This window comes from Lygodium microphyllum, chromosome 11 (assembly GCF_053477565.2).
Source record: "Lygodium microphyllum isolate KBCC chromosome 11, Lygodium_microphyllum_v1.1.10, whole genome shotgun sequence".
NCBI classification, from domain to species: domain Eukaryota; kingdom Viridiplantae; phylum Streptophyta; class Polypodiopsida; order Schizaeales; family Lygodiaceae; genus Lygodium; species Lygodium microphyllum.
The window spans coordinates 129,784,590-129,856,678 of record NC_141145.1 but is presented as its reverse complement, the minus strand read 5'-3'; the positions used below and the strand labels follow the sequence as shown (position 1 = coordinate 129,856,678).

The 72,089-nt window shown below is 40.9% G+C and overlaps 3 protein-coding genes across 3 annotated transcripts in view; 1 reads left to right on the top strand and 2 right to left on the bottom strand.

Moving 5' to 3' along the window:
- Positions 1 to 1,732, bottom strand: part of LOC148029377 (cytochrome P450 71AU50-like) — a 4,922-nt gene extending 3,190 nt beyond the window's left edge. Inside the window, exons 1-3 of the mRNA XM_087688554.1 lie at positions 1,713 to 1,732; positions 671 to 1,613; positions 218 to 305 (exon numbers count right to left, since the gene is read on the bottom strand). Coding sequence (XP_087544680.1) covers positions 218 to 305; positions 671 to 1,613; positions 1,713 to 1,732 — 1,051 coding nt within the window. The remainder of the gene's footprint in view (positions 1 to 217; positions 306 to 670; positions 1,614 to 1,712) is intronic.
- Positions 1,733 to 30,947: 29,215 nt separating this feature from the next.
- On the top strand, positions 30,948 to 35,331 carry LOC148029376 (uncharacterized). The gene is made up of 4 exons (XM_087688553.1): positions 30,948 to 31,133; positions 31,224 to 31,582; positions 31,675 to 31,885; positions 35,293 to 35,331. The coding sequence occupies exons 1-4, from the start codon at positions 30,948 to 30,950 to the stop codon at positions 35,329 to 35,331; spliced, it is 795 nt and encodes a 264-aa protein (XP_087544679.1).
- Positions 35,332 to 53,684: 18,353 nt separating this feature from the next.
- On the bottom strand, positions 53,685 to 56,104 carry LOC148029375 (cytochrome P450 71AU50-like). Its single transcript, XM_087688179.1, has 2 exons — positions 55,073 to 56,104; positions 53,685 to 54,546 (listed from the first exon to the last, which is right to left on the bottom strand). Exons 1-2 carry the CDS (start codon positions 56,006 to 56,008, stop codon positions 53,917 to 53,919), a joined length of 1,566 nt encoding a protein of 521 aa, XP_087544305.1. The 5' UTR covers positions 56,009 to 56,104; the 3' UTR covers positions 53,685 to 53,916.
- Positions 56,105 to 72,089: the final 15,985 nt, after the last annotated feature.

Here is a 72,089-nt window from a genome sequence, read left to right as displayed (position 1 = left end):
TCTAATGCTTTTCAGGTTTTTTGCCACAGTGAGGGAATCCAACAGCAGTTCACAATTCCTTATACCCCACAGCAAAACGGTGTCTCCGAAAGGAAGAACCGTACCCTCGTCCAATCTGCTCGTGCTATGCTCCTCACTGCAGGCCTCTCCAAATCAATTCTTGCCCTCATACATTGTCTTACATTGTCTGCGTGTGCCTGTTTCTTCAACAGAAGCTTCTTCAGAACCGTGGGGTTATTGAGGAGCTCTGCCATGGCCCAGTCCATTGTTCCAGACGTAGTGTCGATTCCAGCTCCAACCAGATCCTACATTCAAGCAAGGAAGGGTGAAAGAGGGTGATTATGTTGAACATCACGAAAACCGTAGTGAAATACTAAATGGAGAAGGGGAGTAACGCCTTTGAAGTGCATAGACGTGTCTACGAAACACACTCACTGACCGACTCACTCACACAACACTCTCAATCTGGTCACTCACCCACTCACTCACACGCAGACACGTGCACGTACTCAGGCATACACATACAAACACGAGTACGCACGCACGCACTCACACACACACACACATCTCTCTCTCTCTCTCTCTCTCTCTCCCCCGACACACACACACACACACTTTCTGTCCCCCCGGCACCCCCCCTCTCTCTCTCTCTCTGTTTTCGTGATCCTACCATCATACACCCCTTGACAGCCGGACGGCTCATGAAGGGGTCCGAGAGAAACGCGTCGAGGATGTCCGCCGGAGGATTCTCATCACTTAGGCCTCGCAGCTGCTTGCGCTGCTCCTCGAGCTCCGAAATCACGGACTCCCACAAAGCATCGACATCACGGTGCAGCTGATCAAATGACTTCTTTACACGTCCGTCCAGGAACCCCAGCCAAGGGATGAAGTCGCCCAGCACGGGCGCCACGAACAGCGCGCTGGAGCGCTGGGCGAGCTCCTTCAAGGTGGCTCCGCCGCCCACCACCTCGGACATGGGGCGGCGGAGGAGCATGCGGCACACAAGGTCCTCCACCATCCGGGACATGGCACGTGTCAGGTCCACGCTGGCTCCCGCACGTACGAGGGGCACCAGGCCCTGGAGGAGGCGGCCCAGCTCCTGTCTCCGGAGCGGCTGAGTCTCCTGCACCCTCGCGGCGCTCAGGAGCAGCGACGTGGCCACCTTTCTGACGTGGCGCCAGTGGGGCCCGTGCGGCGCCAGTACGAGGACGTTGGCCTGCCCGAACTGGGCGCGCTCTACGAACTCCAGGGGCGGCCGGCTGGCGAAGGCGATGTCGTGGGTCTGCAGGAACTCTCGGGCCACGTCCGCGCTCGAGGCCACCACCATAGGCTTCGACCCCAGGCGCAGACACATCAGAGGGCCGCACTTCTCCGCCAAGCTCGCCAAGCGCACGTGCGGCAGATTGCCCATGAAATGCGGCAGGTTCCCCACCACCGGCAACGGCCAGGGCCCGGGAGGAAGCCGACGCCGCCGCTGCGTCCATCCCTTGAACGCCCATGCAAATAACAGCACTCCACACACGGCTATAAGCCAGCTCGTGCTGCTGGTCGGCGGCCAATAGCTGTGGACAACGTCCGTCGGACACGGAGAACACTTGCTGCGCAAAACAGAACTGGAAACAAATGCTCTTGAAACGTTGAAAGTCTAATTCGTGATGTCTTACGATTCTTAAAACAAGTGATCCGTACAAAAATCAAGCAAGCACTCAAACATAGCCCCATCCTCCGACATGTATTTCAACATGATTCATTGTTTTCAAAGATCCCATCTCTTTTTACATGTTTTACAACATATAAAGTCCTCGTCCTCACATGGTGCTGACATACGCAGTGTGATCATAAGAGAAACAATAAGGCCCTTGATGGTTTGAAGTTCTTAGTTATACGTCACAAGCACCACACTAAGTATACCTAAACTAGGTATACTTTCATGGATCTTTTCACACTCGAGTTGTTGCTAAACCACTATCTCTTGAATGCCCATGTAGATAACATTATCCCACACATGTTAATAAGCCATGTGCTTTTGATCAATGACAGTACTTTAGATTCAACAAATTCCATTAAAGAAGATGTAGGCAAAGAATATTAGGGCATGCAAAGTATAATATTTCTTTTATTCATGCTGGGCTTTTTGAATTTATGACTTTAGGGAATATTAGGGCATGCAAAGTATAATATTATTTCTTTTATTCAAGCTAGACTTTTTGAATCTATGTCTTTACGGAAACAAAAGTGCATATGGTATCTTCTTGTTGTTATTCAATGACGCATGCCTAATGACAATTTAAGCCCCCAAACTCAAATCTCCCCAAGCTTAACTTGATGCTCAACAAGTTGTGCAAAATACAATTGGCCTCATGTGAGACATATTCAATTTTCATTACTTTCAAAAGTAGATGCTCCTTTTACATGAAATTTTAGCGAAGGCCTACTCTACAAATATATACCAAAATGAGAGAAAACCCATGCGCTATAGATCTATTTGCTAATAGTGATCATAAGGGTTGGTCCCAAATTCTAAAGTATACATCTTAAGCACCATTCTAAGTTACCCATAACTCTCTCTCTCTCTCTATATATATGTATATATATATGTATATATATATATGTATATGTATATGTATATGTATATGTATATGTATATATGTATATGTATATGTATATATATATATATATATATATGAATGAGAAGCATGCAACGTGACATCTAACACTACAAACACCATATTGAGGAATATGGGAATTTCCCATAAGTTTGGGACACGTGGTCAAATCTTTGGATTTGTCATAACTTGAACACTATAACCCCAAATCGAGCGCTCTATAGCTCAATAGATTCCATTTTTCAAGTGCTTTCCAATGATAGGTCACATCATATGGTTTTGAGAAACTTATGGGCATGCTATCCGGGTGCCACCTTTTTAGTATTCAAAAAATGGGAATTGGGAGATTCCCACACTCACTAATATTGTGTTTACAACAAAAAGGCCTCATAGACGCACATTTAGACGCGATTTTTGAATATAGAGAAATTCTTACGGGCGCGTCTATCCGCCAGTCTTTTTGCGCGTCTACCATTTCGCGTCTATAATCGCATGTATCAACGAATTTACACGCACAAATAGACGCGCAATAGACGCACATATACACATGCATATAGACACGCTGGTAGACACGCTTTTACAAGCACTGATAGACGCGAACGAAAAATATAAAATGTCCTTTTTTAAAAAAGATATTTAATTTCTTTTTTAAATTTGAATTATGAAGCGCGTGTATAAGCGCGTGTAGTCTGCATTATAGACGCGCATATAAACGCGAATACATCAAATTGTGTATTTGGGAAAAAGACAATGTATCTTACGGGCACAAGAATTGAAAATAAAAGTCCATGTATTCATTATATATCAAAAGCATTTACAAGGGAAGTTTAAGTGCTTGCGACCTAAAGCGTGGCCGTAAGCAGTAGACTCAAAGAGATATCATACATATACAAGAAAAGAAGGCCTCATGAGGAGGTATGGTACTCCTCTACGAATCTGAAGAGGAAACATCTTCACTAGTACCACCATGGCTACTAGCATCGCTATCCCCCTGCTCACTATACTCCACATCCGGGTTCGCCTACACACAAAAAAGATCAGGGTTGCTTACATAGATAAGGTGGAGAAAAAGTTATAATTAGTTATACTTTTAATAGGAAAGTAAGAAAAACATACCTCCTCTGGCTGTCAAATCCTCATGGCCCGGTTGTATTGGTCCTCAGTGATGAGACCCTCCTCATAAAAGTGAAGCCATATCGCTGCGCGATTATGGCCTCGATGGTAACCTACCTCTCTAGAGGTAGGTGTCCTACCAACGATGGTAGTTTGCAAAACATTTAGAGATATACAAAGAATTAGACGTCACAATATATTAGACTAAAATATATAAAGATTTTAAAAAAATTTAAATTTAAAAAAACTAGAAATCAAAATATACTTACAAACTCTGCCTCTCACGACTCTCTGCCGCCCGATCCGTAATGCGACGATCCCATGGTTTCCATTTGGATCCGTCGCGCCTCTGCGTGCTGGCGACTCTTTACTTTCTCGGCTACTTTCTTCTTGGCTTTCTTCCACTCTACGCGGTGGCACATAGGTGGTTGGATGTAGGGTCCACGCCCCTCCTCTAGCCTCCGCAGTGAGTCCCTGGCCCGTGTCATGAGGTGGGATCTTTTGTTGTGAAGCATATTCCTCACTTTTGTATGTCCCCAATAATTTGAGAATCACTGACCCTCAGGATTTGGATACCTCCTATGGACTGCCCTCAACACCTCCTGCCACAAGCCGCTTTTCTGATTTTTGAAGGCAATGAAACAATCTTTATATGTCGCATGCACGACGCTCCTCATGTACGCCATTATATCCCTTTCCTCATCATCATGAAAGATGCCACCAGCATCTGTAACTCTATAGTACTGGCGTACAACCTCCTCTATGTGATCTACTGGTGAGGGTGATCGCTCGCCACCTCCTAGGCAACCCCCACACAAGCCACTTCCTCCCCCTCGACTCTCCCTCCTCCCTCTCTGTCGACTACCCTCTGCCTCACTGGACGCACGAGCTTCTGTAGATGCACGTGCTTCTGCAGATGCTTGTGCTTCAGCCGATGCACGTGGAGCACGTGGAGTACCTGCATGTGGAGTCTAGGAAGTAGTGCCAGGCAAAGACGCCAGAGGCGTCCTAGACATGACACTGAACACCTCGTCCGCTATGGGAGAGCGGCCAAGGTGTCTGGTCATCTCTCCCATGAAGTCTTCCCTACTAGGAAAACCTCCAAAAAATGCATTAACCCCCTACCAAAGGAGACCAATGTATCATTCATGCAATCCACATCCGGGTCATTGCTAGGTGAACCAGGATACGACATCTGCAAAAAAAACACAGGAAAAAGATAAATTTATTTGCATACAAAAAATCATATATTATCTACATTTTCAAAGAGCTTTCTTTAGACATTGAGCATAACACTTAAGTGCTAATGCTTCTCTTAAACAAGAAAACTGATAAACACAAACATCGGATTGGTCACATTCATCATTGCAAAAATATATTGTTTACTGTCAAAATCGGGAGACCTGGCGCGTGTATCCCCGAGTCTAAATTGCAGGTTAGACGCGCCCTCAGACGCGCCATAGAGTCAACCTTCTGTCCAGCGCGTCTATCTGCGCATCTAAGATGCAGCATAGACGCGCTGTGAGACGCGCATTCCAGGTCAATGTGCGTGTATAACACTACAACAAAAAGGCCTCATACACGTACATTTAGATGCGATTTTTGAATACAGAGAAAAACTTACGGGCGCGTCTATCCGCCCATCTATTTGTGCGTCTATCATTCCGCGTCTATAATCGCATGTATCGACGAATTTACATGTACAAATAGACGCGCAATAGAGGCACATATACACACACATATAGACACGCTGGTAGACGCGCTGTTACAAGCACTGATAGACGCGAACGGAAAACAAAAAATGTCATTTTTTTAAAAAAGATATTTAATTTTCTTTTTTAATTTAAATTATACAGCGCGTGTATAAGCGCGTATAGTCTGCATTATAGACGCACGAATAAACGCGAATTACCTGCAATTTAGACGCGCTCATAGATGCGCAGAACAGAACTGGAAAAAAAAAACCAGAGAGCATGTGGTTGCAAAGACGTGCTCTCTGGTTTTTTTTTTCCCCCTCCCATACATCAGATTGTGTATTTGGGAAAAAGACAATGTATCTTACGGGCACGAGAATTGAAAGTAAAAGTCCATGTATTCATTATATATCAAAGCATTTACAAGGGAAGTTTTGAGTGCTTGCAACCTAAAGTGTGGCCGCAAGTAGTAGGCTCAAAGAGATATCATATATATACAAGAAAAGAAGGCCTCATGAGGAGGTATGGTGATCCTCTACGAATCTGAAGAGGAAACATCCTCGCTAGTACCACCATGGCTACTAGCGTCGCTATACCCCTCCTCGCTGTGCTCCACATCCGGGTTCGCCTACACACACAAAAGATAAGGGTTGCTTAAGGTGGAGAAAAAGTTATAATTAGTTATACTTTTAATAGGAAAGTAAGAAAAACATACCTCCTCTGGCTGTCGAATCCTCATGGCCCGGTTGTATTGGTCCTCAGTGATGAGACCCTCCTCATAAAAGTGAATCCATGTCGCTACATGGTTATGGTCTCGATGGTAACCTACCTCTCTAGGGGTAGGTGTCCTACCAACGATGGTAGTCTGCAAAACATTTAGAGATATACAAAGAATTAGACATCACAATATATTAGACTAAAATATATAAACAATTTAAAGAAAATTAAATTTAAAAAAACTAGAAATCAAAATATACTTACAAACTCTGCCTCTCACGACTCTCTGCCGCCCGATCCGTAATGCGACGATCCCATGGTTTCCATTTGGATCCGTCGCGCCTCTGCGTGCTGGCGACTCTTCACTTTCTCAGTTGCTTTCTTCTTGGCTTTCTTGCACTCTACGCGGTGGCACATAGGTGGTTGGCTGTAGGCTCCACGCCCCTCCTCTAGCCTCCGCAGTGAGTCCCTGGCCCGTGTCATGAGGTGGGATCTTTTGTTGTGAAGCATATCCCTCACTTTTGTACGTCCCCAATCATCCCAGAATTGCTGACCCTCAGGATTTGGGTACCTCCTATGGACTGCTCTCAACACCTCCTGCCACAAGCCGCTTTCCTGATTTTTGAAGGCAATGAAACAATCTTTATATGTCGCATGCACAACGCTCCTTATGTATGCCATTACATCCCTTCCCTCATCATCATGAAAGATGCCACCGGCATCTGTAACTCTATAGTAATGGCGTACAACCTCCTCTACATGATCTACTGGTGAGGATGATCGCTCGCCACCTCCTAGGCAACCCCCACACAACCCTCGTCCTCCCCCTCGACTCTCCCTCCTCCCTCTCTGTCGACTGCTCTCTGCCTCACTGGATGCACGAGCTTCTGCAGATGCACGTGCTTCTGCAGATGCTTGTGCTTCAGCCGATGCACGTGGAGCACGTGGAGTACCTGCAAATGGAGTACCTGCATATGGAGTACCTGTATGTGGAGTACCTGCATGTGGAGTTTGGGAAGTAGTGCTAGGCAAAGACGCCAGAGGCATCCCAGACATGACACTGAACACCTCATCCGCTGTGGGAGAGCAGCCAAGGTGTCTGATCATCTCTCCCATGAAGTCTTTCCTACTAGGAAAACCATGTTTTTTCTTGAGCGCTTCATGAAAACCTTGAAAGATTTTGTGAGGCAAAAAGCACGGCCTGAGGGAAGTATGGCTGAGGGTTGGTTAGTGCAATCATCCCTTGTTTATATCTCTGAATATCTTGTTGAAGTGGATCCCTCCCAACCACAACTATGGAAAGATGATGAAGACTTGAGGATGACCTCTATAGTACCTCAAGGAAAAGGAATGAGTAAAGTGCTAACAAAAGAAGAACTTCGTAAGTTAAATAGTTTTTGTGTGCTCAATAGTGATGTAATGAGCAAATGGGTGACACTATATAATGAAGCAAGGGCAAGAAGAAAAAGCGAAAGACAAGAATTTTGCACTAGATATGGACATAATGTCTCATTTCCAGATCATCTAAATGCGCTCCCACGTCATATTGATATAGATTGGTTACATGAGGAAATGGAGAGAATGGAAAAAGAGGAGGAAATTAATATATCTCAAAAAGAGTGTGAATACGCACGAGGTTGCTTATCAAAGGTGAGACATACTATCAATTAATTTGTTTCTATAAGTTTTATTTTATATAAATAATTGACATGTTTGATCTTTTATCTTTTACTACTAGTGCACATTATTCAATGCACTTTGGTGTGAGGGTAAACATCTTCGAACTCAACGTATAGATGAAAAGAGAAATACCCAAGATTGTGGTGTCCTTGCTCACTTCGAGGATGCAAATGGTACCATGGAAGGTTATTGTGGCTTGATCCAAGATATTCTGAAGCTTGACTTCAGACGATTCTTTATATATGTACTGGATGTGAAGCGGTTTAAAGAAGTGGTAACAAATGGTGAGCATTGCACAATCAGACGTCATCCAAGTGGTTTTGTAATCATTGACTCTACAAAATTTCACCAAAATAAGAATGACACATTAGTACTACCTCAACAATGCGAGCAGGTATATATGCAAAGGCTAATTTTTTTATATGTATACATGTGCTACATATACACAATATAATAAGTACTTAAGTTTTTTGCTTTTGTTTTTCAAATACAGGTTGTGTATCATCCAATGGTAAACAATAACTGATGGTGGTATGTCATCCCTATATCTAATCGTTCAAAACCAATATATGGTAATATTACCAACATGGAGATAGCAGATGACAATCCAACAATTAATGATGATGTGCATGATGACATCATAATGGATGATATGCGTGATATAGCACAAGATGAACCTCGCGAGGATGTTCAAGGAAACGCAAAAGAAGACAATAATGTGATTGTCGATGATATTGATGAAGTTATTGAGCAATACAGCAACACATTTGATAGTGAGATAGACTTATTTGTTTCGTTACCTCTTGAATGATGACTTTTAAATTATTTTCTCCAATTGTTCAATGTTTATCTACACTATAGTCAAATAACCAAATAAAATACATTTCGATTGAAATGCCTTTTGAACAAAAGTGTTTCACTCGAAAAGCGATAGGTATAAAAATTAGATTTCAAAATATTTACACTCAATTGAAAAGCTTTGGATTAAGTTTTCTTCTTCTTGTACCTTCCAACATAGCATCGTATGCCTTTAGTCAGTACTTTCTTTTGCAATGCCCTTTTAATAGGTGGCTTTTATTATTGATTTTATTGTTTGAATCTTATTCATTATTTTTAAATACCTTTATAATGTTACAAGTTTATCCAACACTTCAAAACTATTTTTAAATCTTATTTGTAAGTTTATAATACTTTTGTTGTGTTATAGGTTTATCGCACCTTCAAAAATACTTTTTAAAATTTTAATATAGATATTTATCTGACACTTCAAAAGTATTTTTAAATTTATGTCTATTTTTGTATGTGTTAAAGGCTTGCCTCGCACTTCAAAATTGGGATATTGTGTTAACTATTTGTGTTATAATGTTATATTAAAGACTTGTACTCATACTCATAACAAAAGTAAAAGACTTACTTGAATTTACTATTGCTAGTGTTCAAGGCTTGCACCCATATTTCAATACTAAGTCTAAGCAATAAAACATTCATTTTTGCATGTGTTAAAGGCTTATCACACACTCCAAAAATGAATTTAAATTGTGTGGTGCTTATATTTGTATTATGTTAGAGGCTTGAACTCACACTCACAATATAAACAAAAGATTTGATTTCATTTGCTATTGCTAGTATTATCTGAATAACTTCTCTTAGTTTTCACTATATTGAATTTTTGTGGCTACTTCTATTCTAAATCCCAAGGCAACATCCAACATGAGCCTACCTTGCTATCCTCAAACAAGTGATCGTCGTGCACTAAGCCCTTCCTCATGGTAATTGACTTATGCGTATCCTGATGCAAATGTTTTCTAAGAGCAATTTGGTAAACTTTGTTTAGAGGTAACTTTTAGACCTAGGGTTTCTATTCTTATTTGTTGTTGTATAGGGCTTAGGGCATATTCATTTTTCACTTGTCTATTTTGTGTATGAGATAACTTTAAATCTTTGGATTTTCTTGTATAGGGTTTAGGGTATATTTGGTTTTCACTTGTCTATTTGTTGCATGATATAACTTTAAATCTTTGGATCCTCCTACCTTCTTTAACCTTGTTTTAGTGATTACACCATGTAGTGTATAAAGTTCAAATATTTATCGGACTCTCTTTCATTTGATCTCCATTCCATTATCTTTGATCACTTGGGATATATGTGGACTATTGATTTTGGCAAATGTAGTGTATGTGGACTCCTATGATTTGACTATGTTAACATATTGGAAAGATGCTACCTTTAAGTGCTTCTAGATAGTGATGGTAGATCAATCATGCTTTACTATATTGAGGCCTACCATTGGGTGGGTTAAGCCAATGGCAGGTCTCACCTTCGATAATAAACTACATTATTAAATCCTTATCCCATTTATTGGATATCAAGATATTAGAACATGTTGTTGACTAGCCAATTCCTATGAAAGGCTCAATCTAAGGATGTGTATAAAGATTTTGCTACTACATAAGATAACATTGTTCTCGAAGAGCTGTAACATTGACCATAGTCTGTATAGCACTTGAAGATATAGAAAAGCACTCTTAGTTCTAGTGTAACTTGATTGTTAATTGTAGTGTTGAAATATTTGGGCTTGTGTACTTCTAGTGTTAAGTAAGCTTAAGTATTTCTAGTTATAAGCATTGTGATCTTTTTTATATAGGTAGAGATATTAAAGAGGGAGCCCTAAAAGCAAGAATAAGAGAATAAAATGGTATTGGCAAGGGTAGTACATGACACACAATAACTTAGGTTATAGAACATGTACCGTTTAATTCAAGCTAATATTTGGTAGCTTTGAGTTATGATATATCATATGTAAGCCAAACTTTGGCTTCCAAAGCTTTATCTAAAACTCATGTACATATTTCAATCCAAAGAATATTGCTATTTAGTCATTCTCAACTTTTTCCATAATCTTCTTAGTCATTTTCTTGTATTAAGCTATGTTGTTGTGTGCAATATTTTATAGCATGTGTGTTCTATTCCCATAAACAATAACATACAAGAAGAGGCAAAAAGTAAAAAAAACCAAGAAGCTATTGTTAGCATAACTATGGCTAGAGCCAATGTTCTACAACCAACATCTCCGTAGTTTTTTTTTGTTTATATAGAGCATCTCTATTTTTCTATTTAACAGAGCATGAAAATTGTAGGCATATTATATTTAAACAACCATTTAAATTACCATGAAAATGTGTTAAAAGTTGTGCTTTTTTTGTGAAATACACATGACTATATAAATTGGTCTATAAATGCAATGTTAAACGCGATCTTAGATGCATATGTAAGGTTTTTTAAGGAGTTCAAAAAATGTGTTAATGTGGCCGGCCATCTATGGCCCTAATCTCTTGTAGTATAATACACTAGAAAAACCTAATCTAAGGATATATATACATCTTTAAAAAAAATTAATACAGTAGTCCACATTTGTCTTCATACTATAGAGTCAATGTTACACAATTTAATTTAAAAGGTGGCTAAAGGATGCTTAATGAGATATTTAGTTCTAGTCATGAAACAAGACATATTATATTATTAGAATTGTCAAAGTCCAATATCATGTAATTTACAATTGATCAAGCATAAACAAAACTTTATGGTTATTAACCAACTTTGGACAAGGTACTTAGAATGTATAAATAAGGAGTGAATCCATAAGAGTGAAAGTAGGTTAACACTTACCACATAGCAATGGTTGATGGACAATGGTGAGATGCACAAATCTAGCATGTGTTAACTAGACCTAAAGACTATCTAGAATTCACTATTTCTTATCATAATACATATAAATGGAAAGCTCTTCAAACAAAGAATCTAGATTTGTATTTCACAAAGTATGATTTGATTAGCAAAATTTTTAATTTATGTCCAGTTTGTTAAAATATTATTGCTAATAAAGCAAAAAAGTGATACAAGTTAACCTGCTTTCAATTATGGAAAATACATTAACCATTGGAGAAGATGCTAAAAGAGCTTGTCATGATTAGTTAAGCTTGTAAGATTAGTAGTTATAAGATAGTGAACACTAATTCAAAGTAATGACTTAAACATGTTTGCAATTAGTAGCTTGTACTCTAGGGAAGCTTAAAAGATATTGACATCTCAAATTTGTAGAAATCACTAACAAACATAGTGTATAAAGATCTTCATATCAATACTCAAAACAATATATTTCATAATATTAACCATATTGGATTGATGATAGACCCTAATCTTAATATCTCAAGATACTAATAGTGCTTGCAAAGATGAAGAGTTATGTATACATAAGAGAGATTGAAAAAAAAAAACCAATTGTGTACATTGACATTAACAATAATGGCATGAAACATATGTGAGCACAATTGATAATGTCGTAGTCTAGCAATGATCATATGTCATCCAAAGGGTTAAGTAACATGAATTATTTTTTATTGGGGCCAAATCTTAGAAGGTAATATGATTTTCTAAAAGCAAACATGTCAAATATTGACCATATGCTTGCAACTTGAATTATTCATCCAATAGAATACCTATAGAAAATACTAAATATGATAATCATTATATATGGGTCTATGCTATCAAAACCCCATATGGCCATCCATAGATTGATCAATTTATCAACATTCTATCTTCAATGAAACAATAATAAACCACATTTGATAAGAGCAATTGCTCTATTGTTTGATCAATCTTGATTTAATCAATGATGGCCCATGATAAGCCATTATTAATCTACCATCCCACATTGGTTAGCAAGGTTTTTGATGGCCAAATTACTCCCATCGATTTCTATGTATGATTCTAATTAAGTGAAAGATATGAAAAATTCTAATGCCAATTTCAAAATGTACACATACACATAAGATTTATTTAGAAAGCAATTCATGTGCAAACAATGGTTAAATTTTACATTAGATACCAAAATTCAGACACAAGATTCAATGACACATCAATATTTTGAGAAATGGCAAAATAGTTCTTACATTTCAATCAAATGCTTCCCGATCAAAAATATTTTTGAACAAATGCATTTGGATCCAAAAACTTTAGAGCGAAAAGCTTTCTTTATATACTAAAGAAACCTCATATTGTTATAAGCTTTGCAACCATTAGTGCTTTGCCATCTAGCTTGAACAAGCATGAAGCTTCAAAGCACATTGAACTTGAAAAATTCAAAATAGATTTGTAATACTATTTAGTTAATGTGCTAGATGTTATCTAACACTTTAAGGTAATAGTGAAAGTTAATAAAATAGTTAACTATTTAAATTAGTGAGGATAATTAAATTAATTCAAGAATTAAATAGATTAAGTAAATAGTTAGGTATAATATTAATAAATAAAAATTATTATGTTAACTATGCATTAAAATATAAATTAGTCAACTCTCCATATATAAATTCATATATGAAAGAAGCATATTAATTTTTTATTAGTTTAATCATTCTATTGTGTTAGAGAAATTACCACACTTTAGAATGATAGTAATAGTTAAAAGTTTATTCTATTATGTTAGAAACTTTCTCAGACTCTAAAATGAGGTCATAGAAAATTTAGAGTTTTCAAATATTCTATTATCTTGGAGCATATCTCACACTTTAGAACAAAATAGAGTAGAGAGAGAAAAGTGAGGTTAGTTAGAGAAAAAAGTAGACAAAGGAGAGAGAAAGTATAGTACAATGAGAGAGGAGAGAGAGAGAGAGAAAAGGGAGGATAGAGGACATAATAGAGAGAGGAGAAAGAAACTAGAGTCCAATGAGAGAGAGAGAGAGAGAGAGAGAGAGAGAAGGGAGGAGAGAGGACATAATAGAGAGAGGAGAGGAACTAGAGTACAATGAGAGAGAGAGAGAGAGAGAGAGAGAGAGAGAGAGAGAGAGAGAGAGAGAGGTTATAGAGGGTACATGGAGTAAAGAGAAGACAAAGGAAGTAGAAAGAGATGCAAGAGAGATGAGAGAGAAAAGAGAGAAAGAGGAGAGACTAGATTAGAGTACAAAGAGAGAGAGAGAGAGAGAGAGAGAGAGAGAGAGAGAGAGAGAAGTTAAAGAGGTACATGGAGTAAAGAGAAGAAAAAGGAAGTAGAATGAGACGCAAGAGAAATGAGAGATAAGAGAGAGAAGAGAGAGAAAGAGGAGAGAGTAGAGAGAGAGAGAGAGAGAGAGAGAGAGAGGGGTTATAGAGGGTACATGGAGTAAAGAGAAGACAAAGGAAGTAGAAAGAGATGCGAGAGAGGTGAGAGAGAAAAGAGAGAAAGAGGAGAGACTAGATTAGAGTACAAAGAGAGAGAGAGAGAGAGAGAAGTTAAAGAGGGTACATGGAGTAAAGAGAAGAAAAATGAAGTAGAAAGAGACGCAAGAGAGATGAGAGAGAAAAGAGAGAAGAGAGAGAAAGAGGAGAGACTAGAGAGTACAAAGAGAGAGAGAGAGAGAGAGAGAGAGAGAGAGAGAGAGAGAAGTTAAAGAGGGTACATGGAGTAAAGAGAAAAAGGAAGTAGAAAGAGATGCAAGAGAGATGAGAGAGAAGAGAGAGAAAGAGGAGAGACTAGAGAGTACGTCAAAGACAGGGAGAGAGAGAGAGAGAGAGAGAGAGAGAGAGAGAATAGAAGGAGACATGCTAAGTATTGAAGAAAGGTGTTGGTCTCTGAATATGGTGATCTTGAAGAAAGACTTGAATGGCACTTATATTTCACTAAGATGCTTAGCCATAAACAACAATCGGGGACTTAATTAGGAGGCATTTAGAAAGATACTTGCACTTTTATTAACCTTTGTAAGGAGTACCAACTTATTCTACTAGATACTTCACACGAACTATCAATTAAGATCATTACACAAGTTATAATTCATATGTAGTGCATTGTATATGATGAAGATAGTAAAAAAGTTATAATCATCTTGAAATACAACTCTACAATTATCAAGGTTTCTTATTCATTAATAAAATCACTACAACAAAAAGGCCTCTTAGGCGCAATTTTAGTCGTGATTTTTGAACTGAGAGAAAATCTTACAAGCGCGTCTACAAGCCCGTTTATTTGTGTGTCTACCATTTCACGTCTATAGTCGCATGTATGAGGAAATCCACACGCACCAATAGACGCGCTTTAGACGCGCATATAGACGCATGAATACAAGCGCATATGAAAACCAAAATTTTTATTTATTTAATTTCTTTTGTGCATCTACAAGCACATCTACATGGAAAATTAGATGGGCACATAGACACATTCATAGACGCGCTTTTACATGCACCAGTAGACGCGAACGCAAAACCAAAAATCTCATTTTTTTTAAAAAGATAGTTAATTTCTTTTTATTAATTTGAATTATATAGCGCCTGTATGGGGGTGTGAATTTTGCATTTTAGACGCGAGTATAGACGTGCGTATTCTGCAATTTAGACGCACAAATAGATGTGAAGCACAGAATTGAAAAAAAAAACCAGAGAGCTTGCAACCACATGGTCTTTGGTTTTTTTTCCCCCTCCCATACATCAAATTGTACATTTGAAAAAAACACAATGGATCTAAAGGCATGAGAATTGAAAACAACAATCCATGTATTCATTATATATAAAATGCATTTACATGGGGAGTTTAAGTGCTTGTGACCTAAAGCGTGGCCGCAAGTAGTAGGCTCAAAGATGGATAATAGATATACAAGGAAACAAGGCCATAGAGGAGGTATGGAGCTCCTCTACGAATCTGACGAAGAAACATCTTTGCTAGCACCACCATGGCTACTAGCGTCGCTATCCCCCTCCTCGCTATGCTCCACATCGGGGTTCGCCTACACACACAAAAGATCAAGGTTGCTTACGTACAATTGCAAAGAAAAAGTTATAATTAGCTATACTTTTAATAGGAAAGTAAGAAAAACATACCTCCTCTGGCTGTCGAATCCTCATAGCCCGATTGTATTGCTCCTCAATGATGAGACCCTTCTCATAGAAGTGAAGCCATGTGGCTGCGCGGTTATGGCCTCGATGGTAACCTACCTCTCTAGGAGTAGGTATCCTACCAACGATAGTAGTCTGTAAAACAATTATGATATATACAAACAATTATGATACAGAATGTATTAGAATAAATTAGATAAAGAATTGAAAGAAATATAAATTTTTAAAAACTAGAAATCAAAATATACTTACAAACACTGCCTCCCACGACTCTCTGCTGCCCGATCCGTAATGCGACGATCCCATGGTTTCCATTTGGATGCGTCGCGCCTCTGCGTGCTGATGACTCTTCACTTTCTCAGCTGCTTTCTTCTTGGCTTTCTTCCACTCTATGCGGTGGCACATAGGTGGTTGGCTATAGGCTCCACGCCCCTCCTCCTGTCTCTGCAGTGACTCTCTGGCACGTATCATGAGGTGGGATCTTTTGTTGTGAAGCAAATCCCTCACTTTTATGCATCCCCAATCATCCAAGAATCGTTGACCCTCAGGATTTGGGTACCTCCTCTGGACTGCCCTCAACACCTCCTGCCACAAGCCGCTTTTCTGATTCTTGAAGTAAACAAAACAATCTTTATACGTCGCATGCATGACGCTCCTCATGTACACCATTACATCCCTTTCTTTATCATCATGGAAGATGCCACTAGTATCTGTAACTCTATAGTACTAGCGTACTGGCTCCTCTACGTGATCTTCTAGTGAGGGTGATCGCTCTCCACCTCCTAGGCAACCCCCACACAAGCCTCGTCCTCCCCCTCGACTCTCCCTCCTCCCTCTCTGTCGACTACCCTCTGCCTCGCTGGATGCACATGCTTCTGCAAATGCACGTGCGTCGGCTGACGCTTGTGCTTCAGCCGATGCATGTATAGGCGCTGCACGTGGAGTACTTGCAATTGGAGTTTGGACATTTGGTGTTTGGGAAGCAGTGCCATGCAAAGACGTCAGAGGTGTCCAGACATGATGCTGAACACCTCGTCTGCTATGGGAGAGCGGCCAAGGTGTCTAGTCATCTCTCCCATGAAGTCTTCCTTACTAGGAAAACCTCCAAAAAAAGCATTGACCCCTCTGCTGAACAAGCCCAATGTATCATTCATGCGATCCAAATCTGGGTCATTGCTAGATGAACCAAGATGCGACATCTGCAAACAAAACATAGGAATAAGACAAATTTGCTAAACTGCAATATTGTGTAAACTGTACTATTGTGTAACATATTTGTACAATTTTAGAAATAAAAAATTGTTTTTTTATCAGAGCTGGCGCGTGTATCATCGCATCTGAGATGCAGAATAGAGGCACTCTCAGACGCTTCCCTGAAGTCAAACCTTTTAGTCAGAGCGCATGTATATTCGCGTCTGAGATGCAGAATATACGCGCTCTCAGACGCGTCCCAGAAGTTAAAGCTTCTAGGCGAGTGCATGTATATTCACGTCTGAGATGCAGAATAGACGCGCTCTCAGACGCATCTCTGGAGTCAAAGCTTCTGGGCAGAGCGCGTGCATTCTCGCGTCTGAGATATAGAATACACGCGCTTGGAGACGCGACTGCAGACGCAATGACAGCAAACATAGTTGCGTGTCTATGTTTGCGTCTGTACTGAAATCTACACGCGCTGTCAAACGCACTAAATCTGTAATATTTCCTGCTGAAAAATATTACGTACTCGTGAGTCACAGGCAAGGACGATGCCAACATCGAATATACGGATAGTGTGACCTTTCACTCGACGTATCCTTGGCAGAAACGAGACCAAGGGTTTAAAGAAACCCGCACATCCTCGTATGAACCTCCTCTTGGGAGGAGGTCATGAGGATAATATTTGGAATAATGGTAAATTTTTTTAATTATCCCTCTCTCCCCCCAGCAGACGGTCCTATTGGAGGAGAGGGAGGGGAGGCGGGATGACTGAGCATCCTTGCTGGAGCTCATGCAAGGGCTATAGCCATGCGTATGGCCACATGGAGGGAGGGAGGTACCTCTCCCTCTGGCTATAAAAACTAAGGCTATGGGATGGGAGAGGGAGGAGCTGGGAAAGAGCTGAGCATAACACTGCAAGAAGGAGAGTGGGTGGAGATTTGACACCGCTAGTCGAAGGCTGAAGGAGTCGTGGAGAAGCCATGCTGCTCTGCCACGCCGTGAGGGAGGAATGCCGCTGAAGCCGTCAGCTGTCGTTGCCGCCAACACACCGCCATTGAAGTCATCCCCTTCTCTCCACATGGAGTAGCCATGCAAACAAAAGGTTCTCAGAAGCTTCTTGAGAAGCTTCTAAGGGGAGGAGCTAAGCCCCCCTTCCTGTGGCTTTCTTAAGCCTTCCTCTTGAAGGTTTTTAACCCCTTTTCCACCCCCCCTCGGGGGATTTAACCCCTCACAGGCGGTCCTTTACACCCTCTTTTTCCCCTTTGATATATAGGTCCTTGCCACCTTTAAACCCCTTTCCTATTGCCTCTTAGGTATGTTTTTATAACCCCAAACCCCCTTGGGATTAAAGCCTTTCCAAGCTTGTTCTTTTCCTTTTTTTTTCCCGCCCCACAAAATTCCTTAAAGGTCATTAAAGCCCCCTTCCTATGAGGCTTTCATAAGGCCATTTCCTTGTATTTTTCTTTATATATAACCCCTCGATAATTAAGCCCCTTTTCCCCCTTTTTCATGCCATTAGCCGGGTTTTAAACCCCCTTTCCTTGGACCCTTTTTCCTTTACCCCTACAAGCGGGTTTTATAAACCAGGGCCTCAAGCATCCTTTCACCTTGCATTCTCGGAAATTGAGAGGAAACCTATAAAGTCTTCTAAAGCCGATTCCAAAAGACGGTGCAAATGGTCACAAAGGGAGTTTCACGTTCGAAGAAGATGGGCCAAGATCATAAGTCCGCAACCAAGGTGAGAAGGTCGAAGTCTCGATGGCTCCTGAGAAGGCACAAGGCGCAACCGCAAGAGGATCATCTCCTAACATCCATGTGGACATTTCACCACAAGTCTAGGTTTTTCTTCCTAAATTTGATTAACGTCGTAATATTTTGATTGTGCATGGATCATTTATGAAATTAGGATGCACTTTTTTTATTGAAATACTTTGGATAAATTAAAAGGAAATAGCTTACGATCAAGGAATTGGTCATTTCTATTTTTCCAATGGGACGAATGAAAGGACATAAGACGTCTATGCATTCTTAGCAATTTGTTATATGCATTACAAGTAATGAATTTAGATCAATTAAAGATCATCTTTTCGAAATTATTATTGTACACTTCGATTAGGCATGGAAAGAATAAATCGCATGTCACATTATTAGGCATCTTTCCTTCGAAATGATTCATTAAAAGAAGTTGCTAATAATCCATAGGAATTTGCAAGGCAGGGAAATGGCTGTTGTGCTGCTTAAAGTAGATTAAACACTAGTCAATTGGCTTAAATCTCAAACAACTACGTAAAAAGTTATGAGAGGTTGTGTAATGCTCATTCAGCGTCGTACGAATATCTCATCTAGAAAAGAAGTTAGGAAAAAAAGGCTGCATGGTTAAACATAAAATCCAAAAGCTTAGTAGCATGAATCTTGTTGATGTTCATGGAGTTTACTTGGAATGGGCAAGAAGTAAAACTTAATGGCATGAAGAGAAAGCAAGTGGAAATAATCAGCAAGAAGAAGATGAAGAAGGAAATTAATGCTATGTCTTGCATTTTCACACTTCCTCTACTTCACCTAAGGAGCAAGATCCATGTCTATGTAAACTTCTGGAAGAGTTTAAGGACATATTTCAACCACCTACATCATTGCCTCCTTAGTGAGAAGTGGATCATCCTATTGATTTAATGCCTGACACTAAACCCATTATGCTATAACTTAACATATGCTTTGATCTTAACCAGAAAAGTTAGGGTTCATAAATCAAATCATACGTAGGTAATGAGTTATGTGGTTACCAAAATGGTAGCGTAATTATCTTCAAGAATAGACAAGTAAAATTGGTTTAACCTAAACACCTAAACCGCGAGGGACTCGTTTAGGAATGGTTAAATCAATGCAACATATCTCAAGTGCTAACTAGGATTTGGCACGTTGAGGATGTGACCCAATCACTATTATTGCCAAAGCTGAAACTCTTTTACCTAAGGACTTGCCCACATTCATGAAATGTAGGGACAATAGGACGTACTTGCGAGAAACGATCTAGGATTTTTACCCTAAGGATCGCTCGCTAAAAGGATGAAACTCGATTTGAATTTGGAACCCTAGGACCGACAATGTCGGCCTAATGCAATCAGGAACGGATTGTTATGAAGACACCCTAACCCTGTTCCTATCTAATCATGATTCCGTGATTAGAAGACGCCATTCGATGGGTAAAATAGTCCCATGAATTTTGATGCGACGCTTGTGCAACAAGTTGCAGAGTCACATGATCTTGTGATTTGATCACAAGGGAATAGCCAAATCCTCGGAATAGGATTGGCAAATTCTTGCACAAGTTTTTCTTACAAGAGGATGAGTAGCCATCCTGACATAGCACCTTTCTTGGGAAAAGTGACCAAGATAAGGGGATTAGATAATTGCTTGGAAGCAAAAGACCAATCAGTAAATTGGAATAACATATTTACTGCTAATTGAACTTAAGGTATTGATTAAGTCGGGTTAATAAAGTACGGCCCTAACCCAAAGGATATAAGGGTTAACAAATAAACCCTTGGGGATCTTGCCAAGTCGAAATGGATCCCGGATCGAGTGCTAGATGCATTTGGAAAAAAGCATTCACTCCTTAGCAGTTGGCCAAATAACGACCAATGGAAATGATTGTGCTTGTAATAGTTTTAAGAGCACTGTTTTGCTTTGTTTGCTCAAAGAATTAAAGGATGAAAAGATATCTAATGCTTCAGGTTGAAGGCCTGAAGGGAGAGGCAGCTTCAGTTACCCCCGACTGCCTGCCTGACCCTAACCAAAGGGGTTGTTAATCGCGCCGGGAAGGTGGACCGAACCCATCGTGAGAGGCCTCTCCGTTGAGCACTACTTGGAGCAGGAGGACGCTTGGATGCCAGGGGGGCTCTGGCCATAAATCCCTCGCCTTCCAGGCCCTGCACAAGAGGCCCACGTGACTCCGGATTGGATCTTGAGGCCCGCATACTAGTCTACGAGCGAAATCTTGGATTAGTAATCCCTGTGGATTGCTGGATAGCCTTCAGGTGGATTATAGATAAGCCTACGGGCTGGACTTTATCATACCACCATCGAGGTATAACATACCACCATCGAGGTTATCGGGGGTTTGGATAGAAGATTACCTGTTCACAAACACGTATAAGAGAGTTTAAACTATTGTGACATGTACCATGTCTTAATACAATTAATAAACAAATGAGTTCATGCACCTGTTCACAATGGGCTAGCAACACAAAGGTATCGCACAAATCCATCCATTTTTTTCGGAATCTATTTCGAGAAATCCAGATGTACCTCGTCGAACTGTTGCTCCATCTCCTTCAAGTACCACTTTGAACCACTGCACATTGAATAGTATCATGGAGAAGCTATGGTAATCCATCGTAACAATACTTTGCAAGTTTCCAAAATACTCCATCTCATCTATAACCGTGTTTGGATCCGTTGCTCATCGCCAGCTCTCCTACTCGAATCTTGCATGATACCACAGTCCATTGTGGAGCGCATTTTGTTAATACGCTCCACGCGAAAATGCCATCCGCGCAACCACGCTGCACTATATATTTTGTACTATATATTGAAACACTCAAAATTAGTTGTTGCATATAAAATATAGATACGACAAATCCTAAACACCTCATCACCTTTGAACTACATCCCCTCGAGAATTCCCACTCCTCCATTGAGACCTCTACCCCTTCGCGAGATGCTGCGGTCAAAGCTCCATGCAACCATTGCATTGACATGAACCGCGGCATCTCCTCCATGCCCTCGGGATATCAAATCGGTCAATGACGTGTACTACGTCGAAATTCATATCGTGCTTTCTCTCGATCTTGCCTAGCGATCTGGTACTTAGCGAGCCACATCTCCATAGAGGGATGGTGCAACATACAAAAGCGATTCACCTTCTCCTCCATTGCAACATCCATTTTTTTTTTTCTACCCCATTTCCAACCACCACATCTCTGGTCAGTCTATCATCGTCCTTCAGCGACCATAGCATTTTGTTGTTTGGATCCACCGTTGGTAGCCATTGTGAAATATGCACTAGCGCCTCAGATACCAACCAACCTTCACCCATGCTACCTTCTAGCTGAGCTCGTTGTCACACAAAGACTTTCAGGGTTTTCATGAAGCACTCAAAGAATAACATCCATCGCATATGGACAGGTCTAGCAATCTCCACTTCATCTACAAGATACATAAGAAGGTGGATTTGTATTGTGAGCATGCTGGTAGGTAGGTGTAACAAATCTAAATTCTATCACGTGTGAATAGTGCTTTGGGATAATTAATTTTTTAGATCAAGGCAAATTTTTTTATTACTCCCTCCTTCCCCCAGGCGACTGTTGAGCTGGGAGAGAGGGAGGGAAGCATGGGACACCAAGCTCCTTGCTGGAGCTTGAAGCAAGGGGGATTCATGCACATTGACACGAAGGAGAGGGAGGATCCCCCTCCCCTCCCCTATTTAAACCTTGCGCTGCTGCCGCTAGGGAGAAGAAAGGAAGAACAGCCGCCATGCCACATGCTGAGTGTGAGAGGGGGAGAGCCGAATCTCTGTCATAAGCTAAAAACGCCGTGTGAATGTGTGAGTTGGGAGAGGCTAATGCCATAGTGCAAGCGGAAGAGGGATAGAGCACTGCCATGAAGCCGAATTCGGCCGCCTGCTGTAAAAGCCTGGGGAAGGAGTAGGTGGTGGAGCCGACGCTGTGAGAGGGAGAGGTTGAGGCACTCATTGCCGCCGAGGCCAGGATGGCATCACCTCTGCCGTCAGTCCACGCCCCATCAGTCAAATCGCCGCTCGAGTCGCCATTGGTCTCCTCCTTCCACGTAGCATGGAAGCTTCCTGGGAGGGGAAGCTTCGAAGGGGCCCTTAAGCCCCTTCCCCCGTTAAGCCCCCTTTCCATGGATGGAATCCCCCCCCCCCGGTTTTAACCCCCTATAAGTCCCCTTTTCTTTGGGCTTTATAAGCCCTTCCCCCCCCCCCCCCCCCCCCAAAAAAAGAAGTAAGGCTTAAAAAGTCTTATTACCTTTCCCCCGTGCTTAAATTCATAAGCCCCCCCTTCTTGTGCCTTTTGAAACCCCTTTTCACCCCCCTTGTATTCCCTTTTTACACTCCCCCCCTCCCCGGGGTTTTTAAATCTCCTTAAGCCCTTTTCATCCCCCTTGTGTTCCCTTCGCCCCCTTGTGTTGCCCTTCGTCTTTCCCCCCCCCCCCTTGGGTTTTAAAACCCCTAAGGCCTTTTCACCCCATGTCCACACACCCCTCCCCCGTGTCCAAAAATCCCTTCAAGATCCCCCTTCCTATACGTTTCACTCCCGTGTCCAAAGATCTCCCAAGGCCCCCTTCATATGCTTTTGGAACCACACACACACACACCTTTTTTCCCGTGTATATACCCCTATAGGGCCTTTTTTTTAAGGCTTTGCAGACCTTTCCCTCCCAAAGAAACTAAGACCTTAACGGTCTTATTACCCCTCCTTGTGGATAAACCCTTAGCTGTTCCTTGCCTTTCCAAAATACCCTTGGGACTTGATTTTTTCCCTACTCGAAAAAGAGAAGAAGAGCATTGACGTGCAAGGGAGCGACGGTGGAATTCCGAAAAGGAGTGTAAAGCTGCTTCCACATTCGAAGGACTACAACTGCGATGCCTCCTGAGAAAGTCCAAGGAGTAGCTGCGGGAGGGTTATCTCCCGGTATCCATGTGGATATCTCACCCCAAACCCAGGTTTTTCCTTCTTAATTTTATATCGGTTTTAATTCAATCGTGCAAGATGAATTGTTAGGGATAAGATATATTTTGTCCTAGTTATTTACGACGAAGGAATTTAGTTTAATTAAACATGCAAAATAAATAAAGTATAATCATAGTTTTCCTTCAAAAAGCATTATGCATTGAAACGAATTATGAGTAAGATTATTTACCCACTAAAGTAGTATACTTTGGTTAAGTCTAGAAGGTATAGAACTGCATCTTGCACTATGAACCCCTATTCTTTTTACAACGAATCATCATGGAAGGTGCGAATCATGAAAGGTTTCTTACGATGCTTAAACTCTAGGAAGTTATCATTGCTAACTGCATAACTTAGCAAGGGAAAGATTGCTTATTTGGCATGAGTTTTGTTTGCAAGGAAAAAGGAAGATTCATTGAATTTACCTAACCTCAAATCAATAAAGTTTAGGATTGAAAAATCAATTGACACATAGATAAGAAATCGTGCGGAGGTGATCTCGATATTACCTTATAAAAGTTAACCAAATTAATATAAACTTAGAAATATCTATGCTGTGAAATATTCATTGGGAATGAATTAAAATTCAAGAAACGTTTATACCTTAAATACTTGCCCACATTCCCTGATTGTAGGGTCAGTAAATTGTAAACGTAAAAGAACTAGGGTTTGTCCCTGAGTTTCTTAAAAGAAAATAATAAAGCTAGGAAACCCTAGGTCTGACAAACGTCAGCTTAAAGAAACTGAAACAGATTATTTCGTAACGCCATTATCGCATAGTACGATGCAAGACTTGCATGGCAAGTACGAAGTCATATGGTCTTGTGATTGATTTACAAGAAGAAAGGCTAAACTCCCAGAACAAGGATGGCGGATCCTTACACAAGTTATCTTGCAAGAGGATGTATACTTTGATATCCTTCTAAGTAAGGAAGGTTAAAAACCAGAAACTAAAGTATCCAATGAACTTTAGGGTTTGACCAAGTTGGGTTAATAGGGTACGCCCTAACCTAGAATATAAGGGATCTTGCTAAGTTGCAAGACACCCCGGATCGAGTGCTGGATGCATTCGAAAGGAAAGATTCCTTCCTTAGCAGTTTGCCAACAACAAAAATCGATCAATGGAAATGTTTGTGCTTGCTAGAGAATTTAGAGCACTGTTTGACTTGTTTGACCAATGAATTACAAAGTAAATAAGTATGTATACTTCAGGTTGAAGGCCTGAAGGGAGTGGGAGCTTCAATTACCCCCGACTGCCTGCCTGACCCTAACCAAGGGGGTTGTTGACCGTGCCGGGAACGTGGACGAAACCCATCTCGAGAGGTCTCTCCCTTGAGCGCTACTTGGAGCAGGAGGACGCTTGGGTGCCAGGGAGGGCTCTAGCCGTAAATCCCTCGCCTTTCAAGTCTTGCACAAGAGGCTAACGTGACTCGGGATTGGATCTCGAGGCCCGCATACTAGTCTATGGGCGAAAACTTGGAATAGTGATCCCTGAGGATTGCTGGATAGCCTTCGAGCGGATTGTGGACAAGCCTACGGGCAGAACTCCTTGTATTTCAAAGATAAATATGATGATATGTTAAAAAGAACTTGTCTGATATTATTTTTCTATGTCACATGATAAGATTATGTGAAGGAACCAGTGCTTAACGGATTAATTAAAGAAGCTGGTTGTTACATGTCCCAATTAATGTGTTAGATAACTACATAACTAAAAAAAACCGAGGAAAGTGCGGAGGATGGGCCATGGATCCGTCCTACGGTTGGGTGGTCCCGGTTGGCCGGGAACTTTTCTCAAATCTCGAAGAACAGCGGGATGATCGTCAAAGGACACGAACAACGAAAGCGTTGATCTAGATTTATGTCTTACCCGATTTACGCTGTTTTAGGGGAACGGAATGGGACTATGCCTTATGGCAGAGAGGTTGAGCTTTGCATCCCTCTCGTTTCCCATTCTCCTTGAACCAAGTGCAACGTGAATCCACTTCGGACCTGGTGTTTCTGCGTAAAGTAGTTCGCTTGGGTCCGACGCTAGTTGCTGTTAGGAAATGACCAATCAGGAAAACCCTAATTCTGATCGATCCTAAGTGGGAACGGCCAGAATACTTCCGCTACGTGGCAAACACGGAAAGCCCTAGATCGCAAATCCCGTAATATTCCATGGGAGTGCCGGGCGGAAATTTTTAGACATCCTTTCCAATGGACTGCTAAGACGTGTCCTGGATGATACTAGTGGACACGTTATAGTTGGTATCAGAGCCGACCAACAACAGAATTGTTTTTATGAAATCTCAATGAAATGAAGTAAAGCAATTATTGCTATCCAAACATTTCATTACCTTCAATGCTGTCTTGGAGAATTACGAAGCATGGAACAAGTTTTTGGTATTTCGAGTCATGTTTATGACTACAATGCATTCTCCGCTTTATAGACAAAGAATTGGGATGATGAACATCCTAGAGCAGATCTATAATCCATCACCTTTGTACATGGAACGAAGATGGACGAGTGCTTCACGAATCTACTATATAGCCGCCCACCAGTTTGCTTATCTACAGACCAACCTAAAGAGGATCAAGTGGTTGGAAGATCTGAAAGTCGTGAAGCTGTTCGTTTTTGTGGAAGCTCACGTAAATTCGACTTTACATATTCGAGGTTGAAGGGTTGAGATGAACTCATATGTATATGAGGAAGTAACCCGTGTAATCCCCGTCGATAGGATTAAAGTGTTGGGCCGTCATGAGAAGTATGGATTCCAACGGAAAGGATATCCTGAACTTCCAATGACTTATCGATTCCTAAAGATCCGTGACCCAAAACCTTACTATTACACAGTTCCTGTAGATAAATGCAATACAACGTTGTTCTCCCCAAACTAAATGTAACAATTGGCTTATCATCGCATGAAATGTTGTATTCGAAAGGGCTATGCCCATATAAATACAAATAAAGACTTCTTTTTATCAATATCTGGCTGTGCATAAGAGTTGATAAAAAGTTAAGTAGCTACATTATTTACGAGATAGCTGAATTAAAGATCTAATATAAGCTAACATCGAATATCATATAATAACGTTAAGAAAACCTTTTTTCAGGCACAATCCTAGGTATAGGTTCCTAATTCGCCTCCTACATCAAGTACCGCTGTAATCCAAGAGAAGAAGTTCCTTCTTAAGCAGATTAAGCCACTCGAGTTTGACGGGAGAGGCATATTCGTCCAAGCTGATGCTGAAATTTGGATTGAATCCATGGATTACTTCGAAGCAGCCGGTACTGTACCCGCCAATCAGGCTATACTCGCCAAGTTAAAACTCACCGGCGAAGCCAGACTTTGGTGCAAGCAATGGTGCAGGGATCAAGGGATCGCAGAGGGATCCGTTACCTAGGAGAAGCCGAAGAAAGCCGTGTAGGGAAGATACTTACCACCTGCATATCGCACGCAGAAAATGAATGAGTTCTACGAGCTAAAACAACTAGGACTCACTCTTGACGCATACTACTCTAAATTCGTCTCACTTTTAAAGTATGCGCCACAGATGGACATGACGCAGCAGGTGTCCAAATTTTGTGCGGGCTTAAATCCACCAGTAAATACCTGTCTCGAATCTATGCGTCCATGAGATCTTTAGGATGCACTCATTCAAGCGACGCCTATAATTCAGGAGGTGCAGTCTAGACAAAGGGGTAACAAAGCTTGGTCTTACAATGACCCGAACAGAGGAGCATTCAGACCTCAAATTAAGAGATTTTAAGGTCATAATCACGGACAAAGAAAGAAAGCAAGGACGAATAATGTCAACAACTTTGTTCCTACTCAAAGTAATGGCCGAAACCTCCGTTGTTTCCACTGCAACGAACCCAGTCACTTCAAGAGGCAATGTCCCAAGCTTGGTGGAGGACATCGCCAAGCGCCTTTTCAAGGAACAGGCTGTGGTCAAGAAGCCACTACTCGAGGAAGAGGAAGAACCGCCTGCATTGCCAATAGGCAAATGTGCAAAGAAGGAGAAGAAGAAGACCAACCATGGAAGCGGAATTCGAAAGAGCGATAGTCCATGCCGCTTTACACAAGAAAGGGCCAAATCGCCAGTTCTCGGTGATTCAGACACCGTCGGACTATCAAGGTAAAGGTTTCAAGACCTTGATTGATTGTGGCAGTACACATTCCTTTATTTCACCAGCATGTGCAAAAAGATTAGAAATAACCACAGTAGAAGCACCTACCCTGCTTGTGGAATTGACAAATGGTCGTGAGGTTACTAGTACCAGGCAAACTGCTAAGGTGGAATTCTTTCTGGGAGGAAAGAAGACTTCGGTCAAATTTAGAGTCATGAATTTAGATATCCATGAGTGTCTACTCGGAATGGATTGGCTTAAGCCTAACGATGCCCACATTCACTGTGGAAAAGGTCAAGTTTCCTTTCGAAACTCTGAAAGGGAATTAGTCACAACTCAAGGCGAGGCTGGAGTGCCGAGAATCCAATTGGCCAAAGTATCACTACAAGGGATTGGGCTCATACCCGCGCTCCTAGCCGCACAAAATGACTTGGGAAAAAAAGTGTCGGGCCCGTGTAATAGCGCGTGTATCATCGCGGCCAGAGACATGCGTGTAAAAGCGCGTGTACAGTGACAGCCAGTCGCGCAAATACACGACCCCATACACGCGTTCTGGACAGTTTTGCTGCGAATTTACACGCGAATCTAATAGACTATCCGCGTAAATATACGCGATTTTGACAGATGACATGCGCTTATACACGCGATCACAGAGGGAAAAAAAAAATCCAGAGAGTGCTTTTGGGTGGCTGGATGCTGTTCCAGCATCCAGGCACCCAAAGGCACTCTCTGGATTTTTTTTTGGTGCATTGCACCACAAAAAAGAGCGATTTAGATTTCAAGACACGAGACTCACTCTCTATGAATACACGATTCAATATTACTATCTAAAACTTAATACACGACTCAAGACTCACGATTCAATACATTGTCAATACATGATACATTTGTGTACAAGGGAGTCCATATGTCAAAATAGCCCATGGCTTTAATTAGGAACAAATATATACAAAGTCAAATAGGGAGCTAGGTGCAAAAAATCCCATGGCTTCAGTTACAAAATTTTTTTGTACAACCACATCCTACAGTATTCTGAAAGCTAATCAGAGGATGATGAGGACCCTGTGCTCTCTCCATGATCAGAGGAGCTCGCATCGGTATATTCCGATGAGTGGTGCTCGCCTCCACCAGGAGCAGTGGCACGAACATCAGTAGTGGCGGCTGGATCATCAGGGGCAGGAGCATCAGCAGCTTGTGCCTGTTCAAGAAATATACCGTATGTAAGTATACATATATATGCAATTAAATAAACCGAAATCATTCATTTAGAGTTTTCAAGTACCTGTCGACCGTATGGTCTCATGGCCGCGTCAAACTGCGCATCCGTAATACGTCCCTCGTTTCTGAAGATGGCCCACGTGTCACGTCTGCTATTGCGGCGAGCATACCCAGTCTCGTGGGCTGTGGGCCTCCTCCCCATAACCCGTCGCTGTAACATAATCAAGATAGTTTGTAAGATCAAAACAATCATAGAATCAATGAATTTGGCAAACAATCAAATAAAGAGGCAAGTTACTTACGAACTCTGCCTCCCACGACTCGACGCCGCCAGATCCGAAATGCGACGATCCAATGGTCTCCATCTGGATCCGTCGTGCCTCCACATGCTACCTGCTCTTCACGCCTCCCTCTGCGCGCTTCTTTGCCTCCTTCCACTCGCGTTTGTGGGCAGTGGCAGGTTTCTCACAAGGATAGCCACCCGCAGCTACATTCACCCCATCATCGTACGTGAGTTTCTTAAGGTGAGATCTTTTATTACTTAAGATCTCCCTTATTCGCGTCCTTCCCCATACATCCGAGAATGTCGCTCGTGGGGGATTGGGGTACCGACTATGTACACTATCTAGGACCTCCCTAACTAACCGGCTCTCCTGATCTTTAAATTTTACAAAACAGTTTCTATACATGTTTGAAACTACCCCCCGCATATACTCCATCACCTCTTTCCCTCTCGCATCCATGACTACCCCGCCCCTATCCGTAACATCATAGAAAATCTCTCCCTCCACCTCTCTCGCCTCCTCCGACTCCTCACTGTCTCCTCGTACATGCCTCCCTCCATGCCCTCTCTCACCGTGTGCCCTACTACCCCCCCCACCAAAGCACCCGCCGCATAATCCTCCACTCCCGCTCTCCCTACTGCGGCGTCGGCTCTCATCTGTACTGCGGGAGTAGCCATGACTAGGGGTGGCTGCACGTGACTGTGACTGTGAGGGAGCACGTGATGGTGGCCGTGAGCCCTCACGTGACGGTACAGAGGAGGGTGTGCGTGAGTGTGTCCGTGCAGGGGTGTGTCTCCTCGGTGAGCGTGTATGCGCAAGGGTACGTCTCGCCGGACTCGCAGGCGTAGACGGCAGTGGAGAGGCTTGTGTACTTGGGGGCGCGGTGTGACCTGGGAGTCTAGGAGGAGGATGGGCATACATATACTCTGTCAGCTCCACTGGATTAGGATGGCGCCCAAAATGGTTTATCATCTCCATCATCCAAGTGGCGTATGCCAACGGATCGGAGGAAGAGCCTGGATCCATGAAGAATCTGCGAAGCGTCGAAATTCCGCCTCAATGAACCAAGCAAAACATGCATATAAAAAATAAACATATCTCCTACAATATATCTCCTCAATATATCTCCTACAATATATAACCTACAACATATATCTACCATTCTAGAAAATAAACATATCTCTTACAATATCTCTTACAATTCTATCCTCTGTCGCTTTCAAGTACACATAGCACGGGTGGAAAGAAAGAAAGCGACAGATTTGCCAAAACAAACAAACGACAACCAACCTCTTTGAAAAGTCTTTGAAAAGTGAGTTCGTTGATTCTTGCTTCTCTCTCCCTTTCTATGTTGTCTGCACCCTTTGCTTCTTTTGGGTAGTCCAAGAGGGAGAAGGCTGGTTGGAAGAGGCAGGTTCGGTTTTAAAAGAAGGGCTTTTGAAAGAAAGAAAGCGGGCGCAGAAAGAAGAAGTGTTTTGAAAGAGGGCGCGCTTTTAAAAGAAAGAAAGCGACGCGCGCGGCAGGTAAACGCGAAAAGCACGCGTGTAAAAGCGCAGCAGAACACATTGTAGACGCGCCTGTACACGCGACATAGAGACTGTTTATACTTTTTTTTAAAACTGATTATTCTTGTATATCCATTGTTTTGTGCATAGGATGTGTATGATTTCACTAAAAACTGATCCTACTTCTGTATTGGTTATTTTGGACATAGCATGTCATCATCCTCTTCAAGCAGTTCTGGTGAGGATGAGACAATGCGTCATCGTGATCGCGACGTGTGGCTGGCACAAAGGATCAAGTGTACGTGTAATCGATGTCAAGGGTGCATTGTACGAGCGCGTCGAATTACATTGAATCACATCTCGATGTATGGAGAATGGATTCAAACAGGTTTAGATGTGAGAAGATGTGAATTGAAAGTATTAAAATAACTCATGGTGTGCAAATTAATGGAGCGCGTTGTAATATATATACTGTGATTGAAGCAGGATGCAGTACCACACCCTAACATGGTGCCATACGCACGGCGAGAGCATGCAAAGCGTCGACGAGATGATGCTGGAGCTTCAGGATCTCTTGTCGGAGATGAGTGGGAAAGGGATGACAATAGCCATGCACCCCACGAAGTTGTGGAAGAGGAAGTGTTTGATGACATGGTACGGAATCTTTTTAGGGATGATCGCAAAGGTGTGGACGACAATGATATGGAACAAGAGCATCTCTACAACGCTTCATCGACACCGGTTTTTGAAGGGTGCACATTCTCTATTTTACGTGCTTCACTTGAACTGCTCAATATACAAACAGTTTATGGATGGAGCAATGCAAGTCTTGACGCATTATTGAAGTAAGCATTGTAACTTGCAAATTTGAGTTAGTGGTTTTTGGTTTACAGTATAGGGTTTAGGGTTATGGGCTAATTGATGATATTGGATGCAGGCTATTATCAAACATGCTTCCAAAGGGGAATAGACTACCCACCTCAAGAGACAAAGCGAGGCGCTATGTGACATCTCTTGGAGGATTGGATTATGATCGCATACATGCATGCATCAATGATTGCATTCTCTTTCGTGGGACGCATAAGGAGGCTCGACAGTGTCCCACTTGTGGTGAAGCAAGGTATAGAACAGATGTGAAGAGTTTTGATGTACCTCGTAAAGTCTTGCGACACTTTCCTATAATTCCTCGCATCAAACACATGTTCAAGTGCAAATCCATAGCAGAGCTCATGTCATGGCATTCCTCGCATCGATCGGATGATGGCATGTGGAGAATTCCTGCAGACACTCCTGCTTGGAAGCATATTGAAGATGAGTGGCCCAGCTTTAAAACAGAGCCCAGAAACTTGAGACTTGGCCTAGGTATGGATGGAGTGAATCCGTTTGGTTTCAAGAGCACCGCATACAGCGTGTGGCCGGTTGTGTTGGTGAATTACAACCTTCCACCATCAATGGCAATCAAGAAGGGACATCTTATGTTATCCCTTCTGATTCCAGGGAAACATAAAGTCAAGCATATGGATGTTTATCTTGAACCGTTGATTGATGAGTTGGAGGAACTATGGAGAGGTGTTGCGGTAGTGGACATTAGTAGGCCTCCCTCCTCTCGACACTTCGACTTAAAAGCAGTGTTGATGTGGACAATGCATGACTTTCCAGGATACAGCGATTGTTCTGGTAAGAATTCTAACTACCTCCCGACTCTAATACTACTAGCTATATCAATTATAACTATTGACTTTATTATTCTAACTTTTTTTTTATTTTAACAGGTTTGAGGACATCGGGTAAACATGCATGTCCTATATGTGGCCCTTCATTGGTACATGAGTATGCTGATGGTTTGTGTAAGACCATATTCGATAATCATCATCGATTTCTCCCATCAGATCACCCTAAATATGCTCCTAGTAAGAGGAACATTCATCCACAGACACTTCGTGCAAAAGATTGGAAGCGTATTTGGGAGTCTTCAAATGTTCTTCCTCCAGATGGCATGAACAGGTACATCTCCATTGTTTCCAATCTTGTTTTGTGTAGTCTCTAAAGTTGGAATAAAGATGACAGTCTGCAATCCCTTGTGTAGGTACTCCATTTTTTTCCGGCTACCATATTGGACCCATCTCAAGATCAACCATCTTCTTGATCCCATGCACATCTTCAAGAATGTGGGATCTAGTATTTGGGAACATGTTATTGGTAAAAGAGACAATGTTAGCGTACGGGAGGACTTGCAGGTCGCAGGACGTATGCGTCAAGCTTGGCCACGAGAGGAGGGTGGGCACGTTCGTCTTCCGCCTGCTCCCTGGATTATATCAAAGAAGGAGGAGAAGCAGGTAAAGCAAGCCATCACCACTTTGCGTACTCCCACTGGATGCATGAGATCGTTGAAGGGAGCGTTTACAACCACTAAGAAAAGAGGGGTTGAGCAACTACCTGGGTTGAAGTCCCACGATTGGCACAAGATGCTCCAAGTAAGTGTTTTCCAATTATTGTAGGTTGAAATTAAATTTTGTAATGCCCTAATTCAAATATACATGTGCTCTTATGTGCGCAGTTCATACTACCTACTAGCATCGACCATTGTGCAGACAGGAGTTTGAAAAGATGTATTTATAAGATGGGTGAGCTTGTGAGGTATGTAAATCCCATGTAAGATCACCCTTCATTATACCTTGCAAAATGAATGTGCATGAGGTATAACGTACTGTGCATTTATTTTTCAGATATGTTAGTTCCAAAGCAATTGATCCAGCCACATTGGATGATGCGCGTGTTATGGCAGTGGAGGTGGTTTGTATGGTAGAGGAGACTTTTCCGCGAACCATTCTCACAAGTCAACTACATCTCATTGTGCATTTAGTGGATGAAATTGCTTTATGTGGCACTGTGCATGCCCGTTGGATGTTCTTCCTAGAGCGCTTCATGAAGACCTTAAAAGACTTTGTGAGGCAAAGTGCAAGGCCCGAAGGAAGCATGGCTGAGGGTTGGTTGATACAAGAGTCTCTTGTATATATATCAGAATTTCTTGATCAGATGGATAGCTCTTTGCCGCGACTATGGAGCAATGAAGAGGACTTGAGGATGACGTCTATTGTGCCTCAAGGAAAAGGACAGAGCAAAGTAATTGAGAGAACATTGATTGATGATCTTAATTTCACTTGCATCCTTAATAGTGATGTGATGAGCAGATGGGTTACAAGATACGAGGATGCAAAGACAAAAAGGCAAGTAGACAGAGCTCTCTTTCGGAGGCAACATGGCTCTCGTAAGGCGTACCCTAAGCATCTAGCAACACTTCCGAATGATATTCATGTTGATTGGTTGCATGAGGAAATGGAGAGAGCAGAGAGAGATGAGGGGCTGCATATCACGGCGGAAGAATGGGAGTATGCACGAGGATGCATGTTAAAGGTACATAGAACAAATGTAAATTTGCATTCTTTGTAAGTGATTGGCTTTTCATATTTATTCACATTAATTGCTTACATAGATATTGCTTATATTTTGGTCCAGTGCACTATGTTCAATGCTATATGGTGTGAAGGCAAGCATTTTCGAACACAAAGAATAGATGAAAAGAGGAATACACAAGATTGCGGTGTCATTAGTAGCTTTGAGGGAGCCAATGGAAAAATTGATGATTATTGTGGCACAATCCAAGACATATACAGACTTGACTTTCGCCGCTTCTTTGTGTATGTTTTGGATGTCAAATGGCAAATGAACGTGGTGGAAAAAGGGCCTAACGCAACGATAAAACGCCATGCAAGTGGCTATGTAACTATTGACTCTACAAAGTTTTGGCAAACAAAGAAAGATAGGCTCGTATTGCCACAACAATGTGAGCAGGTATGCATTTTTTTACAAATGTGTTTCATGTACATATATATCTAAGCTCGCGCACCCCTTGACTTTTGATATGCTAATTAATTAATGAATTATGTGTATTTGAGCAGGTTATCTATCTGCCAATGGTGCATGACAGTAAATGGTGGTATGTCATCCCTATTGCACCACGTTCCAAAGTAATGTATAATACATTCACTGATATGGAGCATATGGAGGATGTGGCAAGCCGCAAAGAAGATGATGTCAAACATGCCAATGTAGATGATCATGATAATGAGGATGAGCGTGCCATTTCTCACGATCATGAGGATGACCCTTCCATTGAGGATGATGGTGATGATGATGAGAATGATCAAGGCATCGGTACCATTATCAATGGGCAAAATAGCGATAGTAGAATAAATTTAATCGTAGCCTTACAAATTGATCAAATGGATATTGATGTTGATCGTTTGGCAAGGATGGATCTTATTGAAGATGAGATCGAACCCTAACCAATCCATCACTGTATTGTTCCAAATTCATGACATTTCTATTGTATACTTTGTCTTTCAATAACCATATGAAGATATATTTTTCAATATATTACGTTGTTGTAAGTGCACGTAGTGGGATTTTGTAATGGTTTGTAAACACTGCAATGCACAATGACATTTTTAAAACTTAATGGTTTTCTGTTTTGAAAAGAAATGGATTTCTGTAGTTAGGCTCTGTGTCGCGTGTAACAGAGCGTGTATTATGACAGTTTTTACGCGCAAATACACGCGCCCTCACATGCAATTATACACGCGCTGTTACATGCATGTATACACGCGCCCGATATTGCTGTAAGTATAAACGACCATACACGCGCCCGTAACTTTTCGCGTGTAATGGACGCGTGTATGGCGGCATTGTGTTGTAGTGTATCTCGAATCATAAAAGGAGTCAGAAAAGGGTTATCTGTTTACTTGATCAAACTCAACAAATTAGATCAGAAGCAAGAGTCTCATGAAGGACCTTCTTGGCTAAAGGAATACGCGGACGTATTCCCTGAAGAGTTGACTGAACTTCTGCCTCAAAGAGAAGTGTATCATGAGATTAGGTTAGTACTTGGAGCTGCGCCAATTGCAAAGAGACCTTATAGAATGTCCATACCAGAAGTAATTGAGCTGAAGGAACAACTCAAGCAACTGTTAGATCAGGGCTACATCTGGCCTAGCAATTCACCGTGGGGAGCTCCAGTACTATTCCAGAAAAAGAAAGATGGGATACTTCGACTATGTATTGATTACCGTGGATTGAATCAATCAACAGTCAAGAACAAGTATCCTATTCCTAGAATAGATGAGCTTCTTGATCGTCTTCAGGGTGCGAAGATCTTCTCCAAGATTGATCTCCGGTCAGATTACTATCAGATAAGGATCAAGGAAGAAGATATCCCAAAAACGGCCTTCAATACAAGATATGGGCACTTTGAGTTCCTAGTTATGTCATTCGGCCTTACGAATGCACTTACCACCTTCAATAGGTTAATGCAGGATATCTTTAGCCCATATCTTGATGATTTCTTGCTTGTCTTCTTCGATGACACTTTAGTCTATTCTAAATAGGAAGAAGATCATGGACCTCAACTTTGGATTGTCCTTGAGACAATGAGGTCGCATAAGCTGTATGCTAAAATGAAGAAGTGTGCATTCTTCAAGCGTTAAATTGAATATCTGGGATTCATAGTATCAGCAGAAGGAATATCAGTAGACCCAGCCAAGGTCAGAGATGTGCTTGAGTGGCCAATACCAGTATCCATCAAAGAGATACGTAGCTTTCTTGGATTGACAAGATGGTATAGGGTTTTCATAAAAAACTATGCTTTGATTGCAGCACCTCTGACGGACTTACTGAAGAAGCAAACTTCCATTGCATGGTCAACTCCCGAACAAAATAGCTTCGACAAATTGAAGCAAAGTTTGGTATCAGAACCTATCCTAAAACTTCCAGACCTCAATAAGGAGTTCGAGGTAGTAACTGATGCTAGCATTCTTGCCTTGGGATGTGTACTTATGCAGGAAGGTCATCCAGTAGTATACTCTTCAAGGAAATTGAAGAGTCATGAAAGGAATTATGCCACACATGATCTGGAATTGCTAGCTATCATCCATGCTCTAAAGCTCTGGAGACACTACCTTTTGGGTAACAAGTTTACTCTAGTAGCCGACCATAAGAGTCTCAAATGGATCTTTACCCAGAACGAGCTGAACATGAGGCAACGTCGGTGGATTGAAGTGTTGGAGGAATATGACTTTGAAATCAAGTACCGACCAGGGAAAGAGAATGTAGTTGCCGATGCACTTAGTCACAAGGCATTCCTAAATTCCCTAATCTTGCAGAATCCATCAACGGCTAGATCTCTAGCTACAAAAGTATCTATGCCAAACAACCCTATACTTGAATTAGCTAGAGAGGAAGTATGCCATGATTTGGCCTACCAATCAATGCTAAAGGAGATCTCTATCAAGGATCAGAATCAAAAGTTGCAGGCTAAGTATCAGGAATTTTCCATTAATAGTGGACTTGTCTACTATAGAACAAGGCTGTGTATACCAGCAAGCCAGTCAATTAAGCAGAAGATATTGTGGGAAGCTCATGATTCTCCTTTTGCATGACATCCTAGCTATGCTAAGACTCTTAATGTAGTTAGGAGGAGCTACCATTGTGAGAGGCTCAAAGGTGACGTTCTCAAATATGTCACCGAGTGTTTGTCTTGCCAACATATCAAAGCTAAAAACTCTGTGTGAATGCGTGAGTTGGGAGAGGCTAATGCCATAGTGCAAGCGGAAGAGGGATAGAGCACTGCCATGAAGTCGAATTTGGCCGCCTGTTGTAAAAGCCTGGGGAAGGAGTACGTGGTGGAGCCGACGCTGTGAGAGGGAGAGGTTGAGGCACTCATTGCCACCGAGGCCAGGACGGCATCACCTCTGCCGTCAGTCCGTGCCCCATCTGTCAAAACCACGTAGCATGGAAGCTTCCTAGGAGGGGAAGCTTCTAAGGGGCCCTTAAGCCCCTTTCCCCCTTAAGCCCCCTTGCCATGGATGGAACCCCCCCCCCCCCCCCCCCGCCCCCCCGGTTTTAACCCCCTATAAGTCCCCTTTTCTTTGGGCTTTATAAGCCCTTCCCCCCCCAAAAAAAAGAACTAAGGCTTAAAAAGTCTGATTACCTTTCCCCCGTTCTTAAATTCATAAGCCCCCCCTTCTTGTGCCTTTTGAAACCTCTTTTCACCCCCCTCGTATTCCCTTTTTACACTCCCACCCTCCCCAGGGTTTTTAAATCCCCTTAAGCCCTTTTCATCCCCCTTGTGTTTCCTTCGCCCCCTTGTGTTGCCCTTCGTCTTTCCCCCCTGGGTTTTAAAACCCCTAAGGCCTTTTCACCCCGTGTCCACACACCCCTCCCCCGTGTCCAAAAATCCCTTCAAGTTCCCCCTTCCTATACGTTTCACTCCCGTGTCCAAAGATCTCCCAAGGCCCCCTTCATATGCTTTTGGAACCACACACACACACACCTTTTTTCCCGTGTATATACCCCTATAGGGCCTTTTTTTTAAGGCTTTGCAGACCTTTCCCTCCCAAAGAAACTAAGACCTTAAAGGTCTTATTACCCCTACTTGTGGATAAACCCTTAGTTGTTCCTTGCCTTTCCAAAATACCCTTGGGACTTGATTTTTTCCACGTTCGAAGGACTACAACAGCGATGACTCCTAAGAAAGTCCAAGGAGTAGCTGCGGGAGGGTCATCTCCCGGTATCCATGTGGATATCTCATCCCAAACCCAGGTTTTTCCTTCTTAATTTTATATTGGTTTTAATTCAATCGTGCAAGATGAATTGTTAGGGATAAGATATATTTTGTCCTAGTTATTTACGACGAAGGAATTTAGTTTAATTAAACATGCAAAATAAATAAAGTATAAACATAGTTTTCCTTCAAAAAGCATTATGCATTGAAACAAATTATGAGTAAGATTATTTACCCACTAAAGTAGTATACTTCGGTTAAGTCTAGAAGGTATAAAAACTGCATCTTGCACTATTAACCCCTATTCTTTTTACAACGAATCATCCTGGAAGGTGTGAATCATGAAAGGTTTCTTACGATGCTTAAACTCTAGGAAGTTATCATTGCTAACTGCATAACTTAGCAAGGGAAAGATTGCTTATTTGGCATGAGTTTTGTTTGCAAGGAAAAAGGAAGATTCATTGAATTTACCTAACCTCAAATCAATAAAGTTTAGGATTGAAAAATCAATTGACACATAGATAACAAATTGTGTGGAGGTGATCTCGATATTACCTTCTAAAAGTTAACCAAATTAATATACTTAGAAATACCTATGCTGTGAAATATTCATTGGGAATGAATTAAAATCCAAGAAACGTCTATAATTCCCTGATTGTAGGGTCAGTAAATTGTAAACGTAAAAGAACTAGGGTTTGTCCCTAAGTTTCTTAAAAGAAAATAATAAAGCTAGGAAACCCTATGTCTGACAAACGTCAACTTAAAGAGACTGAAACGGATTGTTTCGTAACTCCATTATCGCATAGTACGATGCAGGACTTGCGCGGCAAGTACGAAGTCATATGGTCTTGTGATTTATTCACAAGAAGAAAGGCTAAATTCCGACAACAAGGATGGCGGATCCTTACGCAAGTTATCTTGCAAGAGGATGTATACTTTGATATCCTTCTAAGTAAGGAAGGTTAAAAACCGGAAACTAAAGTATCCAATGAACTTTAGGGTTTGACCAAGTTGGGTTAATAGGGTACGTCCTAACCCAGAATATAAGGGATCTTGCCAAGTTGCAAGACACCCCGGATCGAGTGCTGGATGCATTCGAAAGGAAAGATTCCTTCCTTAGCAGTTTTCCAACAACAAAAATCGATCAATGAAAATGCTTGTGCTTGCTAGAGATTTTAGAGCACTGTTTGACTTGTTTGACCAATGAATTACAAAGTAAATAAGTATCTATACTTCAAGTTGAAGGCCTGAAGGAAGTGGCAGCTTCAGTTACCCCCGACTGCCTGCCTGACCCTAACCAAGGGGGTTATTGACCGCGCCGAGAACGTGGACCAAACCCGTCGCAAGAGGTCTCTTCCTTGAGCACCACTTGGAGCAGGAGGACGCTTGGGTGCCAGGGGGGCTCTGGCCGTAAATCCCTCACCTTCCGGGTCCGGCACAAGAGGCTAACATGACTCGGGATTGGATCTCGAGGCCCGCATACTAGTCTACGGGCGGAAACTTGGAATAGTGATCCCTGAGGATTGCTGGACAGCCTTCGGGCGAATTGTGGACAAGCCTACAGGCGGAACTCCTTGTATTTCAAAGATAAATATGATGATATGTTAATAAAGAACTTTTCTAATATTGTTTTTCTATGTTACGTGATAAGATTATGTGAAGGAACCAGTGCTTAACAGATTAATTAAAGAAGCTGGATGTTACATGTCCAATTAATGTGTTAGATAACTACATAACTAAAACAAATCGAGGAAAGTGCGGAGGATGGGCCATGGATCCGTCCTACGGTTGGGTGGTCCTGATTGGCCGGGAACTTTTCTCAAATCTCGAAGAATAGCAGGATGAACGTCAAAGGACACGAACAACGAAAGTGTTGACCTAGAGTTATGTCTTACTCGATTTACGCTGTTTTAGGGGAACGGAATGGGATTATGCCTTATGGCAGAGAGGTTGAGCTTTGCATCCCTCTCGTTTCCCATTCTCCTTGAACCAAGTGCAGTGTGAATCTGCTTCGAACCTGGCGTTTTTGCATAAAGTAGTTCGCTTGGGTCCGACGCTAGTTTCTGTTAGGAAATGACCAATCAGGAAAACCCTAATTCCGGTCGATCCTAAGTGGGAACGGCCAGAATACTTCCACTACGTGGCAGACACGGAAAGCCCTAGATCACAAATCCCGTAACATTCCATGGGAGTGTCGGGCGGAACTTTCTAGACATCCTTTCCGATGGACTGCTAAGACGTGTCCTGGATGATACTAGTGGACACGTTACAGTAGGTATTTCTCAAAGAGACAGACCGTATCCACTGCTCCCTGCCTCACGGATTCAATAGAGGACATCTTAATCTCCTTATGTGAGATCCATTGCACCAAAGTCGATAACCTGTAAATGGCCCCGTGTATTTCTGGAGTAAGGTATCTTGTGATCGCGATCGGTAGTACAAACTGCTACAAATGAGAAAGCATTATGAACAATGGCTACACTCCAAATAACAAAATGCGCACGCCAATTACAATCTATTCGTAGTACAAACCTAGCATATCTTATGTCAGTCATGGGATTTTAGCCCTGATAATTGGTCGTCTTTAGAAAATGCAGACCTAAGAGAACGCATCATACCCATCGGAGTGCGGATAGACTTTACTTGCTTCACAATGCGCTATTCTTTAGTAGACAAAACCCAAGGAGCGCGAGGTAGCTGCACACGACCATCAGCACTCGACTGTGGCTAAAGCACCTCCATCTTGCTTACCTCCTTCAAATCCATTCGTGCCCCTATAGTGTCTCTCTTTCCTGTGATGTGGTCCTATAGCAAGCTACCCACATTCTTGAAAATATGCATGGGATCCAACAAGTGGTTGACCTGTAAGTGGGTCCAATATGGCAACTCGTAGAAAACTGAGAACCACCGCATTTCATTTGGATGTGACTCCACGTGGACCATTTTCAGCTCGTACCATCTTGCAGCATTCATATGTGTTGGAGGTCGTCCAAGAAAACCTTCCTTGAGTTCATGACCCTCTGGCAAGAAAGCGGCATGTCCTTGATATACCATCTTCTTCATGGTTTGTGACCTTCCGGAGTCTAACTGTGGCCTTCACAATGGACATGCATGATAACTTGAGGTAACCAGACCTGTTCCAACACCATGACCTAGTGAATACAAGCTTGAACGAGATAAAATATAGATATTACCAATGAGAACGGAAGCCTATTTACTTGAGCACTCTCCGAAACTCGAAAAGTCATGCATTGTCCACATGAGAATGGCTTGAATATTGGCAGACCGTCGACCATCGCGCTTGCTCATATCTTGCACGGCGACCCCCTCCTCCCACAAAATCTTAAGCTCATCGACTAATGGATGAAGATACACGTCCATATTTTTTACTTTGTAGCGGCCGGGGATGAGTAAGCTAAGAATGAGATGTCCTTTCTTCGTAGAAAGCCATGGAGGGATATTGTAGTTGACAAGGACTATAGGCCACACACTGTAAGAAGTGAGCGCAGACCGAATGGGTTTATGCCATCCATTGCAAGACTGAGCCGAAGATTCCTTGGCTCTCGGGCAAAGCCTAGGAATGTATAGTCAATGTGGCCCCATGCGCGTGAATCCGCTAATATTTGTTGAACTCCATCCATGGACCTATTCTGCGCATGTCACATTGTCAAACTTGCCATGCCGGACATATGAAACATGCAGTTTATGCAGGGGATAAGCGAAAAGTGTCTGAAAACTTTTTGAGGGATGGTTTGCCCTTGCAAGTCCTGTCGATACCTGTGAGCACCACACGTTGGACATGTCTCCATAGTCTTGTATTCTCCTCGAAACAGTATGCAATCGTTGATATATGCATGGATGTTGTTGTATTCCATGCCAAGCTTTCGTAAAATATGTCGTGCATCATCACGAGACTCAGGGATGGTATTTGCAGGTGGCAATATATGATATTTTAATAACCTGAAAAAAATCATAAAACACCTTGAAAAATCACAAATGTTTTTAATAATAGTGTTGAAAAGAAATCAACAAAGCGTATGTACAAGGTACCTGAACAACTCGGTCACACTTGCATCGCTCCACCCGTATTTTGCTTGCACACTGAAGAGTGTAAGCAGTGTCTTCGGGCGAGATACTCGGCACCCATCATATAATGGTATGGATGCTTCCTCTAAGTGGATCAGAAGTCTCTACATCCATGGGAATCAATGCATCGATCATTGCCTCCATCTCAGGCTCCAAGATTGTAGGTAGGTCTAGAAGGCTACCTGTCTCCTCTGACATTGATGGTATAGATTGGGCAGTGCCTTGCAAGTGGTGGATTGCCTCATGCACTCCATCCATCGCACACCCATGAACTCTTCTAAGTGGCCACAAAGGGTGCACTCCTCCTTGGGACGAGACGTCATCTCCCTGGATAGAAAATTTGCCAGCCGACGGACCCAATCTTATTGTATATGGTATTCAATTAGCTTGCGAGTACAATGCATAATTGATATTAACTTTTCTTACCGTTTACTGAAAATCCGCAATCACTTGATCAATGATCTCAGATTAAAACTCGCCGAATCATCGTATGTGTTCTATAGACAATCAACGTTTTTGTCTAATTACCAGCTTGCATTGAGAGCAAGAACATGGGACATGCTGATTAAGATACGCCTCACGATCTTGAACAACAGGATCTTCATTGTTTTCCATTTTGTCTACGTTACGACAAACAATTTTTTTTTGTTATCATTCTTTTTTCTTTTTTAAATTGTTCTCCTCTCCTTCTATCTCTCTCTTTTTTTTCCTTTCCTAAATTGTTCTCCTCTCCTTCCATCTCTCTCTTTTTTTTCCTTTCCTAAATTGTTCTCCTCTCCTTCCATCTCTCTCTCTTTTTCTACGTTATGGCCACGACCACGACTACGACCACGACCATGACTATGACTACGACTACGACAACCACGGACATGACCACAATCATGACCACGACCACGATGACTACGACTACGACCACGACCACGACCATGACCACGATGACCACGATTACGACTATGACTATGACTATGACCACGACCACGACCACGACCACGACCAAGACCAAGACCACGACTACGACCACGACCATGACTACAATGACCATGACTACGACCATGACCACGACCACGACGATGACGACTATGACGACCACAACTATGACCACGACTATGACTCTGACTACGACCACGAATACGACCATGACTACGACTACTTATATAGAGATGAAGAGAGAGACAAGAGTTAGGGAGAGAGTAAAGTTAGAGAAGAAGAGGAGAGAAGTGAGAGAGGTAGAAATAGAAAGAGAGATAGAGAGAGAAAAGAGATATGGGGAGATAGAAGGATTTAGGGAGAGTATAGGAAGAGAGAAAGAGGAAAGATTGAGGGAGAGAGAAGGGTTGAGAGAAGAGAGAGGAGAAAGAGAGAGAGATCCGACTAGAGCATTTGACACCTATAGTCAACACACCGTGTAAAACACAAGCACAAATTGACATTGAATTATGGCAAGAAAATCCACCACAAAACAATAGTTGAGGTAGGATTTCAAAGTCTTACTGATTTCAATCAGTCATGGATGCCATACTATGGGTAGGTTGCACTCACTAAGAATAGAATTGGCGATTCACCTCGTCTTCTCTCCATCATCAATAGAATTCTCCTTTACCATTTACAACTCACCCACCTTCTCTCCACACTATTGCACACTACAATCTCTATGAGGGCATGAGATTGGGATCTCCACAGATACCAAAGCATGATACCTAGCTTGATGGTTGCATACATACTACTACTACTCATGGAATAAACCTTAAAATAGTTATTATGCTCAAATATATGCTTGTTAGAGCAGAAATTTGTTCCTAAGACTATTCTAAGGAAGAAAGAGGGTTAATGATAAAAGAGTGTCCTTCCTTGCAAGTGATTTTATACTATATTTTTTAATTAAAATTGATAGTTGAAGATGAGTTTCCTAAGAGATCTTGTGGTGATGTTGTTTTAGTTTTGCGAAGCATATGAATAATGCTGTTTTAGTTTTTTGTATTTGTCTGTTTAAGAAGAGATTGATTTTTATGGAATATCCAAAGTTATTTTTGGATTTATGTTATAGAAAATGAATGTTTTTCTAACTGATAGATTGATTGCCTTTTTTGTATACTTGCATGGTGGAGGCTAGGACAAGCCCCATGTATGAGAGGTCTCTTTGTAGGAAGAACATTATGCTAGGAGGCGCAAGTGTGCTAGGGTACTCTAGCCATATATCCCTTAGGTTTGTTGAGGATCGGCCTAACCCCTATGAGCCTAGGATGAGCTTATTGTAAGGTCTTATTTCCTTTTCTCTCTTTCTCTCCCTCTCTCATTTCCTCTCCCTCCCTCACCCTCACCCTCTCTTTCTCTATTTTCCTATTAGGTTTAATGATTTTTCTCTCTTTTTCTCTCTCCTCTCCCTCTCTCATTTTCTTTTTTCTCTTTCTCTCCCTCTCTCATTTCCTCTCCCTCCCTCACCCTCACCCTCTCTTTCTCTCTTTCCCTATTAGGTTTAATGATTTTTCTCTCTTTTTCTCTCTCCTCTCTCTCTCATTTCCTTTTCTCTCTTCCTCTCCCTCTCTCATTTCCTCTCCCCCCCTCATCCTCACCCTCACCCTCTCTTTCTCTCTTTCCCTATTATGTTTAACATCTTTTCTCTCTTTTTCTCTCTCCTCTCATTCTCTCATTTTTTTCTCTCTCCTCTCTCTATCTCATTTCCTTTTGCTCTCTTCTTCTCCCTCCCTCTCCCTCTCTCATTTCCTCTCCCTCTCCCTCTCCCTCCCTCTTCCTTTCCCATTTCCTCCCCCTCCCCCTCTCCCTCTCTTTCTCTCTCTCTCCCTCCCTCTCCCTCTCTCATTTCCTCCCTCTCCCTCTCCCTCTCCCTCTCTCTCATTTTCCTATTGTGTTTAATGTCTCCCTTCCTCTTCTTTTCCCTCTTCTTTTCCCATTTCCTCCCCCTCTCCCTCTCCCTCTATCATTTCCTCTCCCTCTCTCATTTTCCTATTATGTTTAATGTCTCCCTCTCCCTCTCCCTCTCCCTCTCCCTCCCTCTTCCTTTCCCATTTCCTCCCCCTCTCCCTCTCCCTCTCTTTCTCTCTCTCTCTCTCCCTCCCTCTCCCTCTCTCATTTCCTCCCCCTCCCTCTCCCTCTCCCTCTCCCTCTCTTTCTCTCTCATTTCCTCTCCCTCTCTCAATATACACAAATTATACAAAAAACAAGTAAAAGAGAGAGAGAATGCACTCTTCCTCGCCGGCAGCTCCTCTTTGCCCTCCGTAGACATCCTCCTCTTCTTCACGAACGGCAGTGGCAGTGGCAGTGGCGACGGTGGCAACGAGAAGCCTTCTTTCTCTCTTTCTCTCCCTCTCAGCAAGATGGTCGCTCTCTCTCTCTCTCTCGCTCTCCCTCTCACTCTCTTTGGTGAATGCGCGAAATGTAACGCACTCGGATTTCGGCCCGCGTTTTTTTGCTTTGGGTACCGTCACTATTTGTGTCATTATTTGCATCGCTATTAGCGTCGCAAATGCGACACTAATAGCGATTCAAATAGTGATGCTAATAGCGACGCCGCTATTTGTCGTCGCTAATCGGTGTCGCTATGGCCTAATATCCTTGTACCGCTATTTGTCATCGCTAATTGTTGTCCCTATGGCCTGATATCCTTGTAGTGGATCAAAGACAATACCAGGATAAGGAGAGTTAGCAAATGTTCTACTTTTGTCCCTCAATTTTAGTTCACTCAACAAGGATTGATAAGCAAATCAAGAGTTTCTGTGGATGAGCACCACTTATGTGGAAGGTAGAAAAAGAAAACATGTTTAATTATAGAGAAGATATCTAAACTTTGTTCTCAAGATTTATTTTAGAGAGTATGGAATATAGGGTGTTGAATATTTAGATAACATCTTGTAATGTGCACCCAATGAGTAGTAGAGACGATTGTGTTATTAGGTGGAGAGAAAATTTAAGCAAGGAAAATATGAGTGCATTGACCATGCTCATTTTTTTACAAAGGATACTTTTCAATGAGATTGTAGTCATCCATGGTGAGTTTCACTTTTTTTGGATTGTAATAATGGAATCAAGAAGATAGAGATCACCTTTGATATAAACCTATGTGAGTTTCCAATGTGCTAATGTTTGGAATTTTCTCTATAAGAATAGGACACTAGAAAATTGTTGATAGGAGACTATATTGAGACTATGTTAGTTACTTAGGTCCTATTTCAGGTCAATCCTTGTAGGGTTAATGTGGATCTTCCCCTACAAGGTAGATTCAAGCAATTCAAGGTTACAAATGTTTGGTTATAATTCCAAGAATTGCAATTACCTTGATTACTTCTTGGTGGATGACTAAAAATATATGCTATTGGGATTCATTAGATAGACATATTATATTTGGCTTCAAAGCTTTACCTATACTCATATACATATCATAATGGAACATGCATTACTCTTTGGTAATTCTTGTTCTTGTTTTATATCTATAATGAATATTTTGTTGTGTCAAGCTATAGTATTGTTGAATTTTTCTATCATATGTTAGTTTGATTTATATACATAGTGCCTAATGAGCATGTAAGAAGAGGTAAAAATACCAAGGAGTTGATAATTACATAAAGAAGGGTTTATAAATAGGCATTGAACACACGTGATATAGAGAATATATATATAGTGAGCCCCTTGAGACTTCATTATTTACTTAGGTCTTGTTTCAAGTCAATCCTTATGGGGTTGAAGTGGAGGTTCTCCTATGAGGTAGATTTAAGCAGCTTAAGGTTACAAATGTTTGGTTATTTTGAGGAGTTCTAAATTGCAGTGACCTTGATTACTTCTTGGTGGATGGCTAAAAAAAAAGTGATATCGGGATTCATTAGATAGACATATTATATTTGGCTTCAAAGCTTTATCTATTCTCATGTACATATCATAATGCAACATGCATTACTCTTTTGGTAATTCTTGTTCTTGTTTTATATCTATAATGAATATTTTGTTGTATCAAGTATAGTGTTGTTGATTTTTTATATGTCAATATGTTAGTTTGATTTTTATACACACATTATAAGATACAAAGCTCATACCGACGTTCAAAGTGACACCAATATTCATTAAAAAATTTACCTTGTCGTTGCTAAAATCGTCAGTATAAGTGTCTCTACAAATTGGTTGTAGAGGGTGTCACTTTTTGTGATTCTATTTGCATAGCAATTAGTGACGCTAATAGTGTTACATGCAGTCAAATTTGTGACACAAATAGCGATGGTTACATAGTTTTTTTTTGTCGCAAGGCAGCTTCACCCATAGCATGTGCTGTGTAATCTTCTGCAAAGCAATTACATATTGGATATGCAATCCTCGTCAAGACGGGTGCAAAAATACTTAAAACGAGAAGATTGATAACTCATAAAATTCGTGCAAGTCTAGTGATGACAACTCATGAAATTACATGGAACCATGGTTGGAGATGAGAGCCAAAACAAACATGAAAATCTATATGTAAATATCACAAAGTGTGAATTTATACAAAGGATGATAAGTACATCAAATGAATGCTACATGGGAGATGGGAGAGGTATGCACAGATCATAGGACCAAAAAAGAATATGACGTGTAGTCCTCAAATCCAAGTGCATGCTACAAACCCTCGCCATCTAAAAGCTCATCCTAACGCTTGAACTCTATAAAATGAACAACCAAAAAATAAGTCCCCTATACATAATGCATCATAAAAAAAACTAGTGACTATGGACAATAAAAATGATTGATTTATTGGGCCACCATGTGGGTACAATCTATCGATAAGTGCAATGAGATAGTGTCTCTCTGCATATCGAGTTTCCAAACCTGTGGGATTGTGGTTTTGATGGAGTGCCTCCATCTTGCCTATCTCCTTCAAATCCATTCGTGCCCCTATAGTGTCTCTCTTTCTTATGATGTGGTCCCCTAATAAGCTACCCACATTCTTGAAAATATGGATGAGATCCAAAAAATGGTTAATCTATAAGTGGGTCCAATATGGCAACTCATAGAGAATCAAGAAGAGTCACATTGTGCTTAGATGTGACTCCTTGTGGACCATTTTCAACTCGTACTAGCTTTGGGCATTCATTCATGCTAGAGGTTGTCCAAGAAAACCTTCCCTCAGTTCATGACCCTCCGGTCAGAAAGTGGCGTGTCCTTGATATACCATCTTCTTCATGGTCCATCGCCTTCAGGAGTCTAATTGTGGCCCACACAATGGACATGTATGATAACCTTGAGGTAACCAGACCTCTTGCATCACCCCTATCTAGTCAACACAAACTTGAACGAGCTGTGTTAGATATCACAAACTTGAACACAAACTTGAATGAACCCACTTACTTAAGCACTCCATGAATCCTGAAAAGTCATGCATGGTCCATACGAGAATGACTCGTATATTAGCGGATCGTCAACCATCGTGCTTGCTCATGTCTTCCATAGTGACCCCCTCCTCTCACAAAATCTTGGGCTCATCAATGAGTCTAATGGACAAAGATAGACATCCATGTTCTTGACTTCGTAGCATCCAAGAACGAGAAAGCTAAGGATAAGGTGTCCTTTCTTCGTAGAAAGCCATGGTGGGATAATGTAGTTAATAAGAACCATAGGCCACACACTGTAAGAAGTTGAGCAGAGACCAAATGGATTCACACTATCCATAGCAAGAACAAGCCGAAGATTCCTTGGCTCTCATGCAAATCCTGGAAAGGTGGAGTCAATGTGGCTCCATGTGCGTAAATCTGTTGATATTAGTTGGACTCCATCTATGGATCTATCCTGTGCAGGCCCGCTGTCAAAGTCACTATTCCTTATGTACGAAACATGTGATATATACGTGGTATAAGTGAAAAATATCTGAGAATCTTCTGAGTGATGGTTTGCCCTTGCAAATCCTGTTGATACTTGTGAGCTCCACACTTTGGACATGTCTCTATAGTCCCGTAGTCTCCTCGAAATAGCACACAATCATTGACACATGTATGAATGCTGTTATAGTCCATGCCAAGCTTTCACAACACCAATCGTGCATCATCATGGGATTGAGGCAGCATTATGTTTCTAGGTGGTAAGATATGATACTTTAGCAACCTGAAAAAAAATCAAAAGATGCCTTGAAGAGCACAAGAGGTGTTTTTAATTTTATAATAGAGTCAAAAAAATCAATGGACACCCATAAAATTTTCTAATGGCTAGTAATAGGTGCATTCCTTGGGATGAAGCGTCACCCCTTTGTACAAATTTCATGGTTGTATATGAAATTCAATCACTTTGCAAATGTAAAGCATGATTGATACACACTTTTCTTATCGTTCGCTCAAAGTCTAAGATCGCCTAGTCAATGATATTTGATTGAAACTCATTGACTCGTCGTACGTGTTTTATGGACAAGCGATACTTTTGTATGATTGCTAGCTTGTATTGAGTGCAAGGACACGAGACAAGTTGATTAAGATACGTCTTGCAATCTTGGACATCGTGATCATCATTGTTTTCCATTTGGTCAAACAATAGGTTTTTGTTTCCCTCATTGGTGATCTTATTCCATTTTAATCTCTACTTCTCTTTCTATCCCTTTCTTTTTTTTGTTTGCCTCCATCCATCTCTCTTTGTCCATTTGGCTCTCTTCATCATTCTTTGTTTCTCTCCCCACCCCTCTTTCTCTCTCTCTCTCTCTCTCTCTCTTTTCATTTTCCTCCCTTCATCCTTCTTCGTTTCTCTCTCCCTCCCTCTCTCTCAATGTTTCTTTCCCTCCCCCATTTTCCCTCCCACTCTCACTTCTCCTCTCTTTTTCTTTCCCTCTGATCTTCTCTCTATTTCTTTCTCTTTTTCTCTCCACTCTCACTCAACGCATCTTCTTACAATTAAAATGAAAGATAGAAAATAAAAAACTTATAGACATTGAAAGACCCTCTCTTCCCACCTTTCTTTGTGTCTCTCTTTATTTACTACCATTACATTCTCTCAAACTCTCTCGGTGTTTCCATTTTTCTCTCTCGTTCTCTCTCACTCTCTATTTATCGTTCTCTCTATATCTCTCTTTTTCTCCCTAGCTTCCTCCCTTTTTCTCCCCCTCCCTCTCTCTCTTTTCTTTTCACTATCCTTTCTCTCCTTAACCGACCCTTTTCTTCCATCTCTTTCTTCATTGTCTATTTCTCTTTCTCTTCCCCTCTCTTTCTTTCTCTCTTTCCCTTCTTTGTTGCTTCTCTTTGTTTCTCTCCTCCCCTCATTGTTTCTTTCACTCATTCTCCTCTCTCCCTCCCTTTATTTCTCATTTCTCTTTCTCTTTCTCTCTCTCTCTCTCTCTCTCTCTCTCTCTCTCTCTCTCTCTCTCGTTCTCTCTTCCTCTTCCTTCCTTCTTCTCCCTCCTTCATTTCCTCTCTTTCTCTTTCTCTCTCTCTCTTTCAATGCATCTCATTACAAAGAAAAAAAAAAGGAAGAAAACACAAAAAAGGCAAGAAGAGGTAATGTACCTACCACAAAGGCTTGAGGATGAATTCTTTTCTACCTCCTCTTCGTGACATCCCTTCTTTCTCCCTTGTACACTTCTCTCTCTTCTTCACGTACGGTGGTGGTGGTGGTGAAGAGCTCTTATTGTCTCTCTTTCCCTCTTCCTCTCCCTCTCCCTCTCAAGGTGATGAACTCTCTCACTCCCTCTTTTACTCTCTCTTGAAAATGTTTGCGGGGAAAAATGCTGCACTTGGGTTTTCACTACTTTTTTTCCTCAGACCAATATCACTATTGGCATCACAATTAGCGTCACTAATTAATTTAGCAATGCAGATAGTGATGCTATTTGCGACACAAATAGCGACATCACTATTTTGTATCGCAAATCGGCATGGCTATGTCCCCATTCCCTTGTAGTGACATTGCCTAATGAGCATGTAAGAAGGGGCAAAAATACCAAGAAGCTAGTAATTACATAAAGAAGGGTTTATAAATAGGCCTTGAATACACGTGATATAGAGATGATATACATATAGTAAACCCCTTGAGACTATATTATTTACTTAGATCCCATTTCAAGTCAATCCTTGTGGGGCTAAGGTGGAGCTTCCCCTACAACGTAGATTCAAGCAATTTAAGTTTACAAATGTTTGGTTAGTCCAAGGAGTTGTGAATTACAGTTATCTTGATTACTTCTTGGTGGATGACTAAAAATATATGCTATCAGGATTCATTAGATAGGTATATTACATTTGGCTACAAAGCTTGATCTATACTCATGTACATATCATAATGCAACATGCATTTCTTTGGTAATTCTTGTTCTTGTTTTATATCTGTAGTAGTGAATATTTTTTTGTGTTAAGCTATAATATTGATGATTTTTTCTATGATATGTTAGTTTGATTTGTATATACAATGGCCTAATGAGCATGTAAGAAGGGGTAAAAATATCGAGGAGCTATTAATTACAAAATTGTGATTCTACCCACAGTTCCATAACTAGAGACTCTTGATTTTTTTTTCCTACAAATGGTGTGTCTATCTATATGCTTGTAATCGCATTTATATTGCTACATGAGAATTGCTTACTAAGAATATTTAAATTCATGTTCAAGCTCCCATGAAAATTTCATTCAAACATGTTTAAGATCATGCTTACTTATTACAATTAAATACAATTTTAGATGCGAGTAAGTTGATGCATGCTTAAACTCCAGTCCCCTAAGTTTTTCTTAAAGTTCATAAAATGCATCTATTTGATAGTTGATAAGCCTAATCCCTTGTATAAATGTACCATAAAAATAGTATTGGTGACATGTAAGTAAAAAATATAACATTTCTATAATGTAGTGTCAAATATGCGATATGAGATGGCAATACTAGTTTGTTGTTATATTGGTGTGGCTTAACAAATCCTTAGGGAACTATTGTAAGGTAAATTTGGTGACCAATTCTAACACAAGGTGATAGAGGATATAACTTAAAAGTAAATTAAATCTTGGCATACTATGAGGTCCTAAAATTGAGCAAACATAGATGTACTAGTTGCATAGGAGGAATGCTCCATTATAAAGAGTAGATGATATCTCAACTCTCATTTTCTATGGAAAGCTAAGGAAGTGAAGGGAAAAACCTTATAAGCATATCATGATTCAATTAGACAAATACTTAGGGTTGCCTCTTTCTTCAGTCATATACTATAGGAACCATCGAAAGCCAGTCTTGCCATTCTAGATATGTTGGAGTTTTAGATACCCAAATTCATCACATATATCCGAGGGGGTCCACATTATAGAACATGTAAGATACCACATGAGTTCAAAAGAAAGAGTATTATATTTAGTAAAATTCATAGGACTATATTTACGAAAGAGGTTTTTAAATTACACTTTGAAAAAAATTCGTAAGTTTAATAAAGTAAAATGGATCATTTTAAGACCTTGTAGTATGTGAAGAAAGGGTATTTTTTAATATCCTTCGAACACACATTATATAAATGATTTCTTATAGGTGGCTCCCTCGGAATTTATATATGGTCTTATAAGCATATATACAAGAATTATATGTGATTTTTTATAGAGAGATTATGTTTAATATCGATTTTCATCCATTGAAAGGTGAATTGTGGAGGCTCATCATTCGTATAATTATTTGCTAATTTGTCATTATCCGTGTTTGAGAACTTGTTGAAGGATAGATGAAATAATGATGAAATGGTTTTTGTGTGTTGTGAGCTTATCGTATAACTAAACTAGATAATGATTTCGTACGCTTAATTTGAAAATGCAATTATCATTTTTGTTTTCAAAACTTACACCTATTCATCTACATCCATATGCATCCCTTTTTCATAACAAATTTGCTATGACATATCTTCCTCTAAAATAAGTTCACCCTATCTTTAGCATTTCTGTGGTGCATATGGCAAAAAATATCTAAATTTAGATCAAATATTTAAAAGCATCCAAATGAAAAGCTCACTTTTATATGAGGCGTGTTCTTTTCTATGTGCATATTCATTTTGCAAGAGGGATTATGCCTTGACATTGGTCGCATCATGTGATTCTAATCATAGTCAAGTAAACAAAGAACTCATGAATGGTACATGTAGCTTTTAATATATGTGCTCACACAAACGATAAATATACTATTCAATAGAAATATTATTACTTGAGTGCCACTCTGAAAGCGTATGCGATCCTTTTTAGAGAGAGCGACGTTGTGCACCAAGCAAAGAGCACAATGCTTCGTAATATGCTTTCCTTTTGAGAGAGAGCGACGTTGTGCACCAAGCAAAGAGCACAATGCTTCGTAATGAGTTCTTGCAAGTGGAGCAAAGCTTTTGAGTAATTTCATCTATAGAATGCCAAGCATGCTTGTGAAAATCGATTTAGTTGGCTACAATAGTTGGCTACAAAAAGGATGCAATTTTGATCTAATTCCATATCGTTATTAAAGCTGTATGGATGCTGCCATGGCAACACTGGAACGTGGGTCATACGATCGGGCATTCACAAATCGAATGGTAGGGATTTTGATCTAATGGGATATTGTGATTGAAGATGCATTGATGCGCAGGGTGGGGGTTGCGATGAGTGGGTGTACGCGATGCACCACTGCTGATGTTATTGCAGACATGTCTGCTTGGGTCTGGCCATCGGGCATTCTCCAATCGAAACAATGGACAAGATTGGCGATGGCGAGCTCAAGGTTGGACAGGGCAAAAGGGGCACCTGGGCAAGTCCTCCTGCCTGAGCTGAAGGGGATCCACCAGAATTGCTGACTAGGGTCTTGATCTCCCAGTGTCAGAAACCTCTCGGGCCAGAACCTGTTTGGATCCTTCCAGGTGGCAGGGTCCCTCCCAATCGCGTATACATTCACCAACAACCTCGTCCCCTTCGGAAGATCGTAGCCCATGACCTTGCAATCCTCCGTGGCCATGTGTGGAACCATCAGAGTCACAGGTGCATGCAGGCGCAAGGTTTCCTTCACCGTGGCGGCCACATACGGCAGCTTCTCCAGGTCTGTCGCTTCCACCATCCTCTCCCTTCCCACAATCTTCTCTATCTCGGCCTGAAGCTTCTTCAGAACCGTGGGGTTATTGAGGAGCTCTGCCATGGCCCAGTCCATTGTTCCAGACGTAGTGTCGATTCCAGCTCCAACCAGATCCTACATTCAAGCAAGGAAGGGTGAAAGAGGGTGATTAGGTTGAACATCACGAAAACCGTAGTGAAATACTAAATGGAGAAGGGGAGTAATGCCTTTGAAGTGCATAGACGTGTCTACGAAACACACTCACTGACTGACCGACTCACTCACACAACACTCTCAGTCTGGTCACTCACTCACTCACACGCAGACACGTGCACATACTCAGGCACACACATACAAACACGAGTACGCACGCACGCACTCACACACACACACACACACACACACACACATCTCTCTCTCTCTCTCTCTCCCCTCGACACACACACACACTCTCTGTCCCCCCGGCACCCCCCTCTCTCTCTCTCTCTGTTTTCGTGATCCTACCATCATACACCCCTTGACAGCCGGACACACACACACACACTCTCTGTGTCTCTCGAGTCTCTGTCTCTCTCTCCCCCCCGACACACACACACACTGTCTCTGTCCCCCCGGCACCCCCCCTCTCTCTCTCTCTCTCTCTCTGTTTTCGTGATCCTACCATCATACACCCCTTGACAGCCGGACGGCTCATGAAGGGGTCCGAGAGAAACGCGTCGAGGATGTCCGCCGGAGGATTCTCATCACTAAGGCCTCGCAGGTGCTTGCGCTGCTCCTCGCGCTCCGAAATCACGGACTCCCACAAAGCATCGACATCACGGTGCAGCTGATCAAAGGATTTCTTCACACGTCCGTCCAGGAACCCCAGCCAAGGGATGAAGTCGCCCAGCACGGGCGCCACGAACAGCGCGGTGGAGCGCTGGGCGAGCTCCTTCAAGGTGGCCCCGCCGCCCACCACCTCGGACATGGGGCGGCGGAGGAGCATGCGGCACACAAGGTCCTCCACCATCCGGGACATGGCATGTGTCAGGTCCACGCTGGCTCCCGCACGTGCGAGGGGCACCAGGCCCTGGAGGAGGCGGCCCAGCTCCTGTCTCCGGAGCGGCTGAGTCTCCTGCACCCTCGCGGCGCTCAGGAGCAGCGACGTGGCCACCTTTCTGACGTGGCGCCAGTGGGGCCCGTTCGGCGCCAGTATGAGGACGTTGGCCTGCCCGAACTGGGCGCGCTCTACGAACTCCAGGGGCGGCCGGCTGGCGAAGGCGATGTCGTGGGTCTGCAGGAACTCTCGGGCCACGTCCGCGCTCGAGGCCACCACCATGGGCTTCGACCCCAGGCGCAGGCACATCAGAGGGCCGTACTTCTCCGCCAAGCTCGCCAAGCGCACGTGCGGCAGATTGCCCATGAAATGCGGCAGGTTCCCCACCACCGGCAACGGCCAGGGCCCCGGAGGAAGCCGACGCCGCCGCTGCGTCCATCCCTTGAACGCCCATGCAAATAACAGCACTCCACACACGGCGATAAGCCAGCTCGTGCTGCTGGTCGGCGGCCAATAGCTGTGGACAACGTCCATCGGCGAACTACGTGCAGATTGATGCATAATGTCAAGCTATTGGCTTGTGACACGGAGAACACTTGCTGCAGTGTTTGTTGCACTCGGTAACACTTTGCCGATTGCAACACCACGTATAGTTATGCCGCCCCTTTTATAGCAACTTCGAGGATCGAAGAAGGTGTCTGTCTGCCTACGGCACATGCAAATCACCCCTGGTTTTAAACTGTTGAAACGTTGAAAGTCTAATTCGTGATGTCTTACGATTCTTAAAACAAGTGATCCGTACAAAAATCAAGCAATCACTCAAGTATTTCAACATGATTCATTGTTTTCAAAGATCCCATCTCTTTTTACATGTTTTACAACATATAAAGTCCTCGTCCTCACATGCTGCTGACATACGTAGTGTGATCATAACAGATACAATAAGGCCTTTGATGGTTTGAAGTTCTTAGTTATACGTCACAAGCACCACACTAAGTATACCTAAACTAGGTATACTTTCATGGATCTTTTCACACTCGAGTTGTTGCTATACCACTATCTCTTGAATGCCCATGAGATAACATTATCCCACACATGGAAATAAGCCATGTGCTTTTGATCAATGACAGTACCTTAGATTCAACAAATTCCATTAAAGAAGATGTAGGCAAAAACTATTAGGGCATGCAAAGTATAATATTTCTTTTATTCATGCTGGGCTTTTTGAATTTATGACTTTAGGGAATATTAGGGCATGCAAAGTATAATATTATTTCTTTTATTCAAGCTAGACTTTTTGAATCTATGTCTTTACGGAAACAAAAGTGCATATGGTATCTTCTTGTTGTTATTCAATGACGCATGCCTAATGACAATTTAAGCCCCCAAACTCAAATCTCCCCAAGCTTAACTTGATGCTCAACAAGTTGTGCAAAATACAATTGGCCTCATGTGAGACATATTCAATTTTCATTACTTTCAAAAGTAGATGCTCCTTTTACATGAAATTTTAGCGAAGGCCTACTCTACAAATATATACCAAAATGAGAGAAAACCCATGGGCTATAGATCTATTTGCTAATAGTGATCATAAGGGTTGGTCCCAAATTCTAAAGTATACATCTTAAGCACCATATTAAGTTACCCATAACTCTCTCTCTCTCTCTCTCTCTCTCTCTCTATATATATATATATATATATATATATATATATATATATATATATATATATATATATATATATATATATATGAATGAGAAGCATGCAACGTGACATCTAATGACATAACACTTGATGGATTTTGAATCAAATGTATAGGGACACATGGTCAACTTGTACAACATTCCTATAATATAGAATTTCTCATTATTGAAAGTGTAGCTACAAAATGGAAATTTGAAATCTATGAGAGAGAGAGAGAGAGAGAGAGAGAGAGAGAGAGAGAGAGAGAGAGAGAGAGAGAGAAGTGGTGGTGGTGGTGTTGAGGATTAAGAGAGATTAGTGGTGGTGGTGGAGGGTGATGGTGGTGCTAGTGGTGGTGTAAATGATGGCTATTGCAAAGGGGGTGGTTGCAACAAAAGTGGAAAAAGTGAACTATGTGGAATAAAGATTGGAGGGTTTCCAAAAAAAGATCGCTCAAAAGCTCACTTCTCACATATACTCCAAAAACACACACGGCTAGTTTAAGGTGGCTCAATCAGTGAGGAACTAATTCATTGAGATAGAGAAGATTGAATAGGTTAGATTAGGATCAAAGAAGAAGAAAACTCAAAACTCAAGAAAACACAAAAGAATTCGAAACAAAAACATAAAGCTCAAAACTAAAAGTTGCAAAAACACAATTCTTGCTTGAAAACTTTTGTATGATATCATTGTGATTGGAAGAATTGTTGTTGTTATCATGATTGTTTATGTCCCAATGTTGTGTACACATTGAAGAAATGAATGTGTGCAAAACTCAAAATTAAAAAAAAACACAAATATATAAGACCCAAAGCACAAAACTCAAACTCTAATGGTTGATGCAAAGTTTATGTACAATCACTATTTTCATTGTTCAATGAGTAGACAATATGGGTAAAATTTGAAAAGGGCACATATTGAACCCTTGTAAATCCTTGACTTTTGGGATTTTGACATGGTTGAAAAACATGAGATAGGACTTAAGGAAGCATACAGGACTAGAGGCAACAAAGAATATGGCTTGAGTTTGCACGTGGAAGTACATAGTAAACTCAGATGAATATATATATATATATATATAGGCACAAATACACACACATGTACACATGCATACAAACACACATGCCTACAATATGTACACACACACACACAACTTCTTCTTGCTTTTTCTCTACACACTTATATATCTACACACATACACATGTACTACCTATTCTTTCTCTTTCTCTTCCACACACACACACACACACACACACACACGCACGCACGCACGCACGCGCACGCACACACACACATTGATATCTTTTCCTAACACCTTCTCTTTCTCCTTCCTCACATAAAGTGCACCTAGTCCATGTGTTATTTCTAGATTCTAACAGAATAAATAGTTGGGCCAACTAGCTCTTCACTTGGTAACACATCTATGCCTTTGTTGTTTAGCATAGTTGTGTGCCAAGCATTGTCCATTGCAGAGCTATCTTTGATATTTGGCATGGCTATTTGACAAACATATATATCATCTCTAGCTTTGATCCTATACACTATGGTTGCTTAGACCTCTAACACTATACATATAACTTATCTTAGACATGGGTATATTACTTTGTTCTTTTATTTTTTATTGAAGACCTATAACCTAGCACCTAAACCTAGATTGCTTTTGACTATGATTTATATGGTATGTAATGGCTTTTACATTTTCTTGAAATTAATTAGATTAAAGCATACAACATCCACTAAATTTATATATTTCAATAACACTAATATAATCATGGTACTCCTTACATGTTGTGGGATTATGCATGCATATTTAAAACTTAGTTTATTATTGGATTTGCCACTTAGGTTTTTCTTGGATTTGGCAATTGTTTAACAAAGCTAAGTAGAAGGTGTGCCATTCTAGATATACATGCCTAAATCCTAAGTCATTTTGATAGTGAGACCTATCAATGATACATACTTCATCATCATCTCTCCCTCTACATTGAACTCATATTCAAGGCCATCTTTATAATCACATCTATTGCTTCTAAATTTTAATATATTCGCAATGTGTGAGTTGTTTTCATGATCAATATTTAGTTAAAATTTGTCAAGATAAGTGGGTCCTGAAGAAGGTTGTCATTATAAGTGTAATGGTAGGCTCCTAGGTGGCATTATTACTTTGAATGATGACTTTTAAATGATTTTATCCAATTGTTCAATGTTTATCTAGATTATAGTCAAATAACCAAATAAAATACATTTCGATTGAAATGCCTTTTGAACAAAAGTGTTTCACTTGAAAAGCGATAGGTATAAAAATTAGATTTCAAAATATTTTCACTCAATTGAAAAGCTTTGGATTAAGTTTTCTTCTTCTTGTACCTTCCAACATAGCATCGTATGCCTTTAGTCAGTACTTTCTTTTGCAATGCCCTTTTAATAGGTGGCTTTTATTATTGATTTTATTGTTTGAATCTTATTCATTATTTTTAAATACCTTTATAATGTTACAAGTTTATCCAACACTTCAAAACTATTTTTAAATCTTATTTGTAAGTTTATAATACTTTTGTTGTGTTAGAGGTTTATTGCACCTTCAAAAATACTTTTTAAAATTTTAATATAGATATTTATCTGACACTTCAAAAGTATTTTTAAATTTATGTCTATTTTTGTATGTGTTAAAGGCTTGCCTCGCACTTCAGAATTGGGATATTATGTTAACTATTTGTGTTATAATGTTATATTAAAGACTTGTACTCATACTCATAACAAAAGCAAAAGACTTACTTGAATTTACTATTGCTAGTGTTCAAGGCTTGCACCCATATTTCAATACTAAGTCTAAGCAATAAAACATTCATTTTTGCATGTGTTAAAGGCTTATCACACACTCCAAAAATGAATTTAAATTGTGTGGTGCTTATATTTGTATTATGTTAGAGGCTTGAACTCACACTCACAATATAAACAAAAGATTTGATTTCATTTGCTATTGCTAGTGTTATCTGAATAACTTCTCTTAGTTTTCACTATATTGAATTTTTATGGCTACTTCTATTCTAAATCCCAAGGCAACACCCAACATGAGCCTACCTTGCTATCCTCAAACAAGTGACCGTCGAGCACTAAGCCCTTCCACATGGTAATTGACTTATGCGTATCCTGATGCAAATGTACTTTTCTAAGAGCAATTTGGTAAACTTTGTTTAGAGGTAACTTTTAGACCTAGGGTTTCTATTCTTATTTGTTCTTGTATAGGGCTTAGGGCATATTCATTTTTCACTTGTCTATTTTGTGTATGAGATAACTTTAAATCTTTGGATTTTCTTGTATAGGGTTTAGGGTATATTTGTTTTTCACTTGTCTATTTGTTGCATGAGATAACTTTAAATCTTTGGATCCTCCTAATTTAACTTTAACCTTGTTTTAGTGATTACACCATGTAGTGTATAAAGTTCAAATATTTATCGGACTCTCTTTCATTTGATCTCCATTCCATTATCTTTGATCACTTGGGATATATGTGGACTATTGATTTTGGCAAATGTAGTGTATGTGGACTCCTATGATTTGACTATGTTAACATATTGGAAAGATGCTACCTTTAAGTGCTTGTAGATAGTGATGGTAGATCAATCATGCTTTACTTTATTGAGGCCTACCATTGGATGGGTTAAGCCAATGGCAGGTCTCACCTTCGATAATAAACTACATTATTAAATCCTTATCCCATTTCTTGGATATCAAGATATTAAAACATGTTGATGACTAGCCAATTCCTATGAAAGGTTCAATCTAAGGATGTGTATAAAGAATTTGCTATTACATAAGATAACATTGTTCTCGAAGAGCTGTAACATTGACCATAGTCTGTATAGCACTTGAAGATATAGAAAAGCACTCTTAGTTCTAGTGTAACTTGATTGTTAATTGTAGTGTTGAAATATTTGGGCTTGTGTACTTCTACTGTTAAGTAAGCTTAAGTATTTCTAGTTATAAGCATTGTGATATTTTTTATATAGGTAGAGATATTAAAGAGGGAGACCTAAAAGTAAGAATAAGTGAATAAAATGGTTTTGGTAAGGGTAGTACATGACACACAATAACTTAGGTTATAGAACATGTACCGTTTAATCCAAGCTAATATTTGGTAGCTTTGAGTTCTGATATATCATATGTAAGCCAAACTTTGGCTTCCAAAGCTTTATCTAAAACTCATGTACATATTTCAATCCAAAGAATATTGCTATTTAGTCATTCTCAATTTTTTCCATAATCTTCTTAGTCATTTTCTTGTATTAAGCTATGTTGTTGTGTGCAATATTGTATAGCATGTGTGTTCTATTCACATAAACAATAACATACAAGAAGAGGCAAAAAGAAAAAAAAAAACAAGAAGCTATTGTTAGCATAACTATGGCTAGAGCCAATGTTCTACAACCAACATCTTCCTAGTTTTTTTTGTTTATATAGAGCATCTCTATTTTTCTATTTAACAGAGCATGAAAATTGTAGGCATATTATATTTAAACAGCCATTTAAATTACCATGAAAATGTGTTAAAAATTGTGCTTTTTTTGTGAAATACACATGACTATATAGGTTTGTCTATAAATGCAATGTTAAATGCGATCTTAGATGCATATGTAAGGTTTTTTAAAGAGTTTAAAAAATGTGTTAATGTGACCGGCCATCTATGGCCCTAATCTCTTGTAGTATAATACACTAGAAAAACCTAATCTAAGGACATATATACATCTAGAAAAAAAAATTAATACAGTAGTCCACATTTGTCTTCATACTGTAGAGTCAATGTTACACAATTTAATTTAAAAGGTGGCTAAAGTATGCTTAATGAGATATTTAGCTCTAGTCATCAAACAAGACATATTATATGATTAGAATCGTCAAAGTCCAATATCATGTAATTTACAATTGATCAAGCATAAACAAAACTTTATGGTTATTAACCAACTTTGGACAAGGTACTTAGAATGTATAAATAAGGAGTGAATCCATAAGAGTGAAAGTAGGTTGACACTTACCACATAGCAATGGTTGATGGACAATGGTGAGATGCACAAATCTAGCATGTGTTAACTAGACCTAAAGACTATCTAGAATTCACTATTTCTTATCATAATACATATAAATGGAAAGCTCTTCAAGCAAAGAATCTAGATTTGTATTTGGCAAAGTATGATTTGATTAGCAAAATTTTTAATTTATGTCTAGTTTGTTAAAATATTATTGCTAATAAAGTAGAAAAGTGATACAAGTTAACCTGCTTTCAATCATGGAAAATACATTAACCATTGGAGGAGATGCTAAAAGAGCTTGTCATGATTAGTTAAGCTTGTAAGATTAGTAGTTATAAGATAGTGAACACTAATTTAAAGTAATGACTTAAACATGTTTGCAATTAGTAGCTTGTACTCTAGGGAAGCTTAAAAGATATTGACATCTCAAATTTGTAGAAATCACTAACAAACATAGTGTATAAAGATCTTCATATCAATACTCAAAACAATATATTTCATAATATTTACCATATTGGATTGATGATAGACCCTAATCTTAATATCTCAAGATACTAATAGTGCTTGCAAAGATGAAGAGTTATGTAGAAAAAAAAAACCAATTGTGTACATTGACATTAACAATAATGGCATGAAACATATGTGAGCACAATTGATAATGTTGTAGTCTAGCAATGACCATATGTCATCCAAAGGGTTAAGTAACATGAATTATTTTTTATTGGGGCCAAATCTTAGAAGCTAATATGATTTTCTAAAAGCAAACATGTCAAATATTGACCATATGCTTGCAACTTGAATTATTCATCCAATAGAATACCTATAGAAAATACTAAATATGATAATGATTATATATGGGTCTATGCTATCAAAACCCCATATGGCCATCCATAGATTGATCAATTGATCAACATTCTATCTTCAATGAAACAATAATAAACCACATTTGATAAGAGCAATTGCTCTATTGTTTGATGAATCTTGATTTAATCAATGCTGGCCCATGATAAGCCATTATTAATCTACCATCCCACATTGGTTAGCAAGATTTTTGATGGCCAAATTACTCCCATTGATTTCTATGTATGATTCTAATTAAGTGAAAGATATGAAAAATTCTAATGCCAATTTCAAAATGTACACATACACATAAGATTTATTTAGAAAGCGATTCATATGCAAACAATGGTTAAATTTTACATTAGATACCAAAATTCAGACACAAGATTCAATGACACATCAATATTTTGAGAAATGGCAAAATAGTTTTTACATTTCAATCAAATGCTTCTCGATCAAAAATATTTTTGAACAAATGTATTTGGATCCAAAAACTTTTGATCGAAAAGCTTTCTTTATATACTAAAGAAACCTCATATTGTTATAAGCTTTGCAACCATTAGTGCTTAGCCATCTAGCTTGAACAAGCATGAAGCTTCAAAGCACATTGAACTTGAAAAATTCAAAATAGATTTGTAATACTATTTAGTTAATGTGCTAGATGTTATCTAACACTTTAAGGTAATAGTGAAAGTTAATAAAATAGTTAACTATTTAAATTAGTGAGGATAATTAAATTAATTCAAGAATTAAATAGATTAAGTAAATAGTTAAGTATAATATTAATAAATAAAAATTATTATGTTAACTATGCATTAAAATATAAATTAGTCAACTCTCCATATATAAATTCATATATGAAAGAAGCATATTAATTTTTTATTAGTTTAATCATTCTATTGTGTTAGAGAAATTACCACACTTTAGAATTATAGTAATAGTTAAAAGTTTATTCTATTATGTTAGAAACTTTCTCAGACTCTAAAATGAGGTCATAGAAAATTTAGAGTTTTCAAATATTCTATTGTCTTGGAGCATATCTCACACTTTCGAACAAAAGAGAGTAGAGAGAGAAAAGTGAGGTTAGTTAGAGAAAAAAGTAGACAAAGGAGAGAGAAAGTATAGTAAAATGAGAGAGGAGAGAGAGAGAGAGAGAGAAAAGGGAGGATAGAGGACATAATAGAGAGAGGAGAAAGAAACTAGAGTCCAATGAGAGAGAGAGAGAGAGAGAGAGAGAGAGAGAGAGGGGGGGAGAGGGAGAGAGAGGGAGAGAGAGAGAGGGAGGGAGAGAGAGAGAGAGAGAAGGGAGGATAGAGGACATAATAGAGAGAGGAGAGAGAAACTAGAGTACAATGAGAGAAGAGAGAGGTTATAGAGGGTACATGGAGTAAAGAGAAGACAAAGAAAGTAGAAAGAGATGCAAGAGAGATGAAAGAGAAAAGAGAGAAAGAGGAGAGACTAGATTAGAGTACAGAGAGAGAGAGAGAGAGAGAGAGAGAGAGAGAGAGAGAGAGAGAGAGAGAGAGAGAGAGGTTATAGAGGGTACATGGAGTAAAGAGAAGACAAAGGAAGTAGAAAGAGATGCGAGAGAGGTGAGAGAGAAAAGAGAGAAAGAGGAGAGACTAGATTAGAGTACAAAGAGAGAGAGAGAGAGAAGTTAAAGAGGGTACATGGAGTAAAGAGAAGAAAAATGAAGTAGAAAGAGACGCAAGAGAGATGAGAGAGAAAAGAGAGAAGAGAGAGATAGAGGAGAGACTAGAGAGTACAAAGAGAGAGAGAGAGAGAGAGAGAGAGAGAGAGAGAGAGAGAGAAGTTAAAGAGGGTACATAGAGTAAAGAGAAAAAGGAAGTAGAAAGAGATGCAAGATAGATGAGAGAGAAAAGAGAGAAGAGAGAGAAAGAGGAGAGACTAGAGAGTACAAAGAGAGAGAGAGAGAGAGAGAGAGAGAGAGAGAGAGAATAGAAGGAGACATGCTAAGTATTGAAGGAAGGTATTGGTCTCTGAATATGGTGATCTTGAAGAAAGACTTGAATGGCGCTTATATTTCACTAAGATGCTTAGCCATAAACAACAATCGAGGACTTAATTAGGAGGCATTTAGGAAGATACTTGCACTTTGATTAACCTTTGTAAGGAGTACCAACTTATTCTACTAGATACTTCACACGAACTATCAATTAAGATCATTACACAAGTTATAATTCATATGTAGTGCATTGTATATGGTGAAGATAGTAAAAAAGTTATAATCATCTTGAAATACAACTCTACAATTATCAAGGTTTCTTATTCATTAATAAAATCACTACAACAAAAAGACCTCTTAGACGCACTTTTAGACGCGATTTTTGAATTGAGAGAAAATCTTACAGGCGCGTCTACAAGCCCATCTATTTGTGCGTCTACCATTTCACGTCTATAGTCGCATGTATGAAGAAATCCACACGCACCAATAGACGTGCTTTAGACACGCATATACACGTATGAATACAAGCGCATATGAAAATCAAAATTTTTATTTATTTAATTTCTTTTGTGCATCTACAAGCACGTCTACATGGAAAATTAGACAGGCCCATAGACACGTTCATAGACACGCTTTTACATGCGCTAGTAGACGCGAACACAAAACCAAAAATCTCATTTTTTTTAAAAGATAGTTAATTTCTTTTTATTAATTTGAATTATATAGCGCGTGTATGGGTGTGTGTATTCTGCATTTTAGACACGAGTATAGACGTGCGTTTTCTGCAAGTTAGATGCACAAATAGACACGAAGCACAGAATTGGAAAAAAACAACCAGAGAGCTTGGAACCACATGCTCTCTGGTTTTTTTCCCCCCCTTCCATACATCAAATTGTGCATTTGGGAAAAACACAATGGATCTGAAGACATGAGAATTGAAAACAAAAATTCATATATTCATTATATATAAAATGCATTTACATGGGGAGTTTAAGTACCTGCGACCTAAAGCGTGGCCGCAAGCAGTAGGCTCAAAGGTGGATAATAGATATACAAGGAAACAAGGCCATAGAGGAGATATGGTGCTCCTCTATGAATCTAAAGAAGAAACATCTTCGCTAGCACCACCATGGCTACTAGCCTCGCTATCCCCCTCCTCGTTATGCTCCACATCGGGGTTCACCTACACACACAAAAGATCAAGGTTGCTTACGTACAATTGCAAAGAAAAAGTTATAATTAGCTATACTTTTAATAGGAAAGTAAGAAAAACATACCTCCTCTGGCTGTCGAATCCTCATAGCCCGGTTGTATTGCTCCTCAGTGATGAGACCCTCCTCATAGAAGTGAAGCCATGTGGCTACGCGGTTATGGCCTCGATGGTAACCTACCTCTCTAGGAGTAGGTATCCTACCAACGATAGTAGTCTGCAAAACAATTATGATATATACAAACAATTATGAGACACAATGTATTAGAAAAAATTATATAAAGAATTGAAAGAAATATAAAATTTTAAAAACTAAAAATCAAAATATACTTACAAACTCTGCCTCCCACGACTCTCTGCCGCCCGATCCGTAATGCGACGATCCTATGGTTTCCATTTGGATGCGTCGCGCCTCTGCGTGCTGGCGACTCTTCACTTTCTCTACTGCTTTCTTCTTGGCTTTCTTCCACTCTATGCAGTGGCACATAGGTGGTTAGCTATAGGCTCCACGTCCCTCCTCCTGTCTCTGTAGTGACTCCCTGGCACGTGTCATGAGGTGGGATCTTTTGTTGTGAAGCAAATCCCTCACTTTTGTGCGTCCCCAATCATCTGAGAATCGTTGACCCTCAGGATTTGGGTACCTCCTATGGACTACCCTCAACACCTCCTGCCATAAGCCGCTTTTCTGATTCTTGAAGTAAACAAAACAATCTTTATAGGTCGCATGTACGACGCTCCTCATGTACACCATTACATCCCTTTCTTCATCATCATGGAAGATGCCACCAGTATCTGTAACTCTATAGTACTGGCATACAGGCTCCTCTACGTGATCTTCTGGTGAGGGTGATCGCTTGCCACCTCCTAGGAAACCCCCACACAAGCCTCGTTCTCCCCCTCGACTCTCCCTCCTCCCTCTCTGTCGACTACCCTCTGCCTCGTTGGATGCACATGCTTCTGTAAATGCACGTGCGTCGGCTGACGCTTGTGCTTCAGCCGATGCATGTATAGACACTGCACATGGAGTACCTGCAATTGGAGTTTGGACATTTGGTGTTTGGGAAGCAGTGCCATGCAAAGATGTCAGAGGCATCCAGACATGACGTTGAACACCTCGTCTGCTATGGGAGAGCGGCCAAGGTGTCTAGTCATCTCTCCCATGAAGTCTTCCTTACTAGGAAAACCTCCAAAAAAAGCATTGACCCCTCTGCTGAACAAGCCCAATGTATCATTCATGCGATCCAAATTTGGGTCATTGCTAGATGAACCAGGATGCGACATCTGCAAACAAAACACAAGAATAAGACAAATTTGCTAAACTGCAATATTGTGTAAACTGTACTATTGTGTAGCATATTCGTACAATTCCAGAAATAAAAAATTGTTTTTTAAATCAGAGCTGGCGCGTGTATCATCGCGTCTGAGATTCAGAATAGACGCACTCTCAGATGCTTCCTTGAAGTCAAAGCTTTTGGTCAGAGCGCATGTATATTCGCGTCTGAGATGCAGAATAGATGCGCTCTCAGATGGGTCCCAGAAATCAAAGCTTCTGGGCGAGTGCATGTATATTCGCATCTGAGATGCAGAATAGACGCCCTCTCAGATGCATCTCTGGAGTCAAAGCTTCTGGGCACAGCGCGTGTATTCTCGCATCTGAGATGCAGAATACATGCGGTTGGAGACGCGACTGCAAACGCGATGACAGCAAACATAGCTGCACGTCTATGTCTGCGTCTGCACTGAAATCTACATGTACTGTCAAACGCGCTAAAACTGTAATATTTCATGCTGAAAAATATTACGTACTCATGAGTCACACGCAAGGACGATGCCAGCATCGAATATACGGATAGTGCGACCTTTCACTCGACGTATCCTTGGCAGAAACGAGACCAAGGGTTTAAAAAAACCCGCACATCCTCGTATGAACCTCCTCTTGGGAGGAGGTCATGAGGATAATATTTGGAATAATGAAATTTTTTATTAATTATCCATGTCTCCCCCCAGCCGACGGTCGTGCTAGAGGAGAGGGAGGGGAGGCAGGTTCTTTTTCCCCTTTGATATGTAAGTCCTTGCCAGCTTTAAACCCCTTTCCTATTGCCTCTTAGGTAGGTTTTTATAACCCCAAACCCCCTCGGGATTAAAGCCTTTCCAAGCTTGTTCTTTTCCTTTCCCTCCTCCTGTCTCTGTAGTGACTCCCTGGCACGTGTCATGAGGTGGGATCTTTTGTTGTGAAGCAAATCCCTCACTTTTGTGCGTCCCCAATCATCTGAGAATCGTTGACCCTCAGGATTTGGGTACCTCCTATGGACTACCCTCAACACCTCCTGCCATAAGCCGCTTTTCTGATTCTTGAAGTAAACAAAACAATCTTTATAGGTCGCATGTACGACGCTCCTCATGTACACCATTACATCCCTTTCTTCATCATCATGGAAGATGCCACCAGTATCTGTAACTCTATAGTACTGGCATACAGGCTCCTCTACGTGATCTTCTGGTGAGGGTGATCGCTTGCCACCTCCTAGGAAACCCCCACACAAGCCTCGTTCTCCCCCTCGACTCTCCCTCCTCCCTCTCTGTCGACTACCCTCTGCCTCGTTGGATGCACATGCTTCTGTAAATGCACGTGCGTCGGCTGACGCTTGTGCTTCAGCCGATGCATGTATAGACACTGCACATGGAGTACCTGCAATTGGAGTTTGGACATTTGGTGTTTGGGAAGCAGTGCCATGCAAAGATGTCAGAGGCATCCAGACATGACGTTGAACACCTCGTCTGCTATGGGAGAGCGGCCAAGGTGTCTAGTCATCTCTCCCATGAAGTCTTCCTTACTAGGAAAACCTCCAAAAAAAGCATTGACCCCTCTGCTGAACAAGCCCAATGTATCATTCATGCGATCCAAATTTGGGTCATTGCTAGATGAACCAGGATGCGACATCTGCAAACAAAACACAAGAATAAGACAAATTTGCTAAACTGCAATATTGTGTAAACTGTACTATTGTGTAGCATATTCGTACAATTCCAGAAATAAAAAATTGTTTTTTAAATCAGAGCTGGCGCGTGTATCATCGCGTCTGAGATTCAGAATAGACGCACTCTCAGATGCTTCCTTGAAGTCAAAGCTTTTGGTCAGAGCGCATGTATATTCGCGTCTGAGATGCAGAATAGATGCGCTCTCAGATGGGTCCCAGAAATCAAAGCTTCTGGGCGAGTGCATGTATATTCGCATCTGAGATGCAGAATAGACGCCCTCTCAGATGCATCTCTGGAGTCAAAGCTTCTGGGCACAGCGCGTGTATTCTCGCATCTGAGATGCAGAATACATGCGGTTGGAGACGCGACTGCAAACGCGATGACAGCAAACATAGCTGCACGTCTATGTCTGCGTCTGCACTGAAATCTACATGTACTGTCAAACGCGCTAAAACTGTAATATTTCATGCTGAAAAATATTACGTACTCATGAGTCACACGCAAGGACGATGCCAGCATCGAATATACGGATAGTGCGACCTTTCACTCGACGTATCCTTGGCAGAAACGAGACCAAGGGTTTAAAAAAACCCGCACATCCTCGTATGAACCTCCTCTTGGGAGGAGGTCATGAGGATAATATTTGGAATAATGAAATTTTTTATTAATTATCCATGTCTCCCCCCAGCCGACGGTCGTGCTAGAGGAGAGGGAGGGGAGGCAGGTTCTTTTTCCCCTTTGATATGTAAGTCCTTGCCAGCTTTAAACCCCTTTCCTATTGCCTCTTAGGTAGGTTTTTATAACCCCAAACCCCCTCGGGATTAAAGCCTTTCCAAGCTTGTTCTTTTCCTTTCCCCCCCCCCCCCCCCCCCCCCCCCACCCCACCCCACCCCACAAAATTCCTTAAAAGTCATTAAAGCCCCCTTTCTATGAGGCTTTCATAAGGCCCTTTCCTTGTGTTTTTCTTTATATATAACCCCCTGATAATTAAGCCCCTTTTCCCCCTTTTTCATTCCATTAGCCGGCTTTTAAACCCCCTTTCCGTGGACCCTTTTTCCTTTACCCCTACAAGCGGGTTTTATAAACCAGGGCCTCAAGCATCCTTTCACCTTGCATTCTCGAAAATTGAGAGGAAACCTATAAAGCCTTCTAAAGCCGATTCCAAAAGACGGTGCAAACGGTCACAAAGGGAGTTTCGCATTCGAAGGAGACGGGCCAATATCATAAGTCCGTGACCAAGGCGAGAAGGTCAAAGTCTCGATGGCTCCTAAGAAGGCACAAGGCGCAACTGCAGGAGGATCATCTCCTAACATCCATGTGGACATTTCACCACAAGTCCAGGTTTTTCTTCCTAAATTTGATTAAAGTTGTAATATTTCGATTGTGTATGGATCATTTATGAAATTAGGATGCACTTTTTTGATTGAAATACTTTGGATAAATTAAAAGGAAATAGTTTACGATCAAGGAATTGGTCATTTGTATTTTTTCAGTGGGACGAATGAAAGGACATAAGACGTCTATGCATTCTTAGCAATTTGTTATATGCATTACAAGTAACAAATTTAGATCAATTAAAGATCATCTTTTCGAAATTATTATTGTACACTTCGATTAGGCATGGAAAGAATAAATCGCATGTCGCATTATTAGGCATCTTTCCTTCGAAATGATTCATTAAAAGAAGTTGCTAATAATCCATAGGAATTTGCAAGGCAGGTGTAACATGTCCGCTAGAATCATCCCGGACACGTCTTAGCAGTCCATCGGGAAGGATGTCTAGAAAGCTCCGCCCGGCACTCCCATGGAATGTTACGGGACTTGCGTTCTAGGTCTTCCCGCGTCTGCCACGTAGCGGAAGTATCCTGGCCGTTCCCACTTAGGATCGACCTGAATTTGGGTTTTCCTGTTTGGTCATTATCTAACAACAACTAGCGTCAGACCCGAGCGAACTACTTTACGCAGAAGCGCCCGGTCTGAAGCGGATTCACGCTGCACTTGGTTTAAGGAGAATGGGAAACGAGAGGGATGCAAGGCTCGACCTCTCTGCCATAAGGCATAGTCCCATTCCGTTCCCCTAAAACAACGTGAATCGGGTACTAGTTAATTCTAAGTCATCGTTCTCGTTACTTGTTTCGGTGATGACGATCATCCTCTGTCGTTGAAGACTTTGAGAAAAGTTCCCGGCTAACCGGGACCACCCATCCGTAGGACAGACCCATGGTCCATCCTCCGCACTTTCCTCGGTTTGTTTTAGTTATGTAATTACCTACCACATTAGTTTGATATATACAAACAGCTTCCTTGATTAGCCCTGTTAAGCACTCGTTCCTTCACGTAATCTTATCACAGGACATAAAGAAGACAATGTCAAACAACTCCTTTATTATCATTTTATCCTTTTATCTTTGGAATACAAGGAGTTCCCGCCCGTAGGCGTATTCATAATCCGCCCGAAGGCAATCCAGTAATCCACCAGGGATCACTAATCCAAGTTTCCGCCCGTAGACTAGTATGCGGGCCTCGAGATCCAATCCCGAGTCACGTTAGTCTCTTGTGCAGGGCCCGGAAGGCGAGGGATTTACAGCCAGAGCCCCCCTGGCACCCAAGCGTCCTCCTGCTCCAAGCAGAACTCAACGGAGAGACCTCTCACGACGGGTTCGGTCCACGTTCCCGGCGCGGCTAACAACCCCCTTGGTTAGGGTCAGGCAGGCAGTCGGGGGTAACTGAAGCTGCCTCTCCCTTCAGGCACCAACCTGAAGCTTTAGATATATTTTCATCCTTTAGTTCATTGAGCAAACAATGCAAACAGTCCTTTCTAAACTGTTACAAGCACAATCAATTTCAGTGGTCTTTTAGCTGGCAAACTGTTAAGGAGTGGCTCCTTTTCTCCGAATGCAACCCGCATTCGATCCGGAATCAATTGCAACTTGGCAA

Bases quoted from the DNA above. Each gene is read 5' to 3' on its own strand.
- LOC148029375 (XM_087688179.1), bottom strand. From the start codon at position 56,008: ATGCATCAATCTGCACGTAGTTCGCCGATGGACGTTGTCCACAGCTAT. The intron at 54,547-55,072 runs GTAGGATCACGA...GCTTGAATGTAG, and splicing joins CTGTCAAGGGGTGTATGATG to GATCTGGTTGGAGCTGGAAT.
- LOC148029376 (XM_087688553.1), top strand. From the start codon at position 30,948: ATGTCATCATCCTCTTCAAGCAGTTCTGGTGAGGATGAGACAATGCGT. The intron at 31,134-31,223 runs GTGAGAAGATGT...TGATTGAAGCAG, and splicing joins GGATTCAAACAGGTTTAGAT to GATGCAGTACCACACCCTAA. The intron at 31,583-31,674 runs GTAAGCATTGTA...TATTGGATGCAG, and splicing joins AGTCTTGACGCATTATTGAA to GCTATTATCAAACATGCTTC.